Source organism: Syzygium oleosum, unplaced genomic scaffold, assembly GCF_021117445.2.
Source record: "Syzygium oleosum isolate NSW1041296 unplaced genomic scaffold, Sole_v2.1 Sole_v2.55, whole genome shotgun sequence".
Taxonomy (NCBI): domain Eukaryota; kingdom Viridiplantae; phylum Streptophyta; class Magnoliopsida; order Myrtales; family Myrtaceae; genus Syzygium; species Syzygium oleosum.
The window spans coordinates 655,739-713,949 of record NW_026607539.1 but is presented as its reverse complement, the minus strand read 5'-3'; the positions used below and the strand labels follow the sequence as shown (position 1 = coordinate 713,949).

At 37.9% G+C, this 58,211-nt stretch overlaps 2 protein-coding genes and 1 pseudogene across 2 annotated transcripts; all 3 read right to left on the bottom strand.

Moving 5' to 3' along the window:
• Positions 1-3,126: 3,126 nt before the first annotated feature.
• LOC115687750 (TMV resistance protein N-like) lies at positions 3,127-11,259 on the bottom strand. Its single transcript, XM_056307562.1, has 3 exons — positions 10,852-11,259; positions 10,153-10,388; positions 3,127-3,334 (listed from the first exon to the last, which is right to left on the bottom strand). The coding sequence occupies exons 1-3, from the start codon at positions 11,257-11,259 to the stop codon at positions 3,127-3,129; spliced, it is 852 nt and encodes a 283-aa protein (XP_056163537.1).
• A 25-nt stretch (positions 11,260-11,284) lies between these two features.
• Positions 11,285-45,789, bottom strand: LOC130136937 (disease resistance protein RPV1-like). The gene is made up of 5 exons (XM_056307561.1): positions 45,658-45,789; positions 43,826-44,024; positions 14,478-14,961; positions 11,401-11,929; positions 11,285-11,293 (listed from the first exon to the last, which is right to left on the bottom strand). The coding sequence occupies exons 1-5, from the start codon at positions 45,787-45,789 to the stop codon at positions 11,285-11,287; spliced, it is 1,353 nt and encodes a 450-aa protein (XP_056163536.1).
• Positions 45,790-50,325: 4,536 nt separating this feature from the next.
• On the bottom strand, positions 50,326-51,302 carry LOC130136936 (TMV resistance protein N-like; annotated as a pseudogene).
• Positions 51,303-58,211: the final 6,909 nt, after the last annotated feature.

The following is a 58,211-nucleotide window of genomic DNA, read 5'->3' as shown; positions in this document are numbered from 1 at the left end:
TCAGCTCTGACCCGGGTCGGATGTGGAGATCCGACCCGGATCAGATCGATATTATTTTAATATTATATTATTATTTTAATATTAAAAAAATGTTATTTTATTATTAAAAAAATAAAAAAATAAAAAAATTTCAAAAAATAAAAAATTGGAAATTGGGGTTTAAAATTGTTTTTCTCTCCCTTTTTGTGTGATTGGCTTATGTTTGATTGCATCTCGTTTGATTTGCACGTTTTGAATTGCGCTTTTAATTTAATGGTCGATTATGGCTGTCAATGTGTCGATTGTTGCTTCCCTTAACTTGATTAGGAGGATAATTTTGAGACTCACGATTAGTGTGAACACGTTAGGTGAGTAATTGAACAAGGTTAGGTACCGAAAGGGCATTAATTTGTCAATTAGTGTAAACAAGTTTCCGTACCCATTGAATATCTGGTTCGTAGAAGTAAAGCATTTCTTCCGTGCTTTACTTGAGTGTCTAATCGACCCACCAAAAATCGATTAGTGGCGACTCCTAGATGAAATTGATTTGCATGTTAACAACTTAAACTCAAGTCGCGAATTGGTATGGGCTTGGGAGAGCTCGAGCTAGGTTTAATTTAGTAATCCATTAGCCAAACTCCTTAGGTGGCGGGGCCGGTTCGGGGAGGTCGCGACATTCGTACAACTCCATTTTTTTTTGACCATGCTAGCCAACTTTAAAATTTTTTCATTTGTTCGGTAATATTTTGAAATTTGGTTAAAATACATCTGTGTTGCTAATTTGACTTCCATAATATCTATAATTGGTGAAAATGTTTTCGTAAGTATCTTACGAAAGAATTGAGTTTTACAAAAGCTGACAACTTCTTGTTAATTTCATTTTCTTTTTGAAAAAGGAAAATATTGTCTAACTTTTGAGAATACTCTGTCAAGATTCTTTTTAAAATTTGCTCCATTTTAAGGTTCCAGTTGCCAATTCCCACTGAATGGCAATTTGTGGTCAATAAGACACCGCCAATCACAGGGAACAACGGTGCCGTTACAATAGCAACGTTCTTTTAATATCACTTTACCTATCCAAGTGGATTTTTTTTTCATTTTCCATACACACAACAAGTAATTAGGCTTATAAGAAAAGAGAACATGCATAATCAATTTATAATATTACCTCTGCCTCTTACCAATAAAGAAAAGGTTACCCGCATGGCCATAACTCCGGTTCTACGATATTTTGACTGTTTTACTACTTTATTTTCCCATATCGTTTGTCCGTGAAATTTATATGTTTTTTTTATATATGTGATCTCCTACACCTAAAAGCCCAAATTTATCTTGCGTGTGCAACCCTCGTTTGTCAAATTGCTAGGGTCGTTGCTAATTCCACTTGCTGTTGAGAGCGGGTGTCAAAATATATATACATGTACTCTACTCTACCGATAAGCCCAAGTTTATCTTATGTGTGTAGCCCTCCATTTGTGAAATTACCAAGGTCGTTCCTAATTCGGCTTGCAGGTGAGAGTGGGAGTCAAATTATATATATATATATATATACACACACGATGTAGTTTCCTCCACCTGTAGATTTTGGGTTGGACATTTTGACACTGCTCATGTTTTCGAAACAAAGCAAGATATAAAGTCATGCAATTGTTCTCAATTTTCTTTCCTTTTGGCTGGCACAACGATCATTTTATTTAACACATTGCTCCTTCAACTTTCTTGTTTCTTGTTAATCCTAATCCCATTTTCTCTTTGTTAAGTGTAGGATTATGATTATCCCACTAAACTGTATCCTAAAGTTTAATGGATGATCATTCGTACAACGTTCTTCACTTGGCGTATGATTAAAACACGTAGTAATATATTGCCCTTTTTTAAACTGGTGTTTATGTGCTTGACCTATCTGTGTTGCTCAAGTGGGCTCTCCCAATGAGCCTATTTTACAACTTTGTGATTCTCTCATGTTAACAGTGGTTATTAAAAGAAAAATAAAGCCCATTAATCCAGGTTGATTCTTCTGTGGGTGAATTGCCCTTTGTGGTTGATGTTTATCTTTTTTTTTATTTTATAAATTTGATTTTGTGGTTCTAGAAATCTTCCTTTGAAACTGGGATGTTGGGTTCTATAAGTCCATTTTGATTATATGTCTTGCTTGTCAGCCACACTTACTCCTGTTAATTGGTACTCTCTCAAGAGCCCAAATTGCAAGAGCATATGCTCAGCTTTTGGCTTCTATTACTTATGATAAGTATAATATATAGAGATATGTTGACACCTAAATTTTGGCTAACCATTTATGAATTAATTGCATAGAAAATTAGAGATTAATCTTTATCTCATAAACAAAAAATAATATAATTGCATAGCATTTAGTTTTAAGAGTATTTATTAAATAGTTGCATTTGCATCGGACCGGTGGTGGAATGGCATGAATGATGCTCTAAGCTTAATCTAAGAATGGATTCACAAGTGCACAAAATTTGGCCAAGCCTATTGAAGACTATATAGACGAAATTTTAATTATGTATGCCAAGTTAACAAATCGGTCTTCAAATTGTTACTGAAATTTGATCACACTGATTTGCATATGTATTTGAGGAAGTGACTACAGAGAAAGAGGGCCAAATTGATTTTTGTGGATTGCCTGCAAAAATTTGGTCAAGAAACAATTGGAAAGTAGAGCGTTATCGGAGCAAGAATTGAGGAAAGAGGATTCACTCGAGCTGGTGGCTACAAACTTGCGGACAAAAGGGATTAAAGAAAGGAAAAAAAGGATTGGTCAGAAGACGTGGGTTCTTGAGAAATAACAAAAGAAGGAAAAGAATAAAAAATATATATTTCAATGCATCCGCAATTGAAAGCCGCATCGCGTTCTTTCCTCGAGGGCCCAATGTTGTTTTCATATAAAAAAGAATCATTACAAGACGAGGAGTGCCGACACAACATTGAATACATGGCCACATTGGGGGCCAGCCAATTCCATACACGGCCACATTGAGAGGCGACATATTGAAATACACGGCCATAGAGAGAGGGACGGCTAGAACACGGGAGAGAAGAGGTTTCGTCTTCAAGCCTGGCCACCTTCAACGGCCGTGCCCAAGTTCTCGTACCAGCAACGCCACTGCTGCAACCACACTTGGGACGTCATTCAGCCACCGAAGACGCCGCCTGCTTGCGTTGTTCCTGTCTTAGCTTGCGCCCGTCGACGTCGTTGGTCTGTCCCACGATGGCCCACTGCTCCACCTCATGACGGTCAGGCCCAACGACGTATGTGCTGCACTGAGCTTCGCCCGTTGTCGACGATGACTGCGGTTGCTTCTTCGATCCATCACTATCGTTGCTGCACGACAACCTGCAGAGACACAATCTGGACGACTCCAATAACTCTTGCGCACGTCCAAGCCATCTAGTTCGTTCCAAGCAGCACCGGCGAGCCTCTCTGCAGTGTTCCAGCTCCGATGAAATCCCAACGCACTCGCACCAGCAATGAGCTTGATTAGCCACCGAGAGCTCGACGGCCACCGAGCCTAGTCCCTCACAGTGGCGAAACACCAGCAAGCCCGCGACCCGCTTCTCTCTGTTTGGCAGGTTTGCTGTGAAACCACCGTCGAGTCCGCCATCATCCGCTGGTCCCGTTTTGGAAGCGAATCATCCGAACTAGGTAATTTTCTTCAGCCAAATTTGGTCTCAATATTTTATTACCTAAATTGGATTATTTGATGTTAATGTAATTTTGAGTGGTTTGGGCATTATCCGACTAGGATTTTATTGTGTATGAAATGAAATCGAATTACTAATTTGGGCCGTGAGACGACGGGTCATATTTTTAATTATGTTTGATTTTATTAGGGATAATGACACAAACAGTCCCTGAACTTTGTCCCAATGTACAATTTGGTTCCTAAACTTTTAATTTGTTCAATATAGTCCCTGAACTTTAACTTAATGTTCAATTTGGTCTCTGAACTTTTAATCTATTCAATATGATCCCTGGACTTTTGGTACATGTTCAATTTAATCTCTAAATTATATGAAAATGTTCAATGTAGTCCCTGAACTTGAAGGACTACATTGAACATTTTTATGTAGTTCAGGGATTAAATTGAATATGTACTAAAAGTACAGGGATCACATTGAACAGATTAAAAGTTCAGGGACCAAATTGAATATTAAGCTAAAGTTTATGGACTAAATTGAACAAATTAAATGTTCAGGGATCAAATTGTACATTTGGTCAAAGTCCAGGGACTGTTTGTATCATTTTCCCATTTTATTATCAAGTCGGGTAGGTGCTTCATTAAGATTGTGTTATCGTTAATTTGAGACGCGAGACGACGAATTATTTTTTTCGGATATCGTAATCTTTTATTTGAATCTTGGTGGATATCTTGGGCGATTCAATGTTATCTCTTCCTATTTTTGTGGATTGGAATTGATTTGTTTCCCGTTTAAAAAAAATACAAAAAATATCACCTGAAATAGGTTAGATTCCTTTTCTGAGAAAGTATCGCATGTTTAAGTTAGAATAATCATTTATTCGGAATTTAATAAATAAAAAACACAAAAATATATCCCATGCATCTCATATAGTTTGCATGTTAGGAAATTGCATGTCATGTAGATTAGACTTTATTTCAAAATAAAAGAAAATCCCAAAAAATGCTTTGATTGCTCTAGTGTGTTTCGTGTCTTTGTTTTCTTGTAATTCATTTGCTTTATTTATTGATTGTTATTTTTTTAAATGGTTGCAGACCCACATGATCACTCTCTGCATGTTAGTGTTTAAGTTAAAATCAATCCAAACTGCTTGCTAATTTTTTTTTTAAATTAAAAGAGAAAATGTACCGAAAGGGCATTAAAATAATTTAGTGTAACCAAGTCCTCGAATCTACAATCTCTAGTTAGTAAAAGTAAAGTAATCGTTCCATTACTTTGCTTGGATTTCTAATCGACCCACCATAAATCGATTAGTGGTGACTCTTGGATATAAATAATATGCATGTTTAAGAACTTAAACCTTAAGTCGCGAATTGGTATGTGCTTAGGAGAGCCCGAGCTAGATTTAGTCTTAGTAATCTATTAGTTAAACCTTAGGTGGTGCACCTTTGGGAAGGTCGTGACAAGATAGAACTGTAGATTCTTTCTGCCTTTATATCACATTACATGTCATGCATAATATATTCAATTGTCCTCGTAGAGACTTCTACCCATGGATCATCCATCACACCGTCATTAGAGAATCTTCGTTCCATTATTCGAGAATTTGGTACCTTTAGCTCTTCTGTTCCTAGCACTTCTGCTATGTCTGCCACTCGAAGTATTTCTGATTCATGGTTTTTTAATTCTGTTTGTTGCAATCACATGACATCCAACTCTACTTTATTTCAGTCTAAATCTTTCACTTCACGTGCACCTCTTATTCATATAGCCGATAACTCATAGAGGACAATTAGTCATACATGAAGCACTCTACATCTACATTATCTTTACCTAACACCTTTTTGGTTCCTAAACTCTCGCTAAACTTAATATCTATCGGACAATTGTGTGAACTTGATTTTGATATTCAGTTCTCTTCTCATGGTTGTCATGTGCAGGATCCTTAGATGGGACAGAAACTTGGGACGGGCCATAAAGTGGGGCGCCTCTTTGTGCTTGTTTCACTAAGATTCCGACCTCTTTTGATGGTTGTGCTGCTACAATGTCATCTGAAACTTGGCATTCTCGGTTATGTCATGTTTCTTTCTCTAGGTTAAGTGCCTTGATTTCAAGTGGTAATTTAGGTTTTGTTGACACTAGACATTTTGATTGTCTGCCTTTTAAGTTGGGAAAACATCATACTTTACTATTTTAGACTAGTGAATCACGTATTTCATGCTCCTTTTGATCTCATTCACTTTGACATTTGGGGACCATCTCCCACCCCCATCATGGGAATTCTTTTTCGAAATGGTACTATCATTCATCGTACTTGTCCCGACACTTCCCAGCAAAATGGTAGAGTAGAACGTAAACATAAGCATATTTTAGATGTTTTACGTACTCTTCTCGTCTCTACCTCTTGTCCTGACTAGTTTTGGGGGTAAGCTTGTTACATTGCGGTTTACACTATTAACCATACCTCATCACCCATTATAGGTAACATTTCTTCTTATGAGTGTTTGTATGGTAGTATCCCAAATTATAGTCTTCCTCTCCTTTGGTAGTGCTTGTTCTGTGAACCTTCTTTTGCATGAACGCATGAAATTAGAACCTCGTGCCCATTTATGTTGCTTTCTTGAGTATGGCATTGAGCATAAAGGGTATAGATGTTGAGATTCCGTTTCCAATCACCTTCGTGTGTCCCGTCATGTTACCTTTTGGGAACACAAGATTTTCTCTTCTGTTCGTCCCTTCGAAACCTCTGCTCATGTTCCCTTTTTTACCAATCCTTTAGTGGACTTGCTTCTAGAAGATACCACACTTCCATCCATCTCTGACACTTCTCTTCCAAAATTGTCTTCTCCTCGTCTTGATGCAGGGTCCCTGGCTACTAACATCTTGGTGGAACTGTGATGACGGACTCGCCAATCTTGAACCTTTTGGATCACATGTGGTGCGAATTATTTATGGCTCAAACCAAAGATTCCATAGCGGATACAAAACCATCATGTTAACAATTAGAGGGGGTCGCTAACATTGATTGTCCCTCCCTGTTCGATGTAGTACCCTAAAAAACCCACAACTTTAACTCCAATCCAAATTCTATCTTAAACTTTTTTATGTTTCATAAAAACCCAAACTTTAGGTCTTATTCCAATTCTACCATAAAAAAATTTTGTCTCATAAAAAACCCTCAACTTTAGGTCCAATCTCAATTCTACCATAAACTTTTTCTTTCTCATAAAAAACCACAAACTTTTACTTGAGTCTCATAACTACCCTCGTTAACCCTTTGACCAAAATTGCCCTTAGTGATCCTAAGTGGCATTTCAATGTCATTACTCTAGTTTTTCTCCAAATTTTAGATCCAAGAAGACGCCTTTTAGAGTTGAATTTTCCTGTCAGTCCAAACGACATCTTCTTGGATTTGAAATTAGAGTAAAACTAGAGCAATTAGGGTTACCTTTCTTCAATTGTTTTTTACTCTTAAGAGAGTCTTTCTTCCATCTTGTTTGGGGATCTTCGATTTTGCGATCAGTCTTCAATCTCTTGTGCTTGGGAATCTTCCATCTCTCGCATTTGGAGAGCTTGCGCTCGGGACACTCGGCATGAGACTCTGGACAACTTGCATTTGGAAGTTTTCCACATCTTGGTTGCCGATGAGAAATTTTGGATGGAGGGTTAATGAGGACAGATTTGGGACTCAAGTAAAAGTTGATTTTCTTATGAGACAAAAAAAGTTTAGACTACAATTGGGATTGGACCTAGAGTTGGGAGTTTATACAATGATTTAAAAGATTTGATTAAGTAATAAAAACACTTGATGGGATTAAGTAACGAAAGGGTTACTAATTAGTTCATTAAGTAGTAAGAATAATTGATGGTAAGTAGAATCTCACTATTTATATTGATAAAACGTACAAATAATTTGATCACAATTCCGTGTACGATAAGAAATTAATAATGCTAAGTTAATGTCAAACAACTTTTTATTTCTGTTTCAGCATTTAGAACTGTCAAACACTTAAGATTCAGTGCCTAAATTTTCAGCAATTACTTTTCAGTTTTATCAAACGAGTCCAAAGAGAAGTATGTTCAACACCATAGATTGTTCAAAATTAAAATTCATGTACTCACTCAACTTGGAGGAAGCAAGGATTCAAAGAGAGAACTTATGGAGGAAGGTCTCTTATTTGTATCACACACCTCAAGGGCTCAATTACATAGACATAGTGCGGGGCTAATTGCTCCAGCATGAAATCTGACTTTAGACGATTGGGAAAACAAATCAAAGCTGAGTTCCAATTCGACCACAAAGTAATCAAATTATCAAAATATTTGTTCTCGAAAGTGTTTTCGTGAAAACGGGTAAAGGCTTTTTGTTGGTGGTTTGGAATTAAGTAAAAGTAAACTCACCAAAATTTAAAATGTTATTCAAATTTAGACCCGGTAAAAATGGACCCGAATCTGACAACCTGCTCAAACCTGCCAGCCTAATTCCCTAAAAAACTCCAAACTTTAGGTTAAGTTCCAAATCAGTCCCGAACTTTGTTTTGTCTCAGAAAAAACTTCAAACTTTAGGTCCAGTCCCAAATCTGCCCCAAACTTCTTTTTGGGCAAAAGAACACTACAAGTGCCATAACTTGTGTACGGCGCTCACTTTGGTGCTATAAGTTTTTTTTGGATCACTTTAGTGCTAAAATTTTTGAAAAACGATCACTTAAGTGCCAACTCCGGTGCTGTACACAATTTTTCGCCGGAAATCCGACGTGGCATTTTTTTTATTAATTTCTGAAGCTGACGTGGCTCGCCGGAGATTGGCACTTAAGTGATCGTTTTTCAAAAATTTTAGCACTTAAATGATCGTTTTTAAAAAATTTTAGCACTTAAGTGATCGTTTTTCAAAAATTTTAGCACTGAAGTGATCCAAAAAAAACTTATGACACTTAAGTGATCGTTTTTCCTCCGACTTGGCACCAAAGTGATCCGAAAAAAAGTTATGGCACCAAAGTGATCTCCGTACACAAGTTATGGCACTTATAGTGTCCTTTTGCCCTTCTTTTTGTCTTAGAAAAAACCCCAAACTTTAAGTCTAGTTCCAAATCTGGCCCGAATTTTGTTTTGTGTAAAAAAATCACCAAATTTCAATCTATTTAAAAAAATCTACCCCTGTGATCTAGTTTCAACTTGACATGGCACTTCCACGTCGATAACAAATCCATATCAGCAAAGTAATTGGGCTTTTTTTTAGACAAAGAAAAGTTCGGGGCAAATTTGGACTAAACCTAAAGTTTGGGGTTTTTTAAGACCAAAAAAAGTTTTTTGGGGTGGATTTGTTATCGTCCCTAACTTTCACATCCTAGAACGATTTTATTTTGGAGAATTTCAACAATTTTTATTGGGTTAGATTTGTTATCTAGTGGAAATGCAACGTCGGTCCGTACCCATCGCCTCATTACTTTGCTGATATGGATTGTTATCGACGTGGAAATGACACGTCAAGTCGGGACTGGATCATGGGGTCAATTTGAAAATAGAATGAAATTTGGTGATTTTTTTTACACAAAACAAAATTGGGGCAAATTTGGGACTAAACTTAAAGTTTGGGGTTTTTTCTGAGAACAGAAAAAGTTTAGGACAGATTTGAGACTAGACCTAAAGTTTAATGTTTTTTCTAAGACAAAAAAATGTTTGGGGCAGATTTGGGACTTGACCTAAAATTGGGGGATTTTTAGGGAATTAGGCCTTGAAAAATAGGGTACTGGTGGACTTTGTGGCAACCCGCGAAAAAGAACCAAGTGAACCCAACTCGGACTTGAACATTTTCGGGTCGGGGTTTTTTTCCCTTTTTTTTTTTAAGTCAACTTGTTTCGATCCGGTTGACCCGACATATGAAGAATCTTTATTGTGTGCTTGAATCATCAATGGAATTTTGGAACAATCGGAATGTCATAATATTCGGTGTTGTTAGCTAATATATGTATAATATCCTAAAAAAGTATATAATTGATAATATTTTCTTATATGGGATAGATTAATCAAAATCATGATGCCATATATATTAAGATGTATTGTAAATTTGCTTGGCTAATTCATGTCATAATTTTTCTATTGGGTGCTTAAATGTGCGTACTAACTTAAATAAATATTGACAGATCTTCACATTTCTTCGTAATTTAATTTACAAGACAACTCTTTATATCTTTAACATTGCTCAATCTTGATATTTTTAACGTTCCTCAATTTCTTCGTAAGAAATTAAGGAACACGAAAAAGTAGTGAAAGTACATGAACGAAAAGTAAGGTCAGCGAACGAAAAGTAATAATTTGACGAGACATTAAATATGAGTATTTAAACATGAGATAGAGAGCCGTAGACTTATTAAATTAAAAGTGACGGGGGAAGGGGGGGATCAAATATTTACAAGAAGGTCAACCATTTTCGTTTCTAATTCACCATTTTCTTAGGAGTTTCTTCCTACGCGCCCCCTCGCATCGGTCGATGATGTTCCTCAGGCTTTGCGGGACCATAACTTGGAAATTCGCTTCACCAGCGCCTCCCAACATGCGAACATAATACTGCCGTTCCGTGCGAAACGCGTCCGCAACTTCTCTGATAGATGTCCAGCCGGCCCACAGTGAGGGACATGATCGGCTATTATAAGTAGCCTGAGCTTCCTCATCTTCTTGAACGAGTTTGCATGCAGAATCAAGTCTTCTACATCAACCTTGCCTAGTTTAATGGCTTCAATGGCATCTGTTCCCTGTTAGAGCGCAGTTAAAATGATTATGCATATTACAAGCACTTGAAACTAATAAGATATCTAGGCCGTTCCAAAAAAACAAGTCTAATTCTAACAATAACGTTTGAATTATGTTCGAAAATGTGCTGGCTTAAAAACTATTATGACACAAGCTGTTTCTAAATGAAGATATATCCATCTTATGATGAAAGGGAAAATGAGAGGACTTATACTAGGTTATATAACCGTCAACTTGACAATAGACACTGTCAGTTTAGAGAGAAAATTCACGAAGTACATGATAATTGTCTCAAACCCTAATTTCTTGCCTAAACCCTAATTGGCGAATATAAAAATTGCGTTTGCTTCTCTCCTGAGTATGCAATCTAAAGTTTTTTAAACCACATGTAAATGCGAAGTCCACAAAAAGATGATATGCTTACGTGTTCAAATTAATTTCTCTTTAGGACATGCTTAAACTTACTGAATTTTGCTTAACCACTTGTAGAGCATCCTCATGACGCCATATTCTGCTTCGCTTGCTGGGATTCTCAGAGCACTCTTGAGTTACAATTTGTCTACCCATTTCTTGAAGCAAATCATGCATCCATATTTTGTTATTTTCATCAATGTATACGAGTGACTTTTGAGTTAGAATTTCAATCCCACTATTGGCGAGGAGACCACATTGGTTTAAGGACTTGATGATCTCTTCTTTGTCATATTCATTAAGAAAACATGCGATGTCGAGAAAAATCGTCCTCTCGTTGGCCTCTAAGCCATCGATAACAATCCTCAGTACTTCATGAACCTTTCCATGAGGGATTTCTTTTAGTTGATCAAAAGCTCCTTGCCATTCCTTGACGCTTTTTCCATTTAAGAAAGAACCCATCACGATGAGTATGAAAGGAAGCCCTTTAGAAAAACTGGTGAAACAATTGGAGAGCATCTTATAATCACTTTTAGGATATCTTTCTCGGAATGCATTCCAACTGAAAAGCTCAAGAGCTTGATCATCATTCAACGCTCTTACCTTATAGATTTCCCAGCATAGACCGGTTAAGGTTTCGCCGTGTCGAGGGATCAAAATGACTCTACTTCCCAAGCCTAAGTTTATTGCATCTATCAGGTGGATGAGTGGCTCCGATAACCCTTCCACATCATCAAAGACCAATAAAACCCTCTTGTTGTGAAGCTTACTCCTCATCAAGTTCATTACTTCATGAATATCGTCACCAAGAATGTCACCGAAAAGCGTCTCCTGCATTTTGAGGAGGCCCTCTTGGCTCGATATATCCTTCATATTTGCGAGAAAGCAACTCCAATCAAATTGATCTGCAATTCGGTCGTACAAAGCTCTCACAAGTGTACTCCTTCCTATTCCCCAAATCCCGGAAATCCCCACGATTCGGACCTCCTCAACCTCTAATTGGAGTAAAGAGTACAAGGCTTGTACTTGAGAATCTAACCCAACTGGATGGAAAGCAAGCAGGTCTAAGTGTGAGCAGCTCAGTCTTCTTGATATTTTCTCCACAACGGATTGGATGAATTCAGCTTCAAGTCTGCAAATTGTCAACAACTAAAGGTGTGACTTTGGTTATTCGTGCTCGTAAAAAATGAAGAAAATATCAATAAGGTTATATTCTCCGAATCGTCCATCCGATCTAATTGGTAATTACTATCCAATATCCAATCCGGTATAATGGAAAATAGTGGCATGTGAGAGGTTGACATGTGCTCTCCTAATCGTGGCACATCTCCCTCTCCTTCATGTTTTGATTTCCTTCTTTTCTTTCTTCTTATTTTTGGGAAAAAAAAACCCCTTTCTAATACTTTTCAGTTGATTGGAAATGATACAGATCTCTAGTTTGCATATGTCACGCCTTTTTTGAAAATATTGACTATACTATTCTCGAAAAAATCATGTTAATTATGAGAATAAAATATTCAAACATGCCTCCCTCCACTTTTAACATAAAAGTATGTTGATCAGACATCCCAATTTTACATGTGTCGATCTATGCCATTTGAACTATCTCAACAAAATATCCATGAAGATTAATAACTTATAATCATGACCCACGTCGTTGATGAAAAGTTTTCGTTCAATTTTATGTTAACGTCAATTAAAATTTGACTTAAGTGTCAAGATTATATCTGTTGGATTATTTTAAATATTGAAGATCATTCTATAACTATTTGAAAGTTAGGCAAATACATTTTTTTCCACTAATTGTAACTCTTCATGAGGAAACACTCCAATAACTACTTCATAAATCTAAATAAGTCAATATATGAAACACTAAACGATAACTGCTTTTCTTGAGATTTAGTATAGCCACTATGGAAAAGAATATGCAATGGCTGGACATCCGAGAGCCATACACCAATGCGAATTTCATCTTTATGTTTAACTAAATATCTAAATAAGTCAATATATAAAAGTTGACCGATGTAACAATCAAGTATAATTCGAGAGTTATTTCCATTAATCTGTATCATGAGCCATTTCTCCGTGCATATGATGGATCTGTTAGGCTAGTACTCTAGTATTACAATCATCAGATTGATCTGAAAATGGGAGCACCCGAATTTCATCTTGTTGTTCGTTTTGAACAAGGAGTGATGGAGGAAGCACTAGACAAGATTAACCCTTCATCTGCAATTGACTCAATCATGAACAGTTTCATGAAATGTCTTTTAGTTTCTATTCATTATGTCTGAATTAGTTTTGGAATAGGAGTGAAATTTTTGAAAAATAAAATTTCACAGCGCATAATCATATGGATATACAAGGGAAATTTTTCACGTTTTATCCTTAAAAAAAACTATGCTAAATTTGAGGTCAACATTCCAAAGTTAGCAATTTTTGGTTATGCATGCACGTACAAAATGTTATAGATATGTCACAAACAAGAGAAAATCTTTTGGCTAATCGTTTAAGCAACGGATTAAAAGAAGAGGGATTGAAATAAGTCGATAAAAAGCATTCTCTATGCTCATCGAAAAAGATGTTCTACTATAGAAAGCTTCTTGGCCAAAAAAGGAAATTATATAGAAAGTTGAGAGAGAGAGAGAGAGAGAGAGACCAGGCAATAAAAAAAGAAATAGAAGAGAAACAAAGTGGAGGCTGAACTTTCTTTCAAACCCTAGCTATGTACCACAGTCCAAACAATACAAAGACTGACAAGAAGTTCTTTTTCTTTTCGTTTTTGTATTTGACAGATATATCATTCCATAGGGGAGAGTTTTGGTGGTGAAGGGAAGGGTTGCATCACTGCTAGGGTTTACCCTGTATTGGCCGTGAAAGATGTCTGGACTAGCCCATCTTCGTTCTCTTTAATATTAACGAAAAGAAAGCATGGGACTTCTGATAACCTCCTATAGAAAAAGAAGCTCATATGCTTTAGAATTCACCCATTCAATAATGGGACTCAGAGCAAGTAAGGGAAATGATGCAAGAAGGAAATTGGCAACGGCGAAAATCATTGATCACTAGAGATTTCTTTATGCTTGAGGGAAGAAGCGAGGGGAATAAACTTGTTTGTTTAGTTATGAAATATAAAATGCGAAATGAGGGTTAAAACTGGAAAAAAGGGACATCCATCATTTCTTTTTCTTCTCCTTTAATGTTCAACAGAAGGTTATCTATCGTTTTATTTAGCTGAACACTTCTAATTTGCTATGTATGGAGGAAAGCAGCATCTGCTAAAACATGTCGAGGGTAATATCTGATAAACGGTAAAAGAAAAGGTTTCTTTCTAGAAGATAACAGACGGTGTCAACGAGTGCAACTTGAACAATCATAATAACACAAAACACCGTTTCTTTTTTCCCGCCAGCTGTTTTTTCGAAAATGTATCCGAAAAGATACTGCAATGTCGATGTTAAGGCTATTTGATGAGCCAAACAATGGAGTCGGAGTCCTCTTCTAGGAAAGTTCAATTCCCAGTAAAAGGGTTCCAAACATTTCCAATTATTCGTACTTCCCATAGACCAAATGATTGGGCTTTAAGAGCAAGTTTTGTTGTTTCCTGGACAAAATAAGCAACTTCCTTCAGGAATCCTCTCAAGCAAGCACTAAAAAAGAGAGAGAGAGAGACTAATTACCTGTTTCTGAGAGACCAACCGGTGAGATTGCCGGCTTTTCGGAGAGCGTTTCTCCACCTCTGGACCTTGTCGGCATTCTCTTGCCTGAAACACTTCTCACTTTGGCCAATCCGCTTGAATGGTCCAGATTGCTCGCGCATCTCTCGGGGGTCGACATCCACAAAAATGAGGAACACCAGCTGGCCTATAGTTTCCTTGCACTCTAGGATCTTATCCAGCTCCTCCAGGCACCACGGCGAGGAGGCGTAGGTCTGAGAGATGACGACGATGGCGCTCCTCGACTGCTTGATCGCTTTGTTGATTGCTGGTGCAATCTCTAGTCCTCTTTCCAGATTGAGGTCGACAAAGGCCCTTATCTTGTTCCGCTTGAGGGCATCGTGGAGATGGCTCACAAAGTTGCGCGTGTCAGCCTGTTTATAACTGATGAATGTATCGTGAGCGCACCGAGGGATGGAGGAGGGGGGCAAGAAGAGCTGTGGTCTGGCTGTGAGGCTATGTTTGAGACAAGAGAAGTGGAGTGGAAAGAAAGAGGGCAAAGAGATGGGAGGGGATTGCAGTTGGAATTGTGATGCTCTCTTGTTTGGCCAAGTTGGATTGCAGTTGGAATTGTGACACAATGGAGGAGGAAGAAAGGGAGGGAAAAAGTTGCTGTTGAGTTGGCCAAGTTGGATCATCATCTTACTAGAATATGCCATTCAAACACCCCCAAGAATCAAAGTAAAGCGAGAGCTGTACCGAGTTCTTTCACATTGCAAGCTCCCTTGACCTATTTATAATGGATATTAAAACTCTGAGCGCCCACGCACGCACGCACGCACGCACGCTGGTGTCATATCGTTTCTTTTTGTCCATTTGCCCACCTGTCCGGTTTATCGGACCCCTCACTTTTATGTGTAATAGTGAAGTAGACTATGTACAAGCAAGCGTGAGATAGAGAGATTTTTTTCTTCGTCTTTTTCCAAGAAAAATTTACTAGAAGAATATTTTAGAATTTCCAAACAGCCATAAACATCATAAATTTATCCCACTTTTTTGACAATGTGCTCACCGGCCACTTTTTCGGAGCGCCACCCTTCGCTTTTTGCCCAGGCCCGGGGGCACATTTGTTCCAAGGTGACACAGCCTTCACTCCCCTTACAAATTGTAATATAAACGTCTATCATGATGGTTATGACTTTGATCTTGGGCTTTTTGTGGGTGGTTTACACAAACACGGAGGGAGTGATTTGAAACCACTGTCACTATTAAATAAGACGTTCTATACTTCCATATTCTGTCACTTCCCCTCACGCGTAAATAATATTGTTTGCCTAAAACTATAGTGTGGAAATATGTAATGGAGACTGGAGAGGCAAATAGAGGCATGTAAAGATTTGAACTCGGTACCTCGCTTGATGAGATTTTCAAAAAGTTTAAGCTGTTAGATTAAGGCGTGATTTAATATTAAAATCTTTTAGGTTAAATTTTTAGAAGTTCCACAAAATCTCACTTGCAGGTTTGGGAGACCACATGTATATAATAAGCATATGAATCCCTTGTCAAGTGGTGCGAGATATTTCAACACCCATCTCACATGCAAGGCGGACTAAGAATGGCACGTGAAATTTGACTAACGGGGTGGACGTACACGCGAGAGGGGCAAAAAAAACCAGGCTCTGATTCCATGATAAAAATAATGGGAAAGGGAGAATTGTGTGATTTTTGTATATACAATAATGAGGAATACATGAGCCTATTTATAGGTTTTACAAAATAAAGATCTAAAGTAATAGAATATTACAATAGCAATTACAATTTAGGATTAATCAAGGATATGGACGAGCAAAGTAAGCTAATGAACAATCTTTAAGAGATATTATCAAGGGAGATATATAGAATTTCTAGATATATCTTTAACATGCTCCAAGCTGTGACATCCATCATTTCCCCTAAAAGTTGTAATATAAGCGTCTATTATGATGGTTATGTTGGGTTCATCAACGAAAAACAACGCAGCGGAATATAGAACCCTAAACAGGATCCATGTGTATATTGAAATTGAAAAGGAATTTTGAAACGTACCTTTTGCAGATCGAAGATAAATCGGCAACCGATTGTGTCTAGATTAGCACCCCAAGTGTTGCGCTTCTACCGGTATCCACACACACGAACGGATTTCTCCAACGATCCACGTGCTAGCGAAAGATCTTGAAGTTCATTTTTCTTGAACGCCTTTTGATTTTCGATACTTTGTCGAAAAACCCTAGATAGAGAACAATTCTCTATCTATTTATACAGCCTCATTATCTAGCGGAATTAAGAGAAGTGGGCCAAGCGATTTGGGCCCGCCAAACCGTCCACCTTCAATCGTACATTTAATCGTTATCTCATAACGCGCACGACCGCGTAGATAATTTAAATAAGAGAATAAATTAAAATCTACTTCTTAAGTATATCAAGGCGCACAGAAAATATTAAGTACGTTCGCTATTGTGTGCGACCCTGTAGGTTCACTAAACATTAGCAGTGTGCTCAAAACTCTTTTTGGCCCACAAGTCATAAGCGGTCTCTAGCAAGACATTATGACTACCTAAGTATAGTGAAGGTCGATTTTTCGACACAACCTAATCCACAACTAATATTAGAGTATCAACCTTGATTGATTCCTAGGGCAGACCACTAACAATCTCCCACTTGCACTAGAACCAATCATATAAACTAAGTCCCTTTGTTACTTGATTTCCGAGTTAAGCATAAGGCAGGACAAGTGTCATCCTTATATAGCTTAAACTCATTTTCCCGATACCGCAGTTAGACTGTCAAAACAAGTAGTTGACTCTTCAACTCACTTGAGCATGGCCATGCATTTCACAGTCTCAACTCTACGGGAGGCTAGCAAATCATACCCTCGTTATATGAGAGGGACAAATCCCATCTTGTCTACTCACATCACTCAGCACGATTCATGACATGCTCAGCCATTACCTTTATAATCACCTTTTACGGCTGATGTTTGACAATGTTAAATCATGCCAATCCACGTCTAGGAAACCATGGCAGACTCAGGTCAAAGGACTATACTCTATAGTTGTGATGAGAAATACTGATGACATTATATAACAATCCTACAGTATTCTCATAGTGGGTCTGTCCAATACAATGTTCTCCAACATGTATTCCATGTGATCAACTTTATATCTCTATATTCATAACCCGTGAAACTTGATCATCAGTTGACTCACATGCTAGTCTCAAACACCATTTACTTCCCAATGCACAATGGCAATTGACTAGGGACATTTAGAATATTAATATCCATTCTATTAATAGAGTTTCACGATCAAATCACGTATTTGATTATCTATTAAGGATATTCAATATTCAGGGGATAAAGATTTCGCATTCAACTATATACTCAAATTAAATAGAAATCAAATATAATATATATTTTATTAATGAACAATGAAAATGTATATCGCATATACTCCCACTCACATCAACACCAATCACTAATGTGTCTAAGGCCTAAAGCGTTACAATGACGCTCATGCTTAGGTTGTGGAAGAGCCTTCGTCAACGGATCAGCTGTATTTAACTCCGTTGCAACTTTGCACATCTTGACATCACCTCTTTCAATGAATTCTCGAATGAGATGATATTTCCTGAGTATGTGTTTGGTCTTCTGATGAGACCTAGGTTCTTTACCCAAAGCTATGGCCCATTACTGTCACAATAGAGGTCCACTGGAATCGAACTAGTGGGACTGATTCCCAGTTCTTCTATGAACTTTCGAATCCAAACAGCTTCCTTTGATGCTTCTGAAGCAGCAATATACTCAGCTTCTGTCGTAGAATCTGCAAGAGTGTCCTGCTTGGAACTCTTCCAGCACACCGCTCCACCGTTCACGCAAAAGACAAAACCTGACTGCGATCGAAGATCGTCTTTGTCGGTTTGGAAACTAACATCAGTGTAACCACTTACAGTGATCTGTTCCTCATCTCCATAGACTAAGAATAAATCCTTAGTTCTTCTCAAGTACTTAAGGATATTTTTTACAGCAATCCAGTGAGGTTCCCCTGGATCTGACCGGTATCTACTTGTCATACTCAATGCATAAGCAACATCGAGATGAGTGCACAACATAGCATACATGATGGATCCCACAGCTGATGCATAAGGAATCCTACTCATGCGGTCTCGCTTATCTTGTGTTGAAGGACACTGAGTCTTGCTAAGACTTATGCCATGTGTCATCGGGAGAAAACCTTTCTTGGAGTCTTGCATATTAAACCTATTGATGACTTTGTCAACATATGTACTTTGACTCAGTCCAATAAGTCTCTTAGATTTATCTCTATAGATCCTGATCCCCAAGATATAGTTTGCTTCTCCCATGTCCTTCATGGAGAAAAATTTTCCTAGCGATGTCTTAATTGACTGAAGCATAGGAATGTCGTTTCCAATGAGTAGTATGTCATCCACATACAACACTAGAAACACAATTGCACTCCCACTAGACTTCTTGTATACACAAGCTTCTTCTTTGTTTCTGACGAAGCCAAACTCTTTGACAGTTTCATCGAAATGAATATTCCAGCTCCGTGATGCCTGCTTCAATCCATAAATAGAACGTTGAAGCTTGCATATCTTCCCAGTGTTATCTGGTGATGTAAAGCCTTCAAGTTGTGTCATATACACATCCTCCTCTAGTTTTCCGTTAAGGAAAGCTGTCTTTACATCTATTTGCCATATCTCATAGTCATAATATGCAGCAAGCGCTAGGATAATCCGAATGGACTTAAGCATGGCCACTGGCGAAAAGGTCTTGTCATAGTCAATACCATGAGTTTGTTTGAAACCTTTAGCTACTAGCCGTGCCTTATAGATGTGAACATTTCCATCCATATCAGTTTTCTTCTTGGAAACCCACTTGCACCTTATAGGTTTGACACCTTCGGGTGGATCAATCAAAGTCCAAACTTTGTTTTGATACATTGAGTCCATTTCGGATTTCTTGGCCTGAAGCCATTTATCGGAGTCTGGGCCCATCATAGCTTCTGTATAGGTCGTGGATTCGTCATTTTCTATTAACAATAGATGACGGTGTTCTGTCACGTGAAAACCATATCTCATAGGCTCACGATGTGTTCTTTCAAACCTACAAACTATAGGTGCCACTGGAGTAGACTCTACAACTCTTTGTAGATCTAATTGAGGTTCCTCATGAACTGGAACACCCTCTTATGGCACAATAACTTCTTTGAGGTTTACCTTACTCCCACTGGTTCCTTTAGTAAGAAACTCTTTCTCTAAAAAGACACCATTTCGAGCAACAAACACTTTGTTCTCTGATGGATTGTAAAAGTAATATCCTTTCGTTTCTTTAGGATATCCCACAAAGAAGCATTTATCAGATTTGGGTCCAAGCTTATCAGAAAGTAAACGTTTTACATAGGCTTCACAACCCCAAATCTTTAGAAAAGACATACTAGGAACTTTTCCTGTCCACATCTCATATGGTGTCTTCTCTACAGCTTTTGATGGACTTTTATTTAGTGTAAACGCAGCTGTCTCGAGTGCATATCCCCAGAAAGATAATGAAAGATCTGAATGACTCATCATTGATCGAACCATGTCTAACAAAGTTCGATTTCTCCTCTCAGAGACACCATTCCACTGTGGTGTTCCAGGAGGAGAGAGCTGTGAAACAATTCCACACTCTTTGAGATGACCATTGAACTCTTGGCTTAAATATTCTCCTCCTCGATCAGATCGAAGAGCCTTGATATTCTTGCCAAGTTGATTCTGTACTTCATTCTGAAATTCCTTGAACTTTTCAAAAGAGTCGGATTTATGTTTCATCAAGTAAACATATCCATATCTACTGAAATCATCAGTAAATGTAATGAAGTACTGAAAACCTCCTCTGGCTGTAGAACTTAGTGGTCCACACACATCAGTATGTATAAGGGCCAATAATTCTTTTGTCCTCTCACTCTGATTAGTAAAAGGAGCTTTTGTCATTTTTCCAACTAAACAAGATTCACATGTATCAAATGATTCAAAATCAAATGAATTTAATAGTCCATCGCTATGAAGCTTGTGAATTCGTTTCTCGTTTATGTGGCCTAATCGACAATGCCATAGGTAGGTTGGATTCAAATCATTAGATTTAAACCTTTTTGTATTTATATTATAGATTGGCACATCAAGATTTAGAACATATATCCCATTCACAATATGGGCGCTACCATAAAATAATCCATTAAGATAAAACGAACAACTATTGTTCTTTATATCAAAATAGAAACCTTCCTTGTCCAAACAAGAAACAGAAATAATATTCCTGCGTATAGCAGGTACATAGTAGCAATTATTCAGTTCTAAAATCATGCCAGAAGGTAAAGCTACATCATATGTTCCTACGGCTAATGCAGCAACTCTTGCTCCATTTCCAACTCGTAGTTATACTTCACCTTTTGCAAGTGTTCTACTTCGTTTTAGTCCCTGCACATTCATACAAATGTGAGTACCACAACCGGTATCCAATACCCATGAAGTAGAACTAGTAGTAACATTTACTTCTATAACATAAATACCTGAATCGGAAGTGTCACTTCCCTTTTTCTTCAGATCCTCCAAATATTTCTTGCAATTCCTCTTCCAATGTCCATTCTCACCACAATGGAAGCATATAGCATCAGCAGTCGGACCCGGTTTGGTCTTGGATTTGGGTTTGGGCTTAGTGCCCTTGCCCCTACCCTTGACCTTACCTGGCTTCTTAAAGCCTTTCCCCTTTTGAACCATGAGAACATTAGGGGTAGGGTCCTTCTTGATATCTGCTCAGCAGTTTTGAGCATCCATGCAGTTCAGTCAAAGACTTATTTAGATTATGCATGTTATAGTTCATAATAAACGTGTCATAATCTTGAGGCAATGACTGAAGAATAATGTCAGTAGCCAACTCTTGGCTAATGGGAGAGCCCAGCCGCTCTAGGTTTTCAATATAACCTATCATCTTTATGACATGTGGGCTAACTGAGCTCCCACTTGCTAGTTTGCACTCAATTAAGGTCTTTACAGTTTGGTACCTTTCAGTGCGTGCCTGCTCCTGAAACAAATTTTTCAGGTTCATGATCATATCATAGGCATCCACGTTCTCAAACTGCTTCTGAAGGTCTGAGTTCATGGTAGCTAACATTAGACATGATGCATCCAATGCATCATCTTTATGTTTATGATAAGCATTCCTTTCAGCATGGGGAGCGTTGGAAGGAGGTGCCTTCTGAGGGAGTGGTTTCTCCAGGACATAATCCTTTTTCTCCTGCTTGAGAACAATTCTCAAGCTTCTATACCAGTCCACCAAGTTTAAACCATTCAATTTGTCCTTCTCAAGGACAGATCGCAGTGAAAAGTGTGATGCAGAGCTATTTGCCATTATCTACAACAAATATGCAAAGTGAATTGTTCATTAATATTATTTATAATAAACTCCCACTATACTTTTAAAACATGTGTCCCAATAAGTATAGTGGACCAAGATCCATATTTTACCAAGACTCGAGTAAACTTTGGCTTACCGCTCAAGACTAAGTTATTTAGGTAGACAACTCTTTGTCAATTGTATCGAATACAACTCTTGGTTCTTGGGGTTGACATCTCATATCTTATCCCCAAACACTATGCCTCAAGGCCCAAAACTGTTTTGATAGCCTCGTTAAGTAAACCAATTTTTACTTATGGATAACCATTATCCATCCTATTTGACTCAAATAGTTAAAGACACCCTGCTTTGGCAGGCCCATTTATTGATGATTCAAGTCTTAATAGGTGTATGATTGGAAAGGCATCATATTATTAATTAATTTTATTAGGGACTCTTAATGTTTATTTAGTGATGAATGTATGCATGTTATGAACATAAACGAAACATCACTTATAATAACAAAGGTACATCAATCATACGGGAACGACCAATTCCATGCAGGGGTCAAGGGGGCAGCGCCCCCTTACGGGGTCAAGGGGCAGCGCCCCTCGCGGGGTCAAGGGGCAGAGCCCCTTGCGGTGGTCTCGCTTCTGTGTTCTCGGGAGACTATTCGTCGTTGCCGCCTTCCACGCCCTCACTGTACACATCTGGCCGAACACCTCGAGTCCTTGACGCGCCGGATGACCAGGCGCGCTGCCGTCTCCGCCTCAGGCAACAGACCCAGATGCGCCGCCGTCTCCGCCCGCCGTCTACGCCTCGGGCAACACCCCAGGCGCGAGCAGAACAAGATCGACCCATCCCTACTTCATTCCTTCTCAGTTGATCATATCAATTCGTATTTCAAATTCATCTAACCCTAATTTAGACTCATTTCAGGCATACATCATATGTATCAACAATTAGGGTTTTCGATTCAACTTCAATATATCACAAGTTGCTTTGATACCACTGTTGGGTTCATCAACGAAAAACAACGCAGCGGAATATAGAACCTTAGACAGGATCCATGTGTATATTGAAATCGAAAAGGAATTTCGAAACGTACCTTTTGCAGATCGAAGATAAATCGGCAACCGATTGTGTCTGGATTAGCGCCCCAAGTGTTGCGCCTCTACCGGTATCCACACACACGAACGGATTTCTCCAACGATCCATGTGCTAGCGAAAGATCTTGAAGTTCCTTTTTCTTGAACGCCTTTTGATTTTCGATACTCTGTCGAAAAACCCTAGACAGAGAACGATTCTCTATCTATTTATACAGCCTCATTATCCAGCGGAATTAAGAGAAGTGGGCCAGGCGATTTGGGCCCGCCAAACCGTCCACATTCAATCGTACATTTAATCGTTATCTCATAACGCGCACGACCGAGTAGATAATTTAAATAAGAAAATAAATTAAAATCTACTTCTTAAGTAGATCAAGGCGCACAGAAAATATTAAGTATGTTCACTATTGTGTGCGACCCTATAGGTTCACTAAATAGTAGCAATGTGCTCAAAACTTTTTTTGGCCCACAAGTCATAAGCGGTCTCTAGCAAGACATTATGATTACCTAAGTATAGTGAAGGTCGATTTTCCGACACAACCTAATCCACAACTAATATTAGAGTATCAACCTTGATTGATTCCTAGGGCAGACCACTAACAGGTTATACTTGTATCATTGTGATTGGTGGGATAATTATGTTTATGTTTTCGGGAAGGATGCTAACTTCCATGCTCTTGAGTTGAACATGACACCTGAATTTTAAGTTTCATATGAGAATTAATGGTATTTCGTGTATGGTGGGAGGGGGAGAGGGAGAGAGATATTGGATAAACTATTAAATGATTATTGTATATATAATAACTTAAATCTGGAACAGTAAAAATGGTAGGTCTCACGGGGTCCTATGTGAATCCTATCAGGACGGTGCTGATTCAGTTTAGTATATGTACAATACTTTTTTAAGGGATTATGTTGTGATTTAATTATTGTGTGCGCGTAAAATTGTAGATCCGTTCTCTAGAGTTTCCTAGATTTTCTCTAAAGAACAATTATAGAAGCTCTTAGGTGAAGTCTTGTGATAGTTAAAAATAGTGGCTAATAAATTGTCCAGCACACCTAACTTCTTTGTAATTTCTACCACATATTAGGCCACGAAAGCTATTAATCTCCAACCCGAATCGTCATCATTTGCAAATATTGTGCGATGTGCATTTGTTTCCGTTTGTACCAAAAATTAATTAGGTCCTCGACATAAGTAAAGCACGTGGCTAAAAGTTATCAATATCAGAAACAGGGTCATTATCGACCACCGTGAGAATCGTTATTGACATTAATATACATCGATGTCTATGAGCTGTGTTGTCAACACATGATAATGCATGGTTAGCGACTATCATGATAGAGTTGATCGATAATGATACCGATTAAAAGGAGATCGAAAGATTACCGGTTAAGACACCAAGTGAAAAGTGAAAATCTGAAAGGCACCAAAACTCGCTTATGATATTTAAAATCACCGGTACGTAAAATAATGAAGTCCAGTGAATCGTGGGAGAAGGAATGGAGTTAACTCAGCAGCAAAGTGCAAGAGATTGAGACGTGAGTTTTTAGGGAACAACAACCAGGAGATGAGATCATGGTGACGTGAAATAACAGAACCAAGATTCTCGAAGACATGGAGGCATGGCTAAAATTGGAGAAAAGTTGCTCGTAAATGGTTTTGTTGTAAGCACTATAAATACTGGTGTTCATCTATTGGAAAGCTCCCTCTGCACACAAACAAACAAACAAATATGTTATCTTTCAACTCTTGTACTATAATTATAGTTTTCAAATTCGCATTGTCAACTAAATTCCGGCATGTTTCTTAGTTGTACTTTCTAGATACGCGTTGTCAATTAAATTTCGGCACATATTTTTGCTATAGTTCCTGGTGCCTCATCATCAATTAAATTTCGGCAGGGATTGTATAATTTCGGTTTCGTTTGAAGTGAAGTTATCGATTCATTTGTCTATCTGTGATATTTCCTGTCCGGAATCGCCATAGAACCTATCTATATTAATAAAAATAATGAACGATTTTCGGTGAAAGATATTTTGTTAAAGAGTCCAATTCTGACTATGCAAATTCTTTAGAAATAATGGAAGCAGCGTCATTTAATTAAAAATCAATATAATCTACACGTCCTAAAGATATTCTTTACTTAACCAAAGAGAGGGAAGTTCAAGAATAGATATGTAGGACATGTCTATTATATTGTTTGATTTGGTGCATTCATTTTGAATATTATCCCTAACAAAAAAATGAAGGACTAATATTATCAAAAACTCCAAATTAGTACACTTATGTCATATCTACCCGAAGTTATGGTAAAGTTAAAATATTTTGAGGGTAAATGAGTTTTGGAGTAAATGTGGCACGGACGTACCAATTCGGAATTAATTGTGGGATAAAAATTACTTTGGGATAACTATGGCATAAGTGTACCAATTCGGGCGTTTTTATTACACAAAAACTAATTTTGGGTGAATGTGGTATAGATGTACCAATTTGGGATTCTTAGTGATATTAATCCAAAATGAAAGAAAATATTTATTTATTACCAAATAATTCCAAAGAATCAAAAGGAAAATCAGGCGAGGGGCTGCGTCCCCAACTCTGCCTTGAGCCGCATGGTTCCCAGCCTTGCATCGTCCAAGGCCAGTGACGTCGAACCTGACTTGGGGTTGAGCTCAACCACTTGGGGCGACTTCCGGCTTACGATGACGACCGGCGGGTGAGCTCCTGCGGCGGTGGCTGGCGGGTGGGGGGGCCGATCTTTCTCTGTGTTCGTGGCGTTTGGCCGTATCGTTCGTGGTTCACAGGGAAGAGAGAGAGAGAGGACGCTTAGGGGCAAAATTGGAAATCAAGGAAAAGTGGGAATCGCACTACAAAAAAACATATTTTTTCCGACGAAATTTCCAACGAAAAATTTGAAAAAATTCGTTGGAAAACGAATTTCCAATGAATTTTCCAACGAAAAAAAATTCGTTGGTAATAAGTCGTCGCAAATTTTTTCAACGAAAAATTTCAATTTTCGTTGGAAATTTGCGACAAATTTTTTTTCGTTGGAAAATTTGTTGGAAAACTCGTGGCTAAATTCGTTGGAAACGAATTTTTTTTTCCGACGAATTTTTTTTCGTTGGAAACTACAAATTTTTTTTGGTCGAATTAAAAATCGTGGAAATTTTTTTTCCATCGAAAAAAAAATTTTGGTCGAAATTTTTTTTTTTATTATCAAAAAATAGCCCTCGCCGCCGGCGAGGGCCAGCCTCGTCGCCGGCGAGGGCCGAGCTTGCCCAGATCTGGGCGAGCTCGAGCTCGTCGCCGGCGAGGGCCGAGCTTGCCCAGATCTGGGTGAGCTCGAGCTCGCCGGCCATGGTGAGCTCGGCCCTCGCCATGGCCGGCGAGGGCCAGCCTCGTCGCCGGCGAGGGCAAGCCTCGTCGTCGGCGAGGGCCAAGCTCGCCCAGATCTGGGCGAGCTCGAGCTCGTCGCCGGCGAGGGCAGAGCTCGCCTAGATCTGGGCGAGCTCGAGCTCGCCGGCCATGGCGAGCTCGGCCCTCGCCATGGCCGAAGATGAAGAAGAAGCAGCAGCAGCAGCAGGGGCGGGAGCAGGCTTCGGGGCCGCCGCCCGTCAAGTCCGTCGTCGTCTCCTAGCCTCGCCGGCGACGAGGCTTGGTGGCGTCGGGGGCGTCGGGGCCGTCGGGGGCGTCGGAGGCTTGTAGGCTAGGTGTCCATGGCGCCGGAGCCGGAGCCGGAGGAGGAGGGGGGGCGGCGGGGGAGGAGGCGGAGGGGGAGGCGGAGGGGGAGACGCAGGGAGAAGGTGAAGGCGAAGGAGAGAGAGAAAACGTGGAAATTGAAATTATTGGGAATAACGAGCGCGAAAATATTGAATAAGGAAGAAGTAGGGTTTTCGTTGTAAAATTCGTGAGAAATTTCTCACGAATTTTGCAACGAAAATTGTACACATTAAAATAATTGCCCGGAAAATTAAAATTCGTTGGAAAATTCGTTGGAAATTTCCAACGAATATAAAAAATGCCGAACATTATTGGGTTTTTTTTGTAATTCGTTGGAAAATTCGTTGGAAATTTCCAACGAATTTTCCAACGAAAATTGTATACACTGAAATAATTGTCCGGAAAATTGAAATTCATTGGAAAATTCGTTGGAAATTTCCAACGAATTTTCCAACGAATATAAAAAATGCCGAATAGTAACGGGTTTTTTTGTAATTCGTTGGAAATTTCAAACGAAAAAAAATTCGTTGGAAATTTCCAACGAATTTTACAACGAAAATTGTATACACTAAATAATTGTCCGGAAAATTGAAATTCGTTGGAAAATTCGTTGGAAATTTCCAACCAACAATATCAAAATGCCACGTAGGTTTTGTAAAAAATTCGTTGGAAATTTCCAACGAAAAATTGTTGAAATTTCACGCACTGAAATAATTGCCCGGAAAATTGAAATTCGTTGGAAATTTCCAACGAATTTTCCAACAAATATAAAAAATGCTGAAGAATAACGGGTTTTTTTGAATTCGTCGCAAAATTCGTTGAAAATTTCCAACGAATTTTGCGACGAAAATTGTTTCGTTGGAAATTTCCAACGAAATTTGAGTCGAAAAATTTTTCGTTGGAAATTTCCAACTAATTTTACTTTTCGTTGGAAAATTTGTCGCAAATTTGCAACGAAAATTTTTTCGTCGCAAATTTTCGTGGCAAAAATCCAGTTTTTTTGTAGTGTCGGCCATTGAATTGGCGCAACGAGAGGTATATGTGGGAACCGTCCGATCCTAGCAATTGAATTCCAGCCATTGAATAGGGGTAACTTTACACGTAAAAGATCCAATCCAAGCAACTATATGTGGGAACGTCGTCCGGCACTTGTCGCTCCCCTTTAACAGAAGCGTTCAAGCACAGAAAGCAACCTTCAAAAGTACAAACACAACCTTCAACAAATGCAGACTTTGTTTTTTTTATAAATGACTTTAGAAAGTTTGAAAAAATAATATTCTATATGAAATTAGTTATTTGAAATGGGGGACAAGGTGGAAAATACAATTAACGGAAGGACTTGATTGGACCAATTGGATTTGATTGTAGTTTTTTGAAAATTTTAGGACTCCACTACACTTTCGTGATAAGTTTTAAGATTTAATTAATTCTTTTTTTTTTAAAGTTGAAGGATTCAATTACACTTTTATGACAAGTAGGACTTCCAAGGTACTTATTTTTTTTGAAATGATTGCATTGCCCACCTAATATAACACCTAACAGTGAAAGTCTACTTTTCAATAGTTAAAGTGTCAAATTTAATAAGAAGATTCTTTTCTTTCGTAGATAAAAGTATGTGATTAAATTTTTCCAAGAAGTAGGATTCAAATGAATTTTTCCTAAAGTCTCATGCTAAATACAAAATATTTAATTATATCGTGATATTTTATATGTGTAGTAAGATAGACTTTGCACAACAATTGTGAGACAGAGAGAGTTTTTTTCTTTTTGGAAGAAAAATTTAAGAGATGAATATTTTAGAGTATCAATATAGTCATAAATATAATTAATATATCTAATAATATTGAAAGTAATAAGTAGTAAAATCAATTCCATACGAATGAGAAGATATTTATGCTCACATATTTAAGTAACTATGACTTTATTAGGCAGGAGAGGTTATATGGTAGAAAGAAAAAAATATGCAAACATATTTATACAGTAATATATAAGAAAAATTGACCTTGTCGTTTGCAATAGGCTGACATTTGTGCTAAACAATGTATTGTGTTATAGAAAATATCTAGATAATTACTGACATAAATCAATACTACTACTCTACATGAAACGCAAATTTCCTTTGATGTTGATTTGTCTTTTGGTTGATTTCTTTGATGTTGATTCAGCATAACTTTTTGAGGAGAATCTCATGGCAAATAAGAAATTATTAAAACATAATTGAAAAAAGCTATAAGAACACGTAGCGTGCTATTTCTCTTGTTGCAAGAAGTTTGAGTAGGCAAGATTTCGAGAGAGTATAACTCATTGCTCAGGTATCTTTTTGGGCGACTTTTTTATTCAACATAAATTTTTGAAAATGTCTTTTCATTTCAGCATAATTTCACTATTGAGAATGTCTTTTCATCTAAATCCATTTCCTAAATCAACAAAAAATATGGCTATATCTTTATTAATATATTACCTTTTTGGTCTATGTAAACATTACATAGTTTGATTTAAACATGTTTTTGCTTATGATCTTCATAATAATAAAATAGAATCTCATTTAGAGTTGTATCGAGTTGATATTCCTATCTTTTAATTTCATAATTTATAGAATTAACTAAGTTTAATTATGAAATGGTGAAACACAAAAACTTGAAAGTTTTATATATAAAAAATTAGGAATATGATTTAAGTTAATAAAAGTACAAGAAATCTATAGATAAATTAATATCGTTATTAAATATGCTTATGAAAATGCTTATTTTTAAAATAAAGGAAAATGAATCCAATATAACTCTAAAAGAGGTTATATTTTTACCGTTATAAAGATTATAAGTTAAAATATACTAAAAATGGAACCATAGTAATAGTAGACCAAAAAGGGAAAAACATAATAAAAGGACAACATATTTTTTTTATTGATTTAGGAAATGAATTGAAGTGAAATGAAAAGATATTCTAAAATTTGAATACTAGTGTAACAATAAAAGCTTGTAACTATAATCATAGGATGCTTTCACTTTGTTATAAAAAGTTCTTGTATTAGATTGAATAAATTGAAAATTTATGGACTACATTGAATATTTAAGATTAATTCAAAGATCACATTGAACAAAGAAAAATTCAATGATAATATTATATATTGGTCTGAAATTTAGCAATTGTGTAATTTTTTACGAAGAATGGGGCAGGTATGGGCCACAAAAGGATGCGTGTGGCTCAAATGGTCAATGACCTGTGGATTACTATGAATTGGTCCCGAAAGTGGCACGGTCAGTTCGGAGCTCGAGTTTTTTTGGTCGCTGCAATCATTTGTCTCTTCCACAAATTGCATGGTGTATGTGCTATCTAGATACGCAATCATTAGTCCTATCGTTCGAATCTTTGATCAATGTGAGAATTATATATTTAATTACTTCAGATGACATTAAGCCACATTTTCTATAAGCCATTTTGTAACTTTTCTTTACCTTTTTTAACTTTTGGTCTAACCGTATCGGTACTTTGAGTAACGATGCATGATGTGTCATCTCAATGCCACAAATAAAATTAGATGACCACGTCATCTCAATGGATAATGTGTCATCTCTCAATGTCATCTCGATCTCCTTTTCAGCCTTAAGATGCTGTTTCAATAAACAAATAAAATCTACATCATAATTAACCTTATTTTATACCGTAAGATCGCTTTGTTGCTAGTGGAGTAATTGTCTCCACTAAGGCAAATGTATAGATTCGTTCCTGGCCAAGCAATTAAGCTAAACTTCCCAAGAAAGTTAGTGAAGAATTGACCAAATAACTAGGAATTTCGTGTGGGGAAACACTAACGAGAAAAGAAAATCCACCGGAGATTTCGGGCGCAACTTTATTATGGATTTGCTGGGGATTTCTATTGTTGAATATGCTTTGTAGTAATTAAACCTCTTTAATATTTGTTTGCATCAAAAAGTGACGAAATCACCGATATGGATAAACATGTGATTAGAGCGTGAATATTGTCAAGGGCGTGACCCATTATTGACGACCACAAGGATCGATATCAACATTAACGCACACCAATGATCACTGTCAATCAGTTGTCGATATATGATGACGTAATGGCTAAAGATATCGATTAATGAGATTGGCGAGCCATCAGAGCATCAAGAGAAAGTTAGACACATAGTGAGTATCAAGTTGCAGTTTTCAGGAGGGAAATTGTTGAAAAACAAAGTGATTGAGGTTGCGAAGTAATAGGCACACGTTTTTAAAAGAACAAACGTCCAAGGGAAAGATCATGGCATCGTGAGAGTATGGGCGCAAAACTTTCGAAGATAAAGGAATATGGGTACAACCGCTGGAAAATTGCTCAGGAGTAGTTATAGCACAACCACTATAAATACCACCGATCATTTACTGGAAAGCTGCCGCACAAATCAAACAAATTTACTATCTTTCAGTTATTTTTTTTCCTACACTGTACTTTTATCTTTCAAACTTTCGTCGATGATTAAAGTTCAATGTGTTTCTTACTTGTAGTTCCCGAATCCGCGTCATCCATTAAATTCCGGCATAGTTTGTTCATGTTCGGTTCTGTTGTAGACTCTGTATTTTCCAGACCTTGTTGTTAATTAAATTCCGATACAGTTTGTGTTTGTGTAGTTCTGTTTGAAATTAAAGTTGTTGATTTCCTTAATAACCTGTGAGATTTCCTATCTAGAGTCGACACAGAATCCATCTCCTCCAAATAAAAATCAAAGAACGATTTTGGTGAAAGGTATTTCGTTCGTGGGAGAAATTCTGTTGAAACAATATTACTGTAATTCCTATTTAGTAGAGTAATGTTCATACAAGAAAAACGAATAGTTGCTCATATTCTCGTTTTATTTAATTTTTAAATGATCTTGTGCATATGAGTTCCACTGCGTAATGCCTTGTTGTAGATTCGCATCTTTTAGCCACTCACTTTCCTTCTTGCCCGTAGCTTCTTCATTCAGTCAAAGCAACTAAAAGTCTTGAAAGTGCCCTCGGTTTTACTTTCCTTGGCCTGTACAATGATTATCTTCTGGAGCAGCTCGTTCCTTCAACTTTTTAGTTTCCTAGGCTCCATTCTTTTCATGAAAAATATAACTTTCCAAGTAGTTATTTTTCAAAAAAATAATAATATTTTTTAGTATTTGGTTAAAACTTAAAAATGAACTAGAAAATATTTTTCACCATTTGGTATGGATGATTTTCCTCTATACACTTTTTTTAATAATATTTTTTATTCTTTTATTTTTTTTAAATTGAATTTTTAATTATTATTATTATTATTATTTTCTTTTCCTTATTTTTCTTTTTCCTTCTTCATTGGCCTATCGCTGGCCACAAGTGAGGCCGAGGCCTCGCCGGCCTCTAACGAGGCTCGAGCCTCACCGATCTAGTGAGTCATGGCCTCGTCAACCTCTGGCAAGTTTGTCATCACTAGTCTTTGGTACGGTTGGAGCCCTGCCAGGTGAGCTCGAGTCTCCACCTAGCGAGGCTTGCCAGTCAAGCCTCGCCGACCTGTGGTGAGGCTTTAGCTTGTCTTTGGCCGGTCGTCAGCTATGGCTGTAACAGACGATCGGTCGAAGAAGAAGGAAAAGAAAAAAAAAAGAAAAACAATTAAAAAATCATTTTTTAAAGAAAAAATTAAAAAGAAAAAAAGCAAAGAAAAAATAAAAATAAAAATAAAATGAAAAGGTGTTTGGTGAAAGAAAATGCTTGGTCTAGAGGTGAAAGAAAGAGGATGGAAAATGTTTTCCGCTTTCTAAAAAATAGAAAATAGTTTCCGTACTTTTGAAGGTTTTTTATCTATTATTAGAAAATATTTTTCTTGACTAGTTTATTTTCCGTGAATCGAACGCCTGAAAATCCGAAAAATATTTTTCTAAAAGTTGTTTTCTGTGAAACGAACGGATCTTTAATGTTAGTCCTAATCCCCATAGTATGTCCTAAGGTTTAATGAATTTTTATACTATTTCTTCACCTTGCGTATTGTTGAAGAGAAACAACGCGATCGATCTGCCTTTTTGACCTGTCGGTGTTGGTTTAGTGGGCTCTCTCGAAGCCAATTTTACGACTTTGTGATTCTGCCCAGGTAGTGCGATCCAACTTCTCCACTTTTTTATTAAGAAAAATAATTACATGGGATAATGATACAAATAATCTTTGAACTTTGGCCTAATGTGCAATTTGGTCCCTGAACTTTCAATTTGTTTAATGTAGTCCTTGAATTTTAGCTTAATGTTTAATGTGGTCCCTAAACTTTTAATTTGTTCAATGTGGTCAAGACTTTTTGTACATATTCAATTTAGTCTTTGAACTATATGAAAATGTACAATGTAGTCCTTGAACTTGAATTAATGGAAGGACTACAATGAATATTTTTATAAAGTTCATGGACTACATTGAACATGTACCAAAAGTTCAAGGACCACATTGAACAAATTAAAAGGTCAGGGACCACATTGAATATTAGATTAAAGTTTAGGGACTATATTGAACAAATTGAAAGTTCAGGAACCAAATTGTACATTGAGCCAAAGTTCAGGGACTGTTTGTGTCATTTTTCCTAATTACATCGACTTTGTAATTATTGTTATATTCGTATCGATATGGTGCAAAACCCTCATGCTTCGCAACCCAACAAGAGCTGATTCTAGGGACTCTCGTTTTCCTTCGACTATGTTTTTTTGACAGATCCGACATAAGCTTAGCCACGTATTTCCCACATGAATTGTTAGGATAATAAGTTTTGTCGCAATCAATTTACGAAGGATTCGTTGAAATCCATGGGATTTTGTACAAATGAAAGGTATAAACTTAACCAGTTCGTAAAACTTGCAAAATGTTTTATGAGTTTCGAGGCAACCGACTCTCCACATCCGTGCCTTGGGGTTCTCTTGGTAAATTACTTTCAAGATTACAACTTAACCTTGCTTATTTGTCTTACTTGTAACAAAATATCTATACATGCAATGTATAATTAACGTTTTAAACATCTTTTAGTGTAAGCCAAAATAGATGTAGGATTTCTATTAACATCATCTCCAATATAAAATATTTTTTACATTTGTAGTTGTTAAAGAGAAAATATTCTTTATTTAGCAAAACGAATACAATCGTCAAAATTAAAACTCGAATATCTAAATTACACAACTTAAAACATTGATGGATTTTGCTCGAGCAATGGCAGTCCAAGTTAACTTGAAAATAAAAAATCATGATCATCTTGTGACTAGCCAAAAATTAGAATTCATTTTAAAAAGTATAGTGAATTTGTTTAATTAAAATTTTTTACCTTGCTACTTTTTTCTTTTCGTACAACTCCATCTTTTTTACCATGCTAGCCAACTTTAAAATTTTGCATTTGTTCAGTAATATTTTGAAATTTGGTTAAATACATGTGTGTTGTTAATAGACTTCCATTATATCTCTAATTGGTGCAAATGTTTTCGCAAGTATCCTATAAAAGAATTGAGTTTTACAAAAGTTGATAAGCATCAAGTATATTTCCTTCTTTTTTTTCTTTTTTTTAATGCTCTTTTTGAAAAAAATATCGTCCAACTTTTGAGAATATTCTGTCAAGATTCTTTCCCAAATGTGCTCCATTGCAAAGTTCCAGTTGCCAATTCCCATGGAATGGCACTTTGTGGTCAACAAGGCACCGCCAATCACAGGGAACAACGGTGCCGTTCCAATAGCAACGTCTTTTTAATATCACTTTACCTTTCCAAGTGGATTTTTTTTTTTTTCATTTTCCACACACACACTCCACAAGCAATTTAGGCTTATAAGAAAAGAGAACATGCATAATCAATTTACAATATTACCTCTGCCTCTTATCAACAAAGAAAAGGTTACCAGCATGGCCATGATTGCGTTTCTATAATATTTTGAATATTGTCCCATATCACTTATCTGCAAAATTTACATGCTCTTTCTATGTATGTGATCTCTTACACCTATGAGCCTAAGTTTATCTTGCGTGTGCAACCCTTGTTAGTCAAATTGCTCGGGACGTTGCTAATTCTGCTTGCAGGTGAGAGAGGATGTCACATTATATATACATGTAGTTTCCTCATCCTATAAGCCCAAGTTTATCTTATGTGTGCAACCCTCCATTTGTCAAATTACTAAGGTCGTTCCTAATTCGGTTTGCGGGTGAGAGGGGTTGTCAAAGTATATATATATATGTAGTCTCCTTCACCTATATATTTTGGGTTGTATATTCGAACACTGCTCATGTTTTCAAAACAAAGCAAGCAAAGCAGTCGTGCAAGTGTCCTCAATTTTCTTTCCCTGGCCGGCACAAGTATCATTTTATGTAACACATTGCTCCTTTGACTTTCTCGTTTCTTGCTAATCCTAATCCCATTTTCTCTTTGCTAAGTGTAGGATCACGATTTTCCCACTAAACTGTATCCTAAAGTTTAATGGATGGATTGGCATTCGTACAATATGTATAAGATTGATTTTCGTAACTCTCCCATTTAGTGAATGATCATTCATACAACGTTCTTCACTTGACGTATGATTAAAATACGTAGTAATAGATTGGCCTTTTTTGAACTGGTGTTTAAGTGCTTGACCTAGCTGTGTTGCTCAAGTGGGCTCTCCCAATGAGCCTATTTTACAACTTTCTGATTCTCTCATGTTAACAGTGGTTATTAAAAGAAAATTAAAGCCCCCATTGTGGTTAATGTTTATCTTTTTTATAATTTGATTTTGCGGTTCTAAAACTCATCCTTTTGAATTTGGGAGGTTGGGTTCTATAAGTCCATTTTGGTTTCACAAGCCATACCGTATGTCTTGCTTGTCAGCCACACTTACTCCTGTTAATTGGTACTCTCTCAAGAGCCCAAATTGCATGAGCTTATGCTCAGCTTTCGGCTTTGATAGTCCCTCATCATAAGCGTCATATCTAGAAATAGGGAAAATTTCAAATAAGGGCCTAAAGTACCGTCATTTTCTCAAATAAAGGCTTGAAGTGGACCTTGTTTCAAATAAGGGCCTGAAGTGGACCTTATTTCAAATAAGGGCTTGAAGTGAATCTTATCTCAAATAAGGGCCTGAAGTTGCTATATCAGTCTTAAATAAGAATCTGATCTCACCGGCCAAAGGGTATTTTCGTCTTTTACTCTTTTTTTCTTTCTTTTTTTCCTTTTTCTGTTTTTTCTTTTCCTTTTCTTTTTTTTTCCCTCTCTTCCCACCACCGGCCATCGCTGGGGTAGGCAGAGGTCTCCGCTCTTAGGTGGAGGCCGCCCTCGCCTGGGCAGGCGAGGGTTGCCCTTGTCAACGTTGAGCGAGGGCCGCCCTCGCCTGGGCTAGCGAGGGTTGCCCTCGTCGACGTCGGGTGAGGGCGGCCCTCGCCTGGGCTGGTGAGGCCAAGCCAGGGCGAGAGTTGCCCTCCTTGGATTTGGCGAGAGTTGCCCTCTCCTGGGCTAGACGGGTGAGGGCCGCCCTCGTCGGATCTGGCAAGGGTCGCCCTCGCCCGCCCAGCCCAGGTGAGGCAACCCTCACTCGATACTAGTAAGGGCGACCCTCGCCCGACGCGGGCTGGGCAGCCCTTGCTTGAGGCCGACGACCTTTGGGGAGGGAAGAAGAAAAAAGGAAAAAGAAAAAAGAAAAAGTAAAAAAAGGAAAAGAAAACAAAAGTAAAAAAAATCAAAAAAATATATTATGACTTTTTTTTACTAAAATACCGCTTCTTCATCGGAGGAATAGTTACGGGCCGGCCAAATATCCTTATTTGAGACGATTTGGCCACTTCAGGCCCTTATTTAAGACGATTTGACCACTTTAGGCCCTTATTTAAGACAATATCCACTTCATGCGCTTTTTTGAGAAAATGACTCCACTTCGGTCCCCTTTTTGGAATTTTCCCCTAGAAATATAACTATTGATTCTTTCTGTACATATATCACATTACATGCCTTGCATAATATATTCAATTCTACTTGAATTTATAATCATGATATTTTCTCATTCTTGCAATGTTAATTTTACTAATTGACAATTCAGATATTATTAATTAGATGTAAGGTCCATAACTATATTAATGTCTTAAAAATATTTACTTAAAATTTTTATAAAAATATCTTCTCATACTCATAATGTCAATTTTATTGCTCATTTTCATAACTTTTTTTTTTTTATCATTTAAGTGCTATATAACGTTTTAATCGATCACTTGAGTGCTACAACTTTTTAAAAATGTTCATTACAAGTTCAATGCCATGTCAAAATTTTGGCACTTGGGTGAACCTTTTTAAAAAATTTTGACACTTAAGTGACAATTGAGAGTTATAGCACTTGAGTGAGCGTTTTTTTAGAAGTTATGGCATTTAAGTAGTCAAAAAAAAGTTATGGCACTCGAGTGAATGCTGTACGAAAGTTATGACACTTGTAGTGTCCTTATCACCTAAAATACTAATCTCAAGTTTTTGGACAAAGGAAAATCTACATCCTCAAGTTCGATGCCCTAGCATTGAAATTTTAATGAATGTTTTAACATCCATCAATCTGTCATCGGAAGACTTTTGAAAAATTACCCAATCAGGCCTAAATATATTATATGGACCTCAGCAGTTTCTGACAAAAATTGGTTGGAAGAACTAAATTGGAATTTCAAGCAAAGGTTGAAAGACTAAATTGGCAAAAATTGAAAAATTAAGTGTTATATTTTCTCTTTCTTCCTGTTCTATAGTTTGAATTCTTCCACGTTTTACTTGAACATAAGGGAGAGAGATCTCTGTTTGCAGCATTTCCGCGGCCAGAGCCACGCACGAAACGGCAAGAAGCCTCAAGATCCATGGCTTTGGTTTTTGTAAAAAGAACTGATAGAATTTTTAATATTAAGTCACATCTTCATCTAACAACTTAAGCTTTTAAAACAGTTGACAGTAGTTCTACAAAATCTCACATTGTATCAAAGTAGGAGGTCCTGAGTTCAAATTTTTCCAAGCCCCATTTGCCTTCTCAATTAAATATGTCCATGCTTTGTACAAGTCCAAAATGTCTCGTCGAATAGAGAGATCGTCACAGATGCTGACCAATCGGAGAACGGCGATGTCATTTTTGGATGGCATGTGGTCGCTCGATAAAAAATATAAAGGTCTTGTCCGAGAAGCCTCCCTAGCGAGAAGAGAGAGAGAGAGAGAGAGAGAGAGAGAGAGAGAGAGAGAGCAACGGAGAATGGTAATCAAAGAGAAAAGGGAACACAAGTAAAGGCGCGAATGACAATATTTCTCTTCCCCGGCCCTATTTTTGGCTAGAAATAGAAAAATCTAATTTTATTTCCCATACGAGTTTTTGAGTAAAAAGTAGCGTTTGATTATGACACAAAATTTCTATTCCTGGAATATAAATTCGTTTGACAGGTTATTCTTAAATTTCTGATTTCGGCGGCCGGGGACGGTGGTGGACGGCCGACGAGAGGCAGTGGGTGGGCGGTGGCGAACGGCCGGGCGGTGGTGGCGGACGGTCGGCGAGCGGCGGCGGATGGTCGGCGAGCCGCAAGTGGTGGGGGTGGGCCAGAGGCGTGCGGGCAGCGGTAAGCGGCAGACGGCCGGCGAGAGGCGGCAGGCGGCAAGTGGTGGCGGGCGGCTAGAGGCATGTGGATGGCGGCGGCGGGCGGCAAGCAATGGTGGGCGGTCGGAGGCGTGTGGGTGGCGGCGGGTGAGCGGAAAGGAAGAGCAATAAAAGAGAGTTGTTATTTCTGTTTCTGTTGCAAAATTATAAAATTTTAACTTCTCATTTCTGTTGTAAATCTCTTCTGGGCCAAAATTTAAAATTATTTTATCAAACGGATTTCTGTTCTAAATCTGTTCTCGAGAACAAAAAAATATAAAAATAGGAAAATATAATGGTTATCATTCACGCCCTAAATGTCTTAGGCTCACGTACTCTAGAAGACTGCTTCATAAAGATGAATGAATGACCGTCGTCACCGAAAGAAACCCAAAGTCTCCATGCTTCGGCCACAAAAAAGATGCATTGGGGTTCAACTGACTTCTGCATCTTGGTTTCTTATGAATTAGTCAAGAAAGTAGTCCGATCAGATTTAAGCTCCCGCGTCCCGAAATGTGTGTCCTATCCTTCAAAAACAACATATGGGATGGTTCGCGCCATCTAAACCATTGATCATTATGGAGACTCACATAAGTCATGGTTCAGATAAATATCAATCCGCGTTACGTATAAATCTGGCAACAACTTTTCTTTATTCTAAGTGACGACCTGAACGACGTAAAAGAAAATTAAAGCTACCTCATGTCACGAAATAGAACCATCAGAATAGTATCGTTGCTCGTGCTCTCTATCACTTCCCTGCCACCGATCTCGTGCTCGTCCAATTAGTTCTCTCGACTATTATCGAGGGAGAGGGATCTACATTAAAAGGTGTGGAGGCTCTTGCTTATCAGTGTTATCTTCTCTTTTATTTAATTTTGCGGTTCTAAAACTCGTCCATTTTTTTAACCAAAAAAAAAACTCGTCCATTTTTGTTTCTTAGGCCATACCATATCCCTTGCTTATCAGTCACGCTTACTCCTGTTAATCGGTTCTCTCTCAAGTGCCCAAATTGCAAGAGCATGCTCAGCTTTTTGGCTTCGGGAGTCTCTCATGACTAGGTGTCGTATCTTTTGCAAACGGAAAGGATTGTCATGTGTCGATGAACTGGGGCTTTGTGCCAAGAGTTCATTTACATTTGATCTCTACTATTGCGTTTTTCCTTTCTGCTTTTGTTATTTGCTATCACTAGCATTCCTTCCTTCCATTCGAATTAGCTTGTAAATAGGAAGGCACATAAAACTTGTCTTTTGAAATGTTAGTCTCACATTTTATTTTCTGTGAATAAAGGCCAAAGTAGTTTCCTATTTTCCTTTACCTACTTTTTTCTTATCGAAAACATAACTGATTCGAGAGAATTAACATTAGTTATAATTATTTTTTAAAACATGTTGGGCTACATCGTTTGTTAAAATGAGAAGATGGGAAAAAGTGTTTTCCTCCATGTTCGGTTGGAGAAAATTTCGTACAATAACTCTAATTGGTAAATTACAAATTATGAACATCAATTACATTCTAATAAGTCTAAATATAAATATCGATGATGTACACGTTTATAATCCACCAATCAAAAAATTGATAACAGGAGATGAGGAAGACATAGCCCTTCTGAAAACAGTCATTTTTGGGAAAGAATCTGTTAGAATCGTGTAGTCGGTTGTAAATCATTCTTTTTAAATTTTTTATATCTACAATAATAATATTAAGCTTATCACATGAAATTGCTTAACCCAAACATTTGTGGAGTTGGTTTTGCATTGAGAATTTTGAACTCAGAACGCAGAGGTCACTCGTTCAATTTCACCAGCTGTATACAAACCAGTTTAGGTCAACCCACTTGCGTAGAACAAATGCATGAACATAACCGATCTATGGTGATTGCACATTTTTTCATGGGCCTCCAAATAGTCGGACTTCTCCACTCATGCTCCTAGATTAGTAGAAAAAGGTAATCACATATTCTTAGCCTTTCTGTATCTAGAGAAAATTATGATTTTTAGTAATCAGTGACTTAAACCAAATTCAGAATTTGCCATATACACAAAAAGAAATATGATTTTTGAGTAACCATATTATGTTGTTACTTTGATTTCTACTTTTTGATGTTTAAATATTAGGGTAGTTTAAAAAGAGACGAAATAAGAGGAATATATCTCTCCGGAGTGGAGACACATGTCAACTTCAAATTGCGCACCCATATATTTGTCGGGTGTTGATAGTGACTAAGAATTGTACGAGCATTCGGTATATGTTAAAATAGGGAAAATAACCAAAAAAATGTTAAATCTATTACATTTGTGTCTGTTCTTTCTTAAACCTTTCAATTGTGTCAATTGAGTCATAAAATTTTTGACGATTTGCCATCGTAATCCATTTAGCCAATTTTGGTCGGAAATCGCCGAAATTGATTTTTTAATTAATTTTTCTTTTTTCCTTTTTTTTTCTTTCTTTCTTTTTTCTTTACAACTCTAGGTTGGCAAGGTCGCCAGCCGAACCTCGCCTAATCTGGGCAAAGGCATCGTGGCCCTTGCCAAGATCCAGGCGAGGGCGTTGTGGCCCTCCCCCAAATAAATAAATAAACAAACTTACTTTTCATAGAACACCACATTATATACACACACACACGCAAAACCACCATTTCTCAAGTTTTACAAAAATGTATTTCCTCCGGATAACAAAGAATGAAAATTTTCAATTAAAAAATTAAATAGAAATGGAAAACAAATGAAAAATAATTGTAGGAACTTCGTGTTATGTTATTTTATTACTTCACCTATGAGTTTTATAGTTTTTTCTCTACTACATTAGAAATTTAGGCTTATTTTATCCTATTAGTGCTAAGAAGTATTAAATATCAAAGTAAAATTAATAGCAAAACGTATTTGATAATCTCTTTTAGTAAATATATGGGCGGGCCGGAACAAGCCTCGAGGTCGTTCCCCAGGCCCAACCATCCCGCTGACTAGACCTGGAATTTTTGTCTAGACCCGCTCAACGGGGCGAAAAAATTCAGCTAAGACCACCCAAGCCCGCCGACCATTCGCCCAATGATCAGGTCTACTCACACATGAAATACAAGACTAAAATGATGTATAGTTAAAAATATGCTTTTGTTGCAAATTTGAGAATTACTTATATTTAATGTTGGCACAATCTCTACGAACTTTTCTTAGGCGACCTTCATAATCCATCTACGCAAGTGGATAGCACGTGACTATATATGGAGTATAATAGGCCATTCTTACATGACAAATCGTGTTACGAGAAAGGATGTTAATGAGAAAGTTATACTTATGCTTTGAGAGAAATTATCCAATCAGTTCTAAACCTATTGTACGAATGTCAATTCAGTCTTAAACTTTTCAATTTTGCCAATTTAGCCCTAGACTTTTACACGTAATTCTAATGTAGCCATTATGATCAATTTTCGCTTGAAATTGTTGATGTGACAGTATGCTACATTGGATGACCGCCGATAGCTGGGCTGTCACGTCAGTGATGTCCGGCGAAAATTGATTATAATGACTATATTGGAATTTTGCATAAAAGGTATGAGACTAAATTTGTAAAATTGCAAAGTTTAGAACTAAATTTATATCCACACAATTGGCTTAGGACTGATTGTGTAATTTTGTAAATGCTTTTATGTCCGAAATTTACTTTATGAATAACTAGCTTAATTAGATAATATGCAATGCACTAACAAATTGCAATCTTTATTTCGATATAAAGTCAATTTTATCGAATTATATGGAGTCACTTCGTGCACGACACGCTACATTTCCAAATATATAATTAGGCTCCTTTAATTGTCCTTAAGAATTAAGGTATCATCTTTTTCTTCCTGTTCGGGAAATCTTTAAAGCCACCAATGCGGTAAAACCCCTCCCCGCAATAAGTTAAATAAAACTCAAACACAACTTGTGAATTTCGGGAAAAATATATTTTTGTAATTTCAAATAACAATTTCATAAACTTATATTAAAAAATAATGAAGAATTAGTACGTTCTTGCCAATTATTAATAGCCAAAACTTGACAAAATAGTTTTTCATTCAAAAATGGAAATAAACTGCTTCATTGTCAAGAGAGAAAAAGTGCTAGGTTTCACTGATAGCAAATTGCCAAGATAAATTATGGAAGGTCAAAAGGAAAAGACAAAGTTATATTATAAAATAGTTTTTTTAATCTCAAAAATAAAATAAAAAGATTAACGTTAAAGATTACCATCAAAATCCAAATGGAGGATCGGCATTTTTTTGGAATATAAATAGCTAAAACTTGACAGAGTTTTTCATGCAAAAAGGGCATGTTAAACTTTTTAATTTTAAATGGAAAAACTTAGAAATCTTTATCAGTATTCAGAATATAGTTGAGATAAGAGATATGTAAAAATTATGGCATTAAGTGCAATAACAGAATTTATCAGTATTCAGTATATAGTTGAGATAAACCATTTCATGATCTTTTATTAGATAATCTAAGTTTTATATATATTTTTTGAATCTGACATAACTAAGAACCACCCAAACGTTGTTGTTAATTATAGGGATGCCATTTTATTGAAGAATGCATCACCACTTTTTTTTAAAGGATTATATATTTTTTTTATTACTTCCTCTGATTGGTAAGTTGCAAGGGGGATTCTATATGAGTCAATACCACGAAAAACCCTAAACTGATACATTTGTGACAAATTTATCTTAATTTAATTTTTTGATCACAAAAAACCCCAAACTAGTACACCCGTGACAAATTTATTCTCCGTTAATTTTCGTTAAATTTTACAATCAAATTTTCGAGTTGGATAACATGTAATAGTTGACAATATGCACCGATTTAGGGTTTCTCCCTCCGTTTGTCACAGGTGTACCGGTTTGTGATTTTTCGTGGTATTATAAATTTGTCACAAATATATTAGTTTGGATTTTTGGTGGTCAAAAAATTAATTTTAAATTTGTTACAGGTGTATCGGTTTGTGATTTTCCGTGGTCAAAAAATTAGTTTAGGGTAAATTTATCACATGTGTACCAGTTTGGAATTTTTCGTGGTATTAACCCTATCTATATTAATAATATACCAATTAGAGACGTGATTGGAGGAATTAAAGGTGGAAGAAAGGATGACTCATTGTTTGTTCTTTTGATGACTATCGACTTGAGTCTTTGGACTTTAATTCTTTTTTCTTCAAGATTAGGCATAAAGCCTTCTTAATTCGATCTTGCTAACTCAAAGTAATCAAAAGGAAAAAAGAAAAGAAAAGTTATACTTGGATTTTCTTTGCTTTATCATTAACATAACTCTACTTTTGAAATTGCAAGTTTCATGTTCAATCTCACTGAAATAACTAACTCATCTTTTCTTGTGATAAAGCCCCAAAAATCCCTAGCATCAACTCAATCTCTCAACCCGAATCTGTCATTCTCCATTTCCCCGGCCACCATCCCATCGCCTTTGACCACCCTTTTGTCCCCTCTCTCTCTCTCTCTCTCTCTCTCTCTCTCTCTCTCTCTCTCTCTCTCTCTCTCTCTCTCTCTCTCTCCGGCCACAATGACCTCGGTGTGAGCCTCTATCGAAGTCGCGGCAGCTATGGGTGACCTCAATCAAGGAGTTTGCGGCCATGGTGATGGCGACTACGTCACCGTGGGAGAGGGATAGAGAGGGGGTCAGGGTTGACAGAGAACTGGGAGGGCACGGCAAGGACAAGCTCTCCATCTTATATGTAATTCCCAAAAATGAAGATTGCACATGTTTCTGTAACAACAATACATGACACATTTATAAACACCAAGATAGTTTTTTTCCCGCGCACACAATGGAAGACCTTCCTGCAAAACTTCACCCTTCATACATGTTTCGGATCTTCCTACAAACCCACTTCAGACGATGTTGATAATTTTACTGAGATAATTGCAGGCTTGTATTTCATAAGGATCTATTTTAGGGTAGGTAGGTTCCAGACCTGAAACCTAGAACCTATCTTTTTAGAACCTGTTCACAGTTTTTGTTACCTATACTCTACCATGTTTGCAATATAACCGCCCTGTTTTTCTGGTCCGGTTCCAATGTCTACTCGAGAACCTATTTTTCTTTTGTTCCTTTTTTTTGGTTTCATTTTTTAAAGCAAAATAATATGAGTAACAAAACGGTTCAAAGCAAAAGATCAACAAGGGCGAGCGATCAAAGGCAAGTCAGGAACGAGCATGGGTTGCGAGGCTCGAATGAGCAAGGGCGAGCCATGAGTGAGCGAGGAGGAGGGTGAGTCGTGAGCAAGAGAGAGAGAGAGATGCCAAAAGAAAAATTATGTTTTTTAGGCTTATGAAACTGATTCCAAATTCGATCTGGTCCCAAGTGATTCTTCACTCGGAACTGGGAACCGGAGCAATTTCGATGGGAACTTGAAATCGGATTGATTTTCAAGGTGGTCTGATCTAGTTCTCGCATAGTACTTGACATTGAGACTAGCCTAGCTAGATGGGAAGCAACGTTCACACTGAATGGAATAATAATACCCCCACCCCCCCCCCCCCCCTTCTCTCTCTCCACACACACAAACTAGCATTGATTATTGTTGACACCTAAATTTTGATAACTCATTTAGTCATTAATTGCATAGAAAATTAGGAATTGACCCTATCCCTAAACAAAAATGTTAATTAAACTACACATAGATTTTAGGAGCAATAACAATAATAGGCTTGTACGCTTGCATTTATTATCATGCATTATTAAACCCATAATTTGCATTGGATTGGTGGCAGATGCAAGGTCCCAAGCTTAAGACCAAGGGGATATAAAATTCGACCAAGTTTTCCCACTGTGCCTTGCACATGATGGCTGAAATTCGTATCAGGGACGCCTATGAAAATATAAATTGAAGGATGTCGATAGTGGAGAATATTCTAGGAAAGATGGTGGTCTTACGCATTGCAAGAAACGTCAAAAGAAAGCAATAAAAAGAAAAAAGAAGAAGATGTGAAGCAATTTAGCTAGGTAAGTTCTGATTGCTCGATCAACAAAGGGGAGGAATATTTGGGTGAAATCATAATAAAGGGAATGAAAGTATAATATGTTACGTTTGGTCCTTCCCTTGGAAAGCTCGGTTGTCCCGTATGTAAAGAAAAGACTCGTAACACTAGCAAGACTTTCACGAGCTCAAACACAGAGAGCGCATCACAGAAAACGCCGAAGAGGGAGGAGACAATGTCCGACAACTCAGCCATCTGTCCAGACGACTTTCATCCTCCAGCGGCCACCAGACGAGCCCAAAGCGACGCTACAGACCAAGCACCTTCCGCGAAGCCCTCGTCGAATCTCAAGTCACCCGTCAGCTCTCTACCGTGCCTCCACATCCCGCCACCACACCTCCTCGGTGTCGACCCCGTACCGGTGAGCTTCCCGTTGATGCCAGTAAGCCTCCAGGTATCACGCGAGTCTTTGCAGGTTTCCCGGCGAATTTCCAGCGAGCTTTGCTCCTATAGTAGCGCCCGCCAGCGAACGACGATCCAGCCTCCACCATCGCCAAGAGCTCCTGCCGTTGCTGTTCAGTCTCTCACCGACAATCTGCACTCTCCATAGCAGTGCCGGCTTTCTGTTCGATCACCGTGACCAGCTTTTCCGACGAGTCCACAGCAACTCCTGGATTTCCCAGCGCCTTAGGAGCTTCGACGGACGTGGACGAAGCACTCACAGTGATGCTGCAAGCTTGCTCAGTCCGTGGCGAGGTGTTCTTTATTGCAGGTGTTCCAGTAAACTAAATCTACCTCTGTCACTCTAGCAACCCCTTAGCAATATTGGCGAGAACCCAAGCATCTCAGTGAGATTCCAGCATTCTGAAGGCTTTAGCGACTCATCCAGCAGCACAATAGGTCTTCCGATGTGCCCATTAAGTCCTTGCCGTGACCGTGATCTCTTCGGCGCGCTCACCCATCCCTCACCGTTGTTCTGATCGGGACTAGCCACCGTGAGAACCACGGCCGGGCCCGGTCACCACACCGACCGCCTTCCACAAGCTGGCCGCCGTCCGTGATCCGTCATCCGCCAGTCCGTTTTTGCGAACAAAATCTTTTGAATAGATAACTGTCACATCCAAATTTAAATATTGGATTTTATTGCCTATTTTAAAAGATTGATATCTAATTTGAATATTCTGAGATGATAGGCGTGTCCAATTAGGATAATTTCCTAATTTGAAAACGTGTTGTAGTTGGTAACTCAATCTCTAGGCATTGAGGTAGGGTTATGGACTGCACGGAAAATTGGCAACTTGATCTTGTGGCATGTAGATCGGGGTGGCAGTTTTATTTATTTCCAAATTGCGTGGATTGAATATCTTTTGGTGATTTAGTGTTTATCTTTTGCAATTTCGAGCTTTATCTTTTTTGATTTGGTGCTTATATTGTTTTATTTGATTCCCTCATTCGAAAATACAAAAAAGATTGCATGATAGATCAAGATAGATTTTTTAGATAATATTGCATGTTTAAAACAGTTTTCCAAGATAGGATAAAATTGGGCTCAAATTGTTTCTTAATCTGAATTGGATAGCTAATCTTTTATGTAGTTTATTTGTATATTTTTAATTACGAATTTTAATGAAAAATACAAAAATAAACTTGTGCATGTCATATAGGATAGTTGCACAAATTCCATGTCATCTTGCCACGTCATCCTGTCACGTCATCGCCCCATGTCATCGCCATGTCATATGTGCTATGTCTTTTAATGATTGCATGTTTAGGGTCATTTAATTTAGAGTTGCATATCATATTAGACTAGGTCATGTCTCATGTTGTTAGGGTAGTGACCCCCGCATGTTCACCTAGCTTAGAATAGCATGTAACTTAGTTTTCATTAAAAACAGAGAGAATTAATTAATCAATGCGCTTTGCTTGCACCGAGGTATTGAATTCTTTCCCTATTCTAGCAATTTATTTATTGCGTTATTTTATTGAGTGTTACTTTAGTGGTTGCGCACCCTTTGCATATCAGTGGATAGGTCTAAAATCAATCCGAGTTGCTTGACAAAATATATTTTGAAAATAAAAGAGAAAATGTATCAAATGGGCATCAGTTTAATTTAGCATAATCAAGTCCTCGAATCTATAAATATCTGGTTCGTAGAAGTAAAGTACTCTCACACACTTTACTTGGGTTTCAATTTGATCCACCAAAAACTAATTAGTAGTGACTACGAAATGAAATTAATCTTGTGTGTTAAAAAAACTTGAACCTAAATTGCGAATTGGTACGGGTTTGAAAGAGCTCAAGCTGGGTGAAAGCTTAGTATGCCATTAGCCGAACCCTAGACAGTTCACCTTTGGATAGGTCGTGACAATTGCCACACATGAAACTTAGAGTTCAGGCATCATGTTGAACTCATGAGCATTAATACTAGTATTCTCCTAAAAAATATTACAATAATTGCCCCACTAATCACACGCTCTAACAAAAAACCCAGCCTAGGCGATTGATTCTCGAAACCTTGTAACTAGCCGAAATGAACCAATTTCCATTAACTGTTGGATCCGTTGTTCATCATAGGAGAAATAATTGAACTGCCCACTATTGTTCCAAGGTTACAAGGTATAACCATCATAATAGACGTTTATATTACAGGCGATGAGCTAAACCAAACTTCGAGGATTAGAGATGTGGAACAGGATTAATATGCATATTAATTTGGTCAAAAGTTTTACTTTTCTTATGACCAGGAGATGTAAGGAAAAATTGTCCAAAAAGTCTTAAACCTATTGTATTTTTGCCAATTGAGTTCTAAACCTTTTAAGTTTGTCAATTGAGTTCTAAACCTTTTCTCTTCTTGCCAATTGAGTCCATTAGGCCAATTTTGGTAGCCCGGAGATGACGTGGACGTCGGCCGTCCGGCCAACGCTAACGTGGCAAATTTTTTTAATATTTTAATATTTTATCGAATGTTTTATATTTTTTTCTAGCCTTCTTCCCCTTTGGCTGGTCGCCGGACCGGCCAAAGGCGAGGGCTGCCAAGGTCGACCTTGCCAGCTTTTGGCGAAGCTTGTCCTCGCCGGCCACTGGTGAGGGCAAGCTTTGCTAGCCCCTGGTTGGACGAGGCCAAACCTCGCCTAGCCAAGGCGAGGCCGACCTCGCCGTCACCTGGGTCTCCCTCGCCCAGGCCAGGTCGAGCCTCGCCCAGGCCAGGTCGAGCCTCGCCAAGCCAAGGTGAGGCGACCTCACTGTTGCTTGGTTTCTCTCGCCAAAGCGAGGCCGACCTCAATGTTGTTCTGCAAGGGAGACCTAGGTGACGATGAGGTCGGCTTCGCCTTGGCTGGATGAGGCTCAACCTTGGCTAGGTGAGGCTCGACCTCGCCGTTGCCTTGTTCGCGAAGGCGAGGTCAACCTTGCCGTCCCTCGCCAGAGGGGAAGAAGGCTAGAAAAAAACAATTCGAAAAAAATATTAAAATATTCTTAAAAATTGCCATGTCAGCGTTGGCCGAATGGCCGGCACCAGCGGGCGTTACGTCAGCTCCGGACAGCCAAAATTGACCGGATTAACTCAATTGGTAATAAGTGAAAATGTTTAGGACTTAATTAGCAAACTTGAAAAGGTTAGGACTGAATTGACAGAAGTGCAATAAATTTAGGACTTTTTGGATAATTTTTCCGGAGATGTAATGATCCTCCTTTTTGTCTCTATACCTTTGAACAATAGATGTAAATTTCCAAAGAAACATTTAATCTAACATGGATGAAGTGTGGCTCGGATACCATCAATGTAAAAGAAATATTAATTACTCATAAGTACATAACGGAACAAATACACCTCCAGCCATAGATTTCCAAGAGTAAGCTTGCATTATTTGAATATACGGACTTTATTTATAACTAGGTGGATAAAGGCTTAACCCAATAATCATCACATTACTTTGTATCACCAACATGAATTAGAATTCTAGAAATAATAGAGTGTGGCAAAGGACCGCATTACGCTGCCTCATGCAGATATGCTAACGTCCAAGCGAAGAGATTCCACATTTTCAATTATTCATTCCTACTGACCAGAACTTGCGGACTTTGCAAGTGATATATTTTCGAGAGCTTAGAAAATAAAGCACGGGTTTTGATCTATTTTGTTCATTTACTTTGAGAGAGCTTTTAGAGAGTCGTAAAGAGAAACCTAATGGGAGATTTTTTGTTGATTAATTTTTGTGGGGCTTACTTAGGAGTAATCAGGGCGAGAAAACACTAGTGAGTGAGTGTGATTAAGGGATTGTAATATCCTTTTTGCTAATTATAGTCGATCTATCTTGTCGATCTCTTCATGAAGTAGGCACACCCCTAAACCACGTAAGTTCACTATGCCAGGTTTACTTTTTTTTTTTTTTTTTTCATTTATTTCTCGCTCAAATTGTTTTGTTTTTGTCTACTCTTTCTATTTTGCGTAACAACTAATTGAGACCATATACTTTTAGTTTTTCTAATCAAGTCCTTCTACTTAACAAAATGTCTAATCATGTCTCTCGATACAAAATTCGGCCAAATCCAACTGATGTTGCTGTTGGAGGAAGTCGAAGAGTAACTTGAATTAGGTATTGCTTACGTGGACACCCATCAAGAGGCCACGGATAGTGAATGGATTCAATGTTTATTCTCCCACCAATTCTCTATCCACGATGGGTATTTACCTAGGCAATATTTAATTTACATCACACTTCGGCGTCTTTTGACAGCCACGTTAGTTGGATTCGGCTAGATTTCACATCGGAGGGACTTGATTGAAAAAATTGAAAGTATAGAGACTAGATCAGAAAATTAGTGAAAGTATAAGGACGAAAAGTAAAAAAATTTCAAAAGAAAATGAGAGAGAGAAAGATATTCGATGGCCTTTATTAAGTACACGTGCCAAGCTTTTTGACAAGACATTTAAATTGGGCTTATTGGGCCAAGGTCCAATAGACTAAATCTATTGGATCCACGTGCATAGACTCAAGTTTGGGCATAATGGGCCAAGGTCCAATAGGCAGAGGTTGACATGGACCAGCGTGAAGATAATAAGAATAGGTTTCTTGAGCAGCGCCTCCTAACACACGAACATATTATTGCTGTTTCGACCCAATTGCCTCCACAACTTTTCCGATAGATGCCCGGCCGGTCCACAATGATGGACATGATCAGCCATCATAAAGAGCAATGGCATCTGTTTGAACGAGTCTACATTCACGATCAAGTCTTCTATATCAACCTTGTGTAGTTTAATCCCTTCAATGGCATCTGTTCCCTGTTAGAGCCCAATAAAAAATAATTATGCATATTGGAAGCACTTGCAAATAAACAAATAAAGACCATTATAACACAAGCAGTTGCTAGGCGAAGATATATTCATCTTATGAAAAAAGGACAAATGAGATCGATTTATCAGTTGATAAACACTGTCGGTTTAAAAAGAAAATTAACAAAACACTAAATAAAGATAATAAATCCTAATTTCTTACTTAAACCCTATTTGGCAAAAAGAAGAATTGCATATGTGGCTATCTTAATTATGCAATCTAAAGGTTTTTACAACACATGTAAATGTGAAGTCCACAAAAAGAACAAATATATATGTGCTCAAATAATTTTTGCTTTAGGACATGATTAAACTTTTACTGAATTTTGATTAACCACTTGTAGAGCATCCTCATAACGCCATATTCTACTTTGCTTGTTGGGATTTTCAAGGCACTCTTGAATCACAATTTGTCTACCCATTTCTTGAAGCAAATCATGCATCCATATTTTGTTATTTTCATCGATGTATATTAGCCATTTTTTAGCCAGAATCTCAATCCCACAATCGGCATGCACACTGCATTGGTCTAGGGATTTTATAATCTCTTTTTTGTCATATCCATTTAGAAAACACGCGATGTCGAGAAAAATCGTTCACTCATTGGCCTCTAAGCCATTGATAACAGTTTTCAGTATTTCATGAACTTTACCCTGAGGGATTTCTTTCAGGCGATCAAAAGCTCATTGCCATTGTTTGACGCTTTTGTCGTTCAAGAAAGAACCCATCACGGTCAAAACCAAAGGAAGCCTATTGGAAAAACTGGTGAAGCAATTTGAGAGCATCTTATAATCACTTTTGGAATATCTTTCTCAGAATGCATTCCAACTGAAGAGCTCGAGAGCTTGATCATCATTCAGCGATCTTACCTTATAGATTTCCCCGCATAGACCAATTAAGGTTCTTCGTGTCGTGGGATAAAAATGACTCTACTTCCTGAGCTTAAGTTTATTGCCTCAATCAGGTGGCTCAGAGGCTCTGACAACCCTTCAACATCATCAAGCACCAGCAAAACCCTCCTGTTGTCAAGCTTACTCCTCATGAAGTTTGTTACTGCATGAATATTGTCGCCAAACTCTGAAACTCCATCGCCGAGAACGTCACCAAAATGGGTCTCCTGCATTTTGACGAGGCCATCTCGGCTCGATATTTCCTTCACGTTCGCCAGAAAGCGACTCCGATCAAATTGATCTACAATTCGATGGTACAAAGCTCTCACAAGTGTAGTCCTTCCTATTCCGCTAGGGCCGGAAATTCGCACGATTTGAACCTCCTCAACCTCTAATTGGAGTAGGGAGTACAAGGCTTGTACCTGGGAATCTAACCCAACTGGATGGAAAGCAAGCAGGTTCGTGCGTAAGCCGCTCAGTCTTCTTGAGATTTTCTCAACAACGGATTGGATAAATTCAGCTTCAAGTCTGCAAATTATCAACAACTAAAGGCGTGACTCTGGTTTTCATGCTAGTAAAAGATGAAGAAAAGATCAATAAGATGATATTCCATAACTTAGGAGTGTCATCCATCTAATATAATTTAATATTTAGTATCCAATCCACTATAATAGTATGTAGTGGCATGGGAGACGTTGACCTGTGGGTAAGCGGCTCAGTCTTCTTTTGGCTAATCCTTAAGCAACAAATTAAAAGAAGAGGGATAGGAAAGAGGTTCTACTATAGAAAGTTTCTTGGCCAAAAAGGCAACGATATAGAAAGTTGAGAGAGAGAGAGAAGCGGGCAATGACGAGATAGAAGGAAACAAACTGGAGGCTGAACTTTCTTTTGAAACCCTAGCTAGGTACCACAGTCCGAACAATACAAAGACTAACAACTTTTTCTTTTCTTTTCTTTTATTGGCCGTGGAAGATGTCTGGACTTGCCATTTTCGTTCTCTTTAATATTACAAAAAGCAAGCATGAGACTTCTTTGTTAGCATATGTCTCGAGTTTGAGCTCATGGATGAAATCCGACCCAAATCGAATTGCTCGAAAATCTGGCCATATAAGAAAAGTCCACTTTGTGACCGCCTTCTCCAAGTCTAAATCCTTTTGCACTTGTGAGTCCAAATTGGAGTTGGACTGCGACTGTTGGAAGAGGACTTAAAAATAGGATTGTTGCTGACCAGTTGACAAAAAGATTCTGGACGTTCGACATCGAAAGTAGCAAAACACGTGAGTTTTTTTTTTCTGTGATTTTGAGTCAGTTTCAATATCCCCATGTTGGAGTCAGATTATATCTGGTTATGCCTCAATATATAAATACGTATTTTGTCTCTTATGAATAAGAGAAGCAAGAGGTGATTTAGTGGCACATCTTAGATATAATTCTTTGTGGTTTACATCCCGTTGCTGCACGTCTTCTCGTGAATTACATCTTGGCACTTGTTTGAGCAGCTTGAATTTTGTGGGTAAAAGTTTGTGTAATTTTTTTTGTGAGATTCAGAAATTATTTCGTGAGAAATTGTGAGTCTAAACATTATGTGAGTTGTTACGTGTAATTAGGGCCGTAAAACAATGAGAGTATTTGAGTGACTCGAGTATGATTGTAATGCCTATTATATGGTTTTATGTATATTGAAATCCTGTCACTACAAAAAAAGTGGATTTTAGCGACGAATTTTGCGACGAAAAACTTGGGCAAATTCGTCGCTAAACAAATTTGCGACGAAATTAGCGATGAAAAAAAATTCGTCGCTAATACGCTGTCGCAAAATTTAGCGAGGAAAAATTTCAATTTTTGTCGCTAATTAGCGACGGAAAAATGTACGTCGCAAAATTCGTTGCTAATTAGCGACGGAAACCAATTCGTCGCAAAATTCTTCGCTAATTAACCGTGACCAAATTCGTCGCTAATTTGCCACGAACTTTTATCGTCGCAAAAATCGTCGCTAAATTGCGACGGAAAATAAACCGTTGTAAAATTTGTCGCTAATTATCCGTGGCAAAAGTCATCGCTAATTTGCCACGAATTTTCTTCGTCGCACAATTCGTCGCTAAATTACGACGGAAAAAAATTCATCGGAAAATTCGTCGCTAAATTGCGACGGAACAAATACGTCGCAAAATTTGTCGCTAAATATTCGTGGCAAAATTCGTCGCTAAATTTGTCGCTAAGTATTCGTGGCAAAATTCGTCGCTAATTTGCCACAAACTCTTTTCGTCGCAAAATTCATCACTAAATTGCGACGGAAACTGTTTGTCGCAAAAGTCGTCGCTAATTGTTTTGTGGCAAATTCGTGGCAAAATCCGTTGCTAATTTGCCACGAATTTTTTTTTTATCAGTAATTTGTAACGCCCCACCTTGGGGTCATTCACGTGACGTCCCGTTCATTATTATCTTTCGTTACACACAAGCGGAAGCATATCTCGGGACAATCACATTCAGAACAAACAGCGGGATTAAGACAAACAGCATCATGAACAAACCTTATGTTTACAGGACAAGCAAACATATTTTACAAGCCAACTTAGCCGATTTTAGCCATTTACACAACAAACGTTATGGCTTGGGTGTCCTAAGCCCACTACTACGGATTCACAGCTCCTAGCTTTCCCCGAACTCCAACATGGCTCAAACTCCCCCTGTCGCCGCCGTCCGTTCGACCATCCTATGGACCTGAGAGGGGAAAACAACGGGGGATGAGTCGGGGAGACTCAGCAAGTGAAAACACTAATGTCAAGTGAGGATAAATCGATTGCCGTTAACATGAGTCGGCCCTTACCGCACCGGCATCGATGGCAAATCAATAGCAAAGTTCATGCCGACAAATACTAGAGAACTCTAAGCATAGCTATAACACGCGAACATCACTAGCCAAATTCCGGCTTCTATCTCGAGATATGAACGTCAAACACAAAACATAAACAAGCCAAAGAAATAACCAATCAAGACCAAACACGATCCAAGCAAACCACGTCACAACGCATCTCATCATCATTTCCCGAGATTAGGGAATTCACTTAAACAACAATTAAACAAGAACTAGAGAAAACGAGGCGTGTGAAGGACACGTGAGTCTCGGCGACTCTCGGACGATTCTTGGTGGTTCTCGGGCTTAAACACGAACACACGGCCTTGGACGTGGCTTCCTCACTTGATCGAACCACAAGAGAGACACGAGCTAACCAGTGAGCTTTTTCTCTTTTTCTTTTTTTCTCTTTCTCGATCATGAATACGAAGCAAGAAATAAGAAAGAAGGTTGGCCGGAGCTCTCGGGGCGTGAACTAGGAAGCAAGAAAGTCAAAGAAGAAGGTGATGGCCGGCTAGTTTGGGCGTGGAAATGGTGTGAGATGAGAGAGAAGGGGGGATTGTCTTGCTATTTATAGAACTAGGAAACCTTAGACTTGAGCCAATAAGAGAGGGCCTCTTAGTCAAATTTCATGATGGCCTTCATTAAATACCATTTAATGACTAAAGCCAAAAGAAAATGATGAAGGGCCAAGCTTATCTTCACCTCATTAGCTCTCTCTCTCTCTCTCTCTCTCTCCCCCTTCCTCTCGGCTTCTCTCTCTCTCTCCATTTCTCTCTCCCCTTGGCCGAATGGCCTTCTGTCTATTTATAGAGAGGCAAAACTTGGGGCCAAAGTTTGGATGAGGTAAGCGCACGTGTCATTGGAACATGAGGTCATCGCTTACCTCAGCTTCATTAATAACAAGGGACAAAATTTCATGATGAAGAACCAATAATTCTCTCTTGGCAACTCTCTCAGTCGACTCTCGTTTTCCCCCTGAGATGACCTCCAATCAAAGCATAAAATATCTCATTTGAAAGTTCAGAATGTGTACTTTAAATCACCAGAAGACACCAAGTCTAAATTCCAACGTTCTTGTATAGAAAATGCTGAATATTTGAAATCCGACAAAACGGGACAGCTTTGCACTGTTCACGAAATCGGACTTGAAAACATAGTAAATGGACTTTAAAAATTCTCAAATTTGAATATGTCATAAAAAAGGCCTTAACAAACATTTTCATGAAGAGCACAAAATCTGAATCTCTCTGTAAACACCATTTTTAGTAGCTCAAAAACAGACTAAAAACAGTTCACCGGAACAGCATTCTTGTTTCTCAAAGTAAGCTCTGTCCAGAATCCAAATCATCTCGAAAAATTCCCAAATTTATATACATTATAGAAAAGGAAGTTCTCAACAACTTTTGTGAAGGAAACGTTTCCAAAATCGGCCCAGAAAAGCTTATAGAAAATAAAGACAGTGTGAACATCACCGAAATACCCATTCTGGGCAGTTTCACACGGTCCGAAAATCAGGCCGTCGTACCACTCATATCAAGTCCAAAAATTCTGAAATTAAAGTATGTAAAACTTCAAGATGTTTGGAACAACTTTCAAGAAGGAAGTGTTTTGAAATTCGGATCACAAAAGTCTCCCCAAAAATAACAAAATGAAGGGGTACAAAGGATCCAAAACTGGGTTTTCCAAAACAAGAGTAAAAATTAGTTCCGATTGGAAAACCACCAAACTTAAACCATAGCCATTTCCCAGGGACTGAAATTGAGGATATTACAATTTACCTGCGGCTTCCCAGGCCCAAAAATCGGGATGTGACATAATTTGCGACAAACTTATTCGTGGCAAAAGTCGTCGCTAATTTTGACTTTTGCAACGAATATTATATCGGAACGAATTTAGCTATAATTTGTTATTAATTCTTTAGTGACGAAGTTTGTTTGGGGACGATTTCAATTTTAAATCTAATTAGGAGCAAAATTAAATTCTAGAATGTATATTTAACATTGATTATGGAGGTATTGTAGCTCGAAAGAGAATGTACAATAATGGAGTTCCAACAAAAACAGCCCCTCCCAATCAGCACATTTTCCGAATTTACGCCCTACAATGATGTTCATGAGCATGTTTCAAGCATTGAACACCATTTGGGCAATATAGAGGTAGCTACGCATAAATGAACATCACGTAATACATTGAAAATAATCAAAGGACACGAGACAACCATAGAGGTAGATGCTAATCTGCAAAAGATTATGATATATGCAAAGTTGCAATGTCTCACATGATGCTATTCGATATCCAATCTTGTAATACATAGAGATAGATAAGCATTAATGAACATCATGTAATACATTCAAAACATTGAAAGGACACGAGACAACCATAAAATATGGGCAGCTTTGGTACTCGGCAGGACACCAGGAACAGTCACTTTTGTCGACACCTGATAAAATATGGATACATAAATAAAGATAATGAATTAGTCTAGAGCTAAAAAAAATAAGTAGGAGGGTTAAAAAAAAGCGTTCCAGGACTAACATCAATGTTCTTACATTTGAATATGAGTCAACTTTCACATCCACTGTAGTTTTTTCACCCTTGTAAATCGTATTTATGTCGCCTACAAAAATTTGATCCTTTTTTCAAACCACCAATAGCTTTAAGTCCCTGTAATGCAAAAATTAAAATCCATAACAGCGTTGATCAGAATTTCTACATGGGCAGACAAGATAACATGCGCACTTGATATGGACAGGGCGCAGAAGAGAGATTGAATTCTCTCTCTTTTTCCCAATTGTGGCTTCTCAGAGGTAACAGCAAGAACCAAAATTCAGCATCCAAGAATTTAGAAAAAGCAAATTTAGCTGGACCAAGAAAAATGAACCCATCTGCTGGGGCATCTGAAAAAGCACTTCACTAAGAGAGGAAAAAGCAAAGACATGAAAAAAGTCACTTCTTTTTGCTCAGTAAGCAAGAATTTGGTTGAACAAGCCAGCCAACATCTTTATGGTCAAGCTTTTGGTCCTCATACTTGTAAATCATTTTCGAAAAACTCCTGACCAAGGAAAAATGTAGCCACCCCAAATTTTAAAACATAATACAACAATTTATGTCAGTAGACATCTGAAAAACAAAAATTTTCCAGTTGCTTAGGTCACCCAGACCAGAGAGATGAGAGGAATTCAAGCACAAAGTTACACCCAAAAAACAAGAAACATACCTTCAATCAACAATTGATTGTTACTTTTCATTGTCAGAATAAAAAAGTCTCTTAAACAACAATTTCTCAGCATCCAACAAAGAAGGGCCACTCAATGCTTTAACCGGATATCACAAAGGTGATAAATTTAACTGATGTTTTTTGAGCAGAAGATGTTCAAATGGATGAGAACGTGCAGTGAAATTAGGCAAGAAGCACCAAAGTAAGACGATAAAGTTAGACTTTGGGTTATTTGCATGTATATCAGTTGTTCCGCCAAAATTGAAGCAACTTTAGCAGCAAAAGAAATACATCATGGTCAGGAGGATCTTTGAAAGTAAGATAAGTGCAAAAGAGCCATGCTTGGTATACTAACATAGAACAAGCCTCATTTATCAGTGAGAAATGCCCCTCACATTCACTTCCCCCGATATATCTGCCAAAAAACAGGTCAACTATCTCAGGATATTTTCATCAAGAGCATTTTAAATAAACATGCAAGTATCTCTAAATGATAAACTTACACTGTACCCAAACATTTGCCTTGCCAAACCACATCATTCTTTTTTTCTTCCTTCATTATGTCTATTACGCCATTTCCCACAACAGACCTTGGCAACTCAGTTCTGCAGCCTTTTCCTTTAGATTGACCACCAGACTGTAACTGGTTCACCACCTGCAAATTCAAGCAATT

What these genes read in the sequence shown, in the direction of transcription:
- LOC115687750 (XM_056307562.1), bottom strand. Translation starts at nt 11,259, where the DNA reads ATGGGTTCTTTCTTAAATGGAAAAAGCGTCAAGGAATGGCAAGGAGCT. An exon ending in AAGTGGTTAAGCAAAATTCA is followed by an intron (nt 10,389 to 10,851) that starts GTAAGTTTAAGC and finishes GCGCTCTAACAG; the next exon opens with GGAACAGATGCCATTGAAGC. An exon ending in AAGCGAATTTCCAAGTTATG is followed by an intron (nt 3,335 to 10,152) that starts GTCCCGCAAAGC and finishes GTGTCTCTGCAG; the next exon opens with GTTGTCGTGCAGCAACGATA.
- LOC130136937 (XM_056307561.1), bottom strand. Translation starts at nt 45,789, where the DNA reads ATGGTGGAGGCTGGATCGTCGTTCGCTGGCGGGCGCTACTATAGGAGC. An exon ending in CATCAACGGGAAGCTCACCG is followed by an intron (nt 44,025 to 45,657) that starts GTACGGGGTCGA and finishes TTGTTGTTACAG; the next exon opens with AAACATGTGCAATCTTCATT. An exon ending in CGATAGAGGCTCACACCGAG is followed by an intron (nt 14,962 to 43,825) that starts GTCATTGTGGCC and finishes ATAGCCTCACAG; the next exon opens with CCAGACCACAGCTCTTCTTG.